We start from the raw sequence: 72,089 nt of genomic DNA on the forward strand, positions 1-72,089 counted from the left end.
GCAGTGACCACCCCTGTATAAAAGGCGCTAGTAAGCCTCTGTAGTTTCAGTTTCCCGATTGACTCCTTTCAGTAAAGACTTGTTTTGTTCAACTCCTGCTGTCCGTGTCTCAATCATACACGGACATAATAGTTACTAGAAGGGTTCGATCCGAAACATCAACTCAAATGTCTCTCCATGGATGTTGCCTGACCTGCTGAGTTTTTCCAGCATTTTCTGTTGTTATTTCGGATTTCCAACATCTGCAGTATTTTGCTATCGTACTAGATTGCCAATAGGACTGGCTAAAATTGTTTTTCACTATGGGTACCTGTACTGTTAATATTGTTGATTTTTCTGTAAAATTGACCACTGCATTTGTACTGTTAATCCTAAAGCTGTTTTTAAGGCTTTGTTTTATTACGGCTAATAAATGTAATGGATTTATTATGTAATTGATGAGTTGTAACAAGTGCTGAAGCGCTCTTGCAGAGAGCCGGCACGGGCTCGACGGATCGAATGGCCTCCTTCTGTGCTGTAACCATACTATGATTCTGCGGTCCCTGAAGCCAGGTTGTGGAATGCGCATGTGCAGCCCCCTCTCCCGGGTTATCAAGCGACGACAGTTGAGTGTGAGGCGCGGGATTTCCGGTCGTGTCCTGTAAGAGTCCAAGCATGGCGGATCCCAGAACTCGGCAGCTAAAGATCAAATCCGGCGTGGTGAAGCGGTGAGTGGAAACGTAGCTCGGCGGGAAGGAGATGGCGGGCTCTTGCTCGGTGTAAGAAGCTGAGCCGTATTCCAGCACCCCCGCCCGATCCGCCATCCCCATCACGTCCCCCGCCCCGATCCGCCATCCCTATCACCTCCCCCGCCCCGATCCGCCGCGGCCAGGCTGCTGCAACTCGAGGCCGGGGCGCGGGCCTAAAGTTGCTGAATCACCTCAGCCGCTGTTTGTCCGGTGCGAAATGTGCTTGGTGGGTTTTTCGCTTGAAGGAAGCGGGGTCAGGCCAGTCTTGGTTGGATGGAATTTAAATAGTCGACCGTAATGTTAAATTAAATCCAAGGATTGAGCATATTTCACTGATACTGTTATTGGTACAAAGAACGCACGAACAAGTTGGTTTGGTGGGGGTTTGTTGATGGTGTTTCACACCAAAGATAGTGGCCAGCAGCATTCCATCATTGTCATCTTTCAATTTCAGCAGCAGAGTCCTGTCACAAAGGAGAGTTCATGGCAGGCATCTGAAACCTAACTAGATTCTAAAATTGAAAACATGATAAGTACAGACGAGGGAGTGTGTTGGGCCAAGGTAGCTTGTCTTCCCATAAAAATGTATGATGCCTTTATCATGGCAACAAATTGTCTCTTCAATGACTCCAGGGCTTTTGACTCTACTATGCTATCTGGAAGGCCATTCAGGTGTATTTGCTTTATGTACAGAAGTTCTTCCTTACATCAATCCTCAACTAGCCGTTTATTAGTTTGTACTTTTTGATCCCTTGTGCTGCATTTGTGGTATATCTTGAAATAGTGCTTAGGATTAATCTTTTCTGCTTCTCTTAATATCATATGCCTCAAGATTCCCTCATTTAAATCCTTTGAAGATAAGGGTCTACATTTCCTTTTTAAGTTAGGGTTCAGCCTTGTGACCTTCTTGGATGTTTCCTTTTTGTTTATGCCAGAACTGATTGTGGTATTCAAGCTGGTTCTTCCTTAAGTATGACTACCTCAGACTTAAAACTCTACTCACTTGGTGATATTGCTCAAGGATACATGTTTTGGTTCATGGGAGACTTGGTATGCTTCTGGAATCTATTGCCTTGCCCAAACACAGGCAAACGTGTTGAAAGAACAAATTTTGAAAGGCAACAGTTGATTGGATTAAAATGGGATAAATTTCAGTCGCTGACCAAACAGGCTGTTAGAAATTATGAGCACAACCCTCTTCCGAGAGGTAGAATTGGCTTCTCCAGCAACAGGAAAAAAGGCAATGTCAACATAAAGCTGAAATGTGTAGTTTGGTAATAAAAGGAGGAAAGTATCAGTGCAAGTATGAGGAGGAGTTGTAAGGCACAAGACCAAAGAAAAGCAGTGCCAGCACAGGATGAGCAGCAGAGGTGGGAAGCTGAAGAAAACAAATGACAATGAGAACAAAATGAGCCCGCAAGTATGAGAAGGAAGTTAAAGGGTGTTACTACATTTCAGAGGGGTAATTCTAGGGAAATTAAAAATGTTGCAAAGGAGATCACAGAATCACAGAATCACCAGTGCAGATAGAGGCCATTTTGGCCCATCGAGCCTGCACCGACACATATCCCACCCTATCCCCGTAACCCCACGTATTTAATCCCCTAACACTAAGGGTCAATTTATCATAGCCAAATCAACCTAACCTGCACATCTTTGGACTGTGGGAGGAAACCGGAGCACCCGGAGGAAACCCACGCAAACACGGGGAGAATGTGCAAACTCCACACAGACAGTCGCCCGAGGCCAGATTTGAACCCGGGTCCCTGGCGCTGTGAGGCAACAGTGCTAACCACTATGCCACCGTGCCCTACTGTATCTTCATGCAGTGAGGCCCAATGACTGAGATCAGCAAGCAACGGTCCAATTGACTTCGTTCATTCTGTGCCAAATAACTATTAAATCTAAGCTTGGTCCAAATTTTAAGGAAGGTACAACATTTAAGGAAGGTACAACATAGACTGATTCTTCAGTGCATTTAAATGATTATAAAACCATCATAGTTGGCAGACAGAAATAAGGGCAGAAAGGTTGGTACCATTTCTCAGTGGGAATGCAGTTGCTTTATTTTCTGGTAGATCCAATGTATATGATGTAATGAAATGAGTTTTCACTGCTTTTGATCTCATGCCAAAAGAGTGTGATGTAAATAAAAAAGTTATAGAAAACTGAAGACTAGTTCTAGAACTGATGGAAATGAAAGATGCATAGGAATTGTGGTTAGCTCAAGAGAATGCAATGGCTTATGGTGGAGACATTGAGTTGAAATTAAATAATTTTGAAGTTTACCTAGATGATTGGTCAATCAATTATGCTTCCAAATGTCAGAATTGATTGAGCCAAGTGTTTTGCAATCTCAAGCATTGAGTATCTGAGTAAATAGGCAGATGTCCTGCACCAGTTGACCAATAGGTCACTGAATTGGGTAATCCGCCAACACTCCCATTAGCCAGATGTGTACAGTGCATCATATCTCAGAGGGGTAATTAAGTGCGTGCTACAGGGTGAGACAGAGTTGGACTGCACAGCCAGGTTATCAGTTGATGCTGAATGTTTTCTGGGAGCTGCCTGTAAGCGTGAGGTGATCCAAAACTCGACTGCCAGCGTCCTAACTCGCACCAAGTCCTGTTCGCCCATCACTCCTGTGTTCGCTGACCTACATTGGCTCCTGGTTAAGCAGTGCCTAAATTTCAAAATTCTCATCCTTGTTTTCAAATCCCTCCATGGCCTCACCCCTTCCTATTTCTGTAATCTCCTTCAGCCCCACAAATCCCCGAGATATCTGTGCTCCTCTAATTCTGCCCTCTTTGTTAGATCCGTGTTAATGGAGACACGGAATGCAGGAGTTGATTTAACAAGTGTTTACTGAACAAAGTCTGGAGGTGAACTAACTACACAAGATGCTACACAGGCTTATATACCCGAGTGGTCACTACTGGTACTACAGTATACAGGGGCTTCAAAAACATAGTTCCTCTTAAAGGTAGATACACTACAATTCCTCCCCTTTTAGATAAATAGTACATAACATTTTAAGTAATCATTAAATAACATTGATGGGCCTTCAATAACCACAAAATGAATACAGGATCAAGACACAGATTTCATTACATTCACCCCTTCTATAGATTTAGTCCATCGGGGTGATGTTTCTTAAAAGTTGGTATAAGTGAGTCTGTCAGGAGGTTTTGCAGTTCTCAGTGATCGGCGCAAAGCCGGTTGGGGTGCCTCTAGGGGAGTGGATTCTGGTTCCTCCGCTGTCCGGGCCTCCGCAGTGTCTTCCAGGTTATCTGCAGTGTCCTCCAGGTTAAAGTTGGGTATTGATACCTCTGGGCGTCCTGTTTCTTTGTAGTGTAGGTCTTCATCGGGTAGTCTCCCATCGTTCTCTCCGCTCCCCGAGAGAGCGAGGTCTTTTATGGAAACAGTGTCCTCTCGCCTGTCAGAGTATTCGATTATAGGCGTACTGAGGGTTTGCATGGAGGAGCTGTACCTTTTCCACAAGGGGGTCCGTTTTATGGCGCCTCACGTGCTTCCGCAATAGTACTGTCCCCGGAGACGTCAGCCACGCGGGTAGAGATATGCCCGAGGTGGATTTCTGGGGGGAAATGAACATCTTTTCGTGAGGGGTAGCGTTAGTGGCAGTACATAACAGAGACCTTATGGAGTGGAGCACGTCTGGGAGGACTTCCTGCCAGCGGGAGGTCGGAAGGCCTTTTGACTTTAAGGCTAATGTGACAGCCTTCCAAACAGTAGCATTCTCCCTTTCCACTTGCCCATTACCCCGGGGGTTGTAGCTAGTGGTTCTGCTAGTGGCTATCCCCTTCGAGAGCAAGAACTGGCGCAGCTCGTCACTCATGAATGACGTCCCCCTATCGCTGTGTATGTAGTTCGGCATGCCAAACATGCAGAATAGATTACAGAGACACTTGATGACCGTGGCACTGGTCATGTCTGGGCAGGGAATGGCGAAGGGGAAGCAGGAATATTCATCAATGATATTGAGGAAGTATACGTTACGGTCGGCAGAAGGAAGGGGTTCCTTGAAGTCCAGACTTAGGCGCTCGAATGGCCGTGTGGCTTTGATAAGGTGTGCACGGTCAGGCCTGTAGAAACGAGGCTTGCATTCCGCACAGATGCGGCAGGCTCTGGTCATTGCCCTGACCTCCTCGATGGAGTGGGGCAGATTGCGGAACTTTATAAAATAGTATAGTCGGGTGACCCCTGGGTGACAGAGGTCGTTGTGGAGACCCTGTAATTTGTCCGTATGAATGCTGGCACACATTCCCCGCGATAGGGCGTCTGGGGGTTCATTAAGGGCTCCCGGCCTGTACATAATATCATAGTCGAACGTGGATAGTTCGATCCTCCACCTGAGTATTTTGTCATTCTTGATTTTCCCCTTTGTTTGTTATTAAACATGAAAGCCACCGACCGCTGGTCGGTGAGCAGGGTGAAACGTTTGCCGGCTAGGTAGTGTCTCCAGTGCCGCAGTGCCTCCACTATAGCCTGTGCCTCCTTCTTGACAGAAGAGTGCCTGATTTCAGGTCCCTGAAGGGTTCGGGAGAAGAAGGCCACAGGTCTCCCAGCCTGATTGAGGGTCGCAGCCAAGGCAAAGTCTGACGCATCGCTTTCGACTTGAAAGGGAATGCATTCGTCCACTGCACACACTGCAGCCCTTTCAATGTCCTGTTTAATACTGGTGAAAGCCTCCCGAGCTTCAGCTGATAGTGGGAAGGACGTCGATTTAATGAGGGGTTGGGCCTTATCAGAGTAATTGGGCACCCATTGGGCATAATACGAAAAAAATCCCAGGCACCTTTTTAAAGCTTTGGGATTGTGTGGCAGGGGCAGTTCCTTTTAGGGGGCGTAATCGGACAGGGTTCGGTCCAATTACCCTATCTTCCACCCCACAGCTGAGGATACAGAGATGGGTTGTGTTGAAGACACATTTGTCTTCGTTGTAGGTTAGATTCAGCTTTAGGGCAGTTTTTAAAAATCTCGCAAGATTTAGATCGTGGTCTTGCTGGTTGTGCCCGCAGATAGTGACATTGTCCAGATAGGGGTAGGTAGCTTGTAGTTTATTCTCGTCAACCATGCGGTCCATCTCACGTTGGAAGACCGAGACCCCATTTGTTACCCCGAAGGGCACTCTGAGAAAATGGTAGGTGTATGGGCGGTCCTCCGTTCTAATGGGGAGCTGGTGATGCGCGGATTTGAGGTCAATAGTCGAGAAGACTCGGTATTGCGTAATCTGGTTGACCATTTCTGATATGCGGGGTAAAGGGTAGGCGTCCAGCTGGGTATAAATATTAACAGTCTGGCTGTAGTCAATTACCATCCGTTTCTTTTCGCTATTTTTAACTATGACTATTTGGGCACGCCACGGGCTGGTACTGCATTCAATAATGCCTTCCCGCAGGAGTCTGTCCACTTCCGCCTTGATAAAGTGTCTCTTCCAGACTGTACCGTCTACTTTTGGTCACTATGGGCGTACAGTTCGGAGCGAGATTAGCGAATAAAGAGGGTGGGCTGATTTTTAGGGTTGATAGGCCACAGACTGTGAGTGGCGGCTGGGACCCGCCATATGCTAGCGTGACACTTTCATGGTGGCACTGGAAGTCCAGGCCCAAGATTACATTTACAGAGTTCTGGCATCACGAGGAGTTTAAAATCCTTGTAGTCCGTGCCTTTTACAGTCAGTGTTACCACACAGTAGCCCAAAATGTCCGAAGTGTGGGGCTTAGCAGCCATAGCAATTCTGCTCCGTGTAGGGGTTACCGTTAATGAGTGCCGCCGTACCAGGCTAGGGTGGATAAAACTCTCAGTACTCCCACAGTCAATTAAACATTTCGTTAAATTCCCGTTTACCTGTATGTCCATCATGGATTTTGTCAACGGGTGTGGCCTGGATTGATCCACCGTGATCGAAGCCACTGTTGGGCCCTGGGCGGCCGTTGAGTCGGGAAAAGATGGCGGATCCCAAGATGGCGGCCCGCACGGCACGCACGAGGCGGTGACGGAGTTGGAAATCGGATTCCCCCTGCAGACTTTGCTAAAATGCCCCTTTTTCTTGCATTTGAAGCATGTAGCGTCCTTCGCTGGGCATCGTTGTCTGGGGTGCTTGGCCTGGCCGCAGAAGTAGCATTTCGGGCCTCGAGACATTGCCGCTGTAGTAGGACTCCTGGGTGAACTTCTGTGTGGGGACTCCGGCGGCGTAGAGCTGGTCTGCGACCTGGATGGGGAAGATGGCTGATTCCAAGATGGCGGCCCCCTCGGCGCGCACGAGGCGGTGAGGGCCGCATGGCCGGAAGAATAAGAGTCAGAGTTTCTCTGGGCCACGTCCAGCGATCGCGCAGTGGCCACTGCCTTTTTTAAGTCCAGGACCTCCTTCTCCAGCAGTCTCTGCCGGATATAATTCGATTTGAGGCCCGTGATGAAGGAATCGCGGACCAATTCGTCAGAGTACGGGTTGGCCGTCACGGCCTTGCAGTTACAGTCCCGGACCAGGTCCTTTAGGCCCTGTAAGAAATCGTCCATTGATTCCTCTGGTCGCTGCCTGCGTGTAGCCAGCAGATGTCTGGCGTACACTTCGTTTACCGGCCTCTGGTATTGGGCCTTCAGGATAGTGATGGCCTCCGTGTAAGAGGTGGCGTCCCGGATGAACGAGTAAATCCGATGACTTAAGCGAGTAGTCAGTAGACTCAGTTTATCTACCTCGCCAGTGGATGAGGCCCCCGCGAAGAGTTCGAAGCATTTGAGCCAGTGTCCAAATTGATTTGATGCTTCAGCAGAATGTGGATCTAAGTCCAGACGCTCTGGTTTTAGGAGTCGATCCATCCTAGTATTCTTTAGTGATTAAAGTTGATGGGCCTTCAATAACCACAAAACTAGAAGTTATAGACTTAAACAAGTTGGCTTTTAATCACTAAGGTCAGAGCTAACATCTCAACATGCCGACTGGTTCACAGGAATGAGTCATACAGATCCTGGGATCTATATGTAAGAGAAGTCAGGGGCGGAGCCAAGAGCCAAGACCTGGAACCTCCCAGGTTAGTCGGGAAAGAGGAAGTGAAACTATACACAGTGGAGGAGGGTAATATACATGAGTGCAAAACGAATACAGGATCAAGACAAACAGATTTCATTACAAACATTTTTACAAGAACAATAATATACACATTTGCTGAAGTTAATCAATTACAAATTCAGTCTCTCTGGAGGCTTCCTGACTCGGTCCGGATAACGCCTCGGTGGTGTAGTAGGTTCTTTTTGGCAAGGTCGATTCGGCTTCAATGCCAGTGTCGGGTTCATCTGGTTCCAGTATCACCGGATCGAAGGTAGATACTATGGGTATCTCTACTTCATCACTAGGCGTATAGAGTTGTGGTGTAGGTTGTCGTTTTTCGGATGACTCTATGATCTGGTCAGCATGGCGCCTTATTATGCTTTCTCCAATGTCCACGGTATACATCAGCGGTCCTAGTCGTGTGCAAATAGTTCCAGGCTGCCATTTCTCGGTACGGTAGTCCCGGGCCAAAACTGGTTGACCTATCTGGAAGGTTCTAGTTGGCCTTTCATTCATACTTTGAAATTGCTGGTTCTCTACGTCCCTTCTGACGTTTGGCTTGACCAAATCCAGCCGGCATCTTAGTCTTCTATTGAAAAACATCATGGCGGGGGTTTGGTTTGTAACCACGTGTTGCATTCCTGTACGCAAACAAGAAGTTATCTACCTTATGTTGTAGATTTATGTCTTCATTACCCATGGCCTTTATGGCCTTCTTGAAGGTCTGGACTAACCTTTCAGCCAATCCATTGGTGGCGGGATGGTATGGGGCGGACGTGTAGTGCTTAACCCCATTGTTTTTGAAGAACTTCCTGAATTCTTCGGATACAAATTGCGGTCCATTATCAGAACAGATCTGTCCAGGCAGCCCATTCCTGGCGAATATGGTCCTTAATACTGTGATGGTTTTTTCCGTGGTGGTGGAGGACATCTTTATTACCTCTGGCCACTTGGAGTGTGCATCCACCGCGATTAAGAACATTGAGTCCATAAATGGACCAGCAAAGTTGATATGTATCCTTTGCCATGGAGATGAAGGCCACTCCCATGGATGTAGAGGGGCTTGTGGTGGGGCGTTTTGGACCTTCTGGCATCCTAGGCAGCTCTTGGTCATTTCTTCGATGTCTCCATCGATACCTGGCCACCACAAACGCTCTGGCTAAGTTCTTCATTTTCACTCCACCCAGATGCCCCTCGTGAAGTTCCTTTAGCACTCTATCCTTGAGTTTGGGTGGAATCACCACACTGGATCCACACATCAAGGTTCCTCGGCACACTGACAGCTGTTCTCTTTGCGAGAATGCTGGCAACAGTGGTTCGCCATGTGCTGGCCATCCCTTCACCGTTAAATCGTAGACTCGTGAGAGAGTCGGGTCATTTCGCGTTTCCTTTTCAATGGTAGAATTTGTCACCGGTAGACATTCCACTATGGTCGAGTGGAATATCTCCACTGGGTCCACTGTAGGCGCCTCTTCCACTGTTGGCAACGGTAGGCGTGATAACCCGTCAGCATTCCCATGCTGTTTTGTTCCTTTGTACTGTCATATTGGTGTGCCCCTAGGAAAAGGGACCACCTCTGTAGCCTTTGCGCTGTCATAATGGGAACGCCCTTTTTAGGGTTGAATATGGAGACGAGGGTTTGATGGTCAGTCAACAAGGTAAATTTTTGTCCGTGCAGGTAATGGTTGAATTTCTTCACCCCCACACCAGGCTGAGTGCCTCCCTGTCGATCTGGGCATAGTTGCGCTCAGCTGAGTTCAATGAGCGTGACGCAAAAGCTATCGGCTGCTCCGAGCCATCAGGGAATCTATGCGATAATACCGCTCCCACGCCGTAAGGGGATGCATCGCACGCCAGTCTGATTGGCAGTGATGGGTTGTAATGAGCCAATACTTCCCTGGACGTGATCAAGCCTTTGCATTTATGGAAGGCACGTTTACAGTCTTTGCTCCATTTCCAAACTACTCCCGTTTGTAGCAGTGCAGGTGCAGAACCGTCGACAAGTTTGGTAAAAATTTATGATAGTAATTTACTAATCCCAGGAACGACCTTAATTGTGAGATATTTTCAGGCGCTGGGGCCTTTACGACCGCTTCAATTTTTTCAGGTGACTTATGCAACCCTTCTTCGTTAATGACATGGCCACTATGATATTTGTTTCTGGAAAAATTCGCACTTGAGGCGATTTGCTCGTAGGCCCCGTTCTCTCAGCCTCGTGAGCACCTGCTCCAAGTTGGCAAGGTGCTCGTTGTCGTTTTCTCCTGTTACAAGGATGTCGTCTTGGTAGCATTGAGTCCCCGGAATCCCTTGCAGGACTTGCTCCATAGCTCTTTGCCAGATAGCCGGAGCTGATGCCACTCCGAAAACCAGTCGATTGTACTGGTACAGGCCTTTGTGTGTGTTTATCGTGAGATACTTTTTAGAGGCCTCCTCAACCTCCATCTGTAGATATGCCTGTGCTAAGTCAATTTTGGTGAAACGTTTCCCTCCGGATAGTGAGGCGAAAATATCTTCTATCCTCGGAAGAGGATACTGTACCGTGTGAAGAACCGGGTTTACAGTCACCTTGAAGTCCCCACAGATGCGAACTTTTCTCTGTTCAGATTTATCATTATTCAACGTTTTCTTCATGACCGGGACGATGGGTGTTGCCCACTCGCTCCAATCTACCTTGGATAACACGCCTGCTTTTTCCAAATTCTCCAGCTCTGCCTCGACGACTGGACGAATTGCGTATGGCACCGGCCTTGCCTTAAAAAACTTGGGAATTGCCGCATCTTCCACTTTTATTGAGGCGGTGGCGCCTTTCAGGGTTCCTAGTTCCTGTTGAAACACTACTTTGGCGTTAGCCAAGATTTCTTTTAATCGTCCAGGTATGACGTCATCATTTTTTTTCTTTCTGGTCACCGTCAGTGCCTGAATGGAGTGCCAGTCTAAACGTATCTTTCTGATCCATTCATGTCCCAACAACGGTGGACCACCATCTGGCAGAACGTATAAATACAACTTCTGTATTTCCTTGCCGTTGTATACAACAGGCACCCTTATTTTCCCTCTGGGGTATACTTTCTGCACCGTATGTGTCTTCAAGACAATGGATGTGTCTTTCAAAGGTATATGCGGAAATAGCCGCTCGTAATCCCGTCGACTTATGACGGTCAGAGCTGATCCTGTATCTAGCTCCATTTTGACTGGGGACCCCGCTATCGTGAGGGTAACCCAAATGGTCTGGTAATCTTCTTTGGCAATTACATTATGTAATTTGAGACAGCTTAGCCTCTTGTTTCCGGAGTCGCTATCGCTCTTCTGGTCTTCGGAGCTACTGTCCGTCATCATTTGTACCTTTCTGTACTTTTCCTTATTGACCTTTTTACTGTCGGTGGATTTCTTTCCAGATCTGCATACACGTGCAATGTGTCCCATCTTTCCGCATTGCCTGCATGCTTTGTCCTTGAACCAGCAGTCCTTCTGGTCATGGGTGGATCTGCCGCAGCGATAACATCTCTCGAAACCCCGTGTCATTTCATGGGTGCCGAAGTCCTGTGGCTTTTGCTGTATCTCTGCAGCTCCTCTTGCTGCTGCTTCGTATGATACAGCCACACTGAAAGCCTTGTCCAGTGTCTAATCTTTCTCAGAAAGTAGTCTTTTCTGTGTTCCTTCGCTTAGGAGACCGCAGACGAATTTGTCTCTTAGAGAATCTGCCAGTCCTGCCCCGAATTGGCAGTGCTTTGACAGCTTTCGTAATTCGGTGAGGTAATCAGCGTTACTTTCATTCTTGTGCTGATTCCTCCTGAAGAATTTGAATCGTTCCGCTATCAGCAGCGGTGTTGGGTTTAAGTGCTCCTGTAAGGTATCAACAATCTCATTAAAATTCTTGTCCATTGGTTTGGCTGGATTGATCAAGTTTCGTAACAGCCCGTATGTCCTTGCGCCCATCAGATTTAGAAGTACCGATGCCTTTTTATCATCCGCTACTTCATTCGCCTTGCAATATACCTCCACTCTTTCCACATGTGGTCCAATCTTCTATATCACTATCGAAAGCAGTAATATTGCCAGTCTTCGGCATCTTGAAAATCTAAAATGGTGCTTCCCGCGCTTTTCTTTCTTCCCCGCCGAGTTAAGATGGCGCCTCCCGCCGCTGCTGCCAATGCTGTTCTCCGCGGTTCCCATTGCGACCTGCAGCTTTTCGCGGTATTTCTATTTTTTTTTATATATCGCTTCAATATTCTCTCCGTAATTGAAGAACCGTTCCCGTCGTGGAGCGGACCCTCTGGGACTTTCCCCTCCCTCTGCTCGGTCCGAATGCCGACCTGATTCGCAGCACCAGCTGTGCCCTGAGTGCTCCACCCTCTCTCTCTCTCTTTGCTTCTGCTTCCCGACTCGCTGCCCGGCCCCGTTGCAGAGCCACCCGATCGAGCTCTAGCCCGCCGCAGCCCAGGAAGGATCAGTGCACTACCTGCCACCAGCCCGTTTAGCTGGGGAAACCACAGACTGGAGACCAAGCCTGGCCCTTGTTTTCGAGTTTTTTTTTTCTTCTGGCTTCGACCTTCGTCTGAGGAATCGATCCCCTTGAGGTACTGCCGAATTGCAGGTAAGTTCGTTTCTAACTCGTCGCCACTGTTAGATCCGTGTGTTAATGGAGACACGGAATGCAGGAGTTGATTTAACAAGTGTTTACTGAACAAAGTCTGGAGGTGAACTAAACTACACAAGGCGCTACACAGGCTTATATACCCGAGTGTTCACTACTGGTACTACAGTATACAGGGGCTTCAAAAACACAGTTCCTCTTAAAGGTACATACACTACACTCTTTAGCATCCCTGATTATAATCGCTCAACCTTTGGTGGCCGTGCCTTCTTTTGCCTAGGCCCTCAGCTCTGAAATTCCCTGCCTAGACCTGTCCGCCTTGCTACCTCTTTCCTCCTTTTTAAGATACTCTTTAAAACCTACCTCTTTGATCAAGCTTTTGGTCACCTGCCCTAATTTATCCTTATGTGGATCGGTGTCTTTTTTTTGTCTTAAAGTACTCCTGTGCAGCACCTTGATGTTTTACTACGTCAGAGGTGCTATATCAATACAAGTTGTTGTTGTAACAAGCTTGCACAATATGATACAATACCTGCACCTGATCGCTGTGGGTGTACAGCTAACAGAATTCTTAAGTGATACAGGGTGTACCAAGACAATCTGTTTCTGGAGAGCAGTAGTACCCACATTCATGATATTTCAGTGGCTGGAGTGTGACTAGAATGTCAATTTTGGATGGGTGGGAAAGTGATAGAAGTTTGTTACTTGTGTATGATACTATGTTAGGTAATGATTTAAATGTTAATGTACTGATATCATGTGCAATCTCTAGGTACTATTCTGGGAAACAAAACTAACCAATGAAGGATAGTGATGACACTAGTGGTATTGTATAGGGCCAACAGCTTCTGAAACCTTAACCAAACTAGTGAGCCAGACTTACTGCATTAACTTTGAGTGTTGGAGGGAGATAGCAAGTCATCCATAGCAAGCCACAACAACAACTTGCATTTATATAGCACTTTTCAAATAGAAAAACATCCCAAAGTGCTTTACAGGGGTGTTATCAAACAAAGTTTGACACCGAGCCACGTGAGATATTACGACAGGTGACCAAAAGCTTGGTCAAAGCAGTAGGTTTTAAGATCTGTCTTAAAGGAGGACAGAGCTGGAGAGGCATAGGGAGGGAATTCCAGAGCCTAAGGCCCAGTCAGCTGAAGGCACGGCTGCCAGTGGTGGAGCAATTAAAATCGGGCTGCGCAAAAGTCCAGACTTGGAGAAGCGCGGAGGTCTCAGGGTTGTAGGGCTGAAGGAGGTTACGGAAATATGGAGGAATTTGAAAACAAGAATGAGAATTTGAAAACCGAGGTCAGCAAGCTCGGGTGATGGGTGAACGGGACTTGGTGCGATTTAGGACATGGGCAGCAGAGTTTTGGATGAGCTCAAGTTTATGAAGGGTAGAAGCTGGGAGGCCGGATTGGAAAGTCAAGTCTAGAGGTAACAATGGCATGGTTAAGAGTTTCAGCGGATCATAGAATGATACTCCACAGAGGGAGACCATTAGGGCCATCATGTCTGTGCCAGATCTTTGGTAGAGCTATCCAATTAGTCTCGCTCTCCTGTTCTTTCGCCATAGCCTGTAAATTTTTTCCCCCTTCAAGTATTTATCCAATTTTGTTTTAAATGTTACTATTTATCTGCTTCCACCACCCTTTCAGGCAGTACATTCCAGATCACAACGCACTGTTTATAAAAATAAAAAATAGAGTTTCCTCATGTCGCCTCTGGTTCTTTTGCCAATCGCCTTAATTCTGTCGTCTGATTACCTACCCTTCTGCCACTGGAAATAGTTTCTCCTTATTTACTCTATCAAAACCGCTCATGATTTTGAACAGCTCTATCAAATCTCCTCCTTAACCTTCTCCCAGCTTCTGCAGTCTCTCCACATAACCGAAGTCCCTCATCCCTGGTACCATTCTAGTAAATCTCTTCTGCATCCTCTCTAAGGCCTTGACATCTTAGAGTGGTGCCCAGAATTGAACACAATACTCCAGCTGAGGCTCAACCTGTATTTTATAAAGGTTTAGCATATCTTCCTTGCTTTTGTAATCTCTTCCTCTATTAATAAAGCCAAGGATCCCATGTGCTTTTTTTAACAGCCTGCTCAACAACTTCTTCCACTTTCAATGATTTGTGTACATACACCCCCAGGTGTCTCTGTTCCTGCACCCCCTTCAGAATTGTACCATTTCGTTCATATTGTCTTCTCATTCTTCCTACCAAAATGTATCACTTCACACTTTTGTGTTAAATTTCGTCTGCCCATTTCACCAGTCTGTCTATGTCCTCCTGTAGTCTGTTACTATCCTCCTCATTGTTTACTACATTTTCGAGTTTCGTGTCATCTGCAAACTTTGAAAGTCCAGGTCATTAATATATATCCGAGAGCAGTGGTTCGAATACCGACCCCTGGAGAACACCACTGTGCACTTCCCTCCAGTCTGAAAAATAACCGTTCACTGCTACTCGCTGCTTTCTGTCCCTTAGCGAATTTTGTATCCATATAGCCACTGTCCCTTTAATGCCATGGGCTTTAATTTTGCTAACAAGTCTATTATGTGGTACTTTGTCAAACACCTTTTGACAGTCCATATACACAGCATCAACTGCACTACCCTCATCAACCCTTTCCGTTACTTCACAAAAGATCTTGATCAAGTTAGTCAAACACTGTTTGCCTTCAACAAAACCGTGCTGACTTTAATTTATTAGCCCATACTTTTCCAAATGCCAATTCATTTTGTCCCTGATTATTGTCTTTAAAAGTTTCCCCATTACCAACGTTAGGCTGACTAGCTTGTAGTTGCCAGGTTTATTCTCCCTTTTTTTAAACATTTGCAATCCTCCAGTTTTCTACCACCACCCTCGTATCCTTGGAGATGAGCTGAGGCAGGGGCGGAGACTGGTGATGTTATGGTGGTGGAAGTAGGCGGTCTTAGTGATGGAGCAGATACAGTATGTGGTTGGAAACTCCTGTCCGGGTCAAATAGGATGCCAAGGCTGCGAACGGTCTGGTTCAGCCCCAGACAGTGACCAAGGAGAGGGATGGAGTCGGTATACTGCTGTCCAGGAGAACCTTGGCAGTGTGAGCCGACCTTAGACTTGAGCACAAAATCTAGGCTGACACTCCAGTGCAGTACTGAGGGAGTGCTGCACTGTTGGAGGTGCCGTCTTTCGGATGAGATGTTAAACCAAGTCTGTCCTATCGATGGACAAAGATCCCATGGCACTACTTTCAAAAAGGGTAGGGAGTTCTCTTGGTGTCCTGTCCGATATCCCTCAACCAACACCTAAAATCAGATTATCTGGGCATTGTCACTTTGCTATTTGTTGGAGCTTGCTATGTGCAAATTTACTGCTGCATTTCATACATTACAACAGTGATTACACTTCAAAAGTACTTCATTGGCTGTAAAGTGCTTTGTTACATCCTGAGGTCGTGAATGAAGCTATACAAAAATAACAAGTAAGAGCAGGAGTAGGCCATACGGCCCCTCGAGTCTGCTACGCCATTAAATAAGATCATGGCTGATCATCGACCTCCACTCCACTTTCCTGCCCGATCTCCATATCCCTTGATTCCCCATAAATCCAAAAATCTATCTATCTCTGCCTTGAATATACTCTCAGACTCGGCATCCACAGCCCTCTGGGGCAGAGAATTCCAAAGATTCACAACCCTCTGAGTGAAGAAATTCTTCCTCATTTCAGTCTTAAGTGGCCTACCCCTTATCCTGAGACTATGCCCCCTAGTTCTAGACTCCCCAGCCAGAGGAAACAACCTCTTGGCATCTACCCTGTCTTTCTTTTCTTTCAAAGTATGTTTTCTTTTTTAAGATTTTTAGCTGAGAAACTGATTCTTTTTCCAAAATTAAGATCCTGGAAAACATAGCAAATCAAGACTCTTTGTTGCAGTGCCATGAATGACTAATAACTTGCAAGGGGTAAAGTGTCTTCGGACTGATTCTACACTTGGTTATCTCCTTCTCTGTGAAGTGTCTTGGGGCATTCACTGCATTAAAGACATATTAATGCAGTGAATCATTCTGAAAAAATATGAAGGTGCTCTGAGTTTACTCTTTGAAACATTAATCTTTTTATAGTGCATTTTTAAACGTGTTAGCATAAACAACACTTCATATAGTTACAAAAGCAAAATACTGCGGATGCTGGAAATCTGAAATAAAAATCCAAAAAAGCTGAAAACACTCAGCAGGTCAAGCAGCATCTGGGGAGAGAAACATTTAACGTTTTAGGTCTATGACCTTTCATCAGAACTGGAAGACGTCAATGCGAGCTCAAGGGACAGCACCTCCTTACGGTTATGCACTTTACAACCTTCTGGCTCCACACTGAGTTCAACAACATCACATCGTAACCACTGCTTCTATTTTCTTGGACAGCAGGTGCTGGTAATGGTTCTGCTGTTGCCATTTACACCTCCTCTGGACCCATCTTTTGTTTCTTTCTTGTCCCATTACCACCCTTTATTTTGCCTTGGACCATCATCCCTTTTGTTGCTTGTCCTCCACCCTATCACAGACCTTCCCTTTGGTTTTTTCCACCTCGCCCCCTTTTCCCCAGGTTCTGTACTTGCTCATAAACTGTTAAATCACTAACTTCCAGTTCTGACGAAAGGTCATCGACCTGAAACATTAACTCTGTTTCTCTATCCACAGATGCTCCCTGATCTGCTGAGTAATTCCAGCATTTTCTGTTTTTACTTTCATAGGGAAATCTATTATAATGTCCAAACATGCCATCCAGATACAAGTTTTCCAAATAAGGAGATCCATGGATTGTGTTTTAATGGCCCAGAAATTCGGGTCGGGGGCTTCCCGCGGGTGCAAGCCCCCGACCTGCACTTACCTTGCACGCCGGCAGTTGAGCTGTAGGGCCCTGTGGAATTCCGATCCGGGGCCTGGCCCAGCTGCCGGCGCGCAGTGCTTGCATGTCCCAGGGGCGCAGTTAGTTCGATGCGTCCCCATGGATCACGTGGACCATGGGCAGCCAATCGGAGGAGGGAATGCTCCATTCATAAGTCTTGACGGGAAGACCTGTCGAGACTTATAAATACTACGGCCCCAAAATAGCAGTAGACCTTCAAATTAAAAAAAAAAAAATCACATTTTTTAAATAAACTATAAATTACATTAATTATTTTAAACAATAATTTACATTTTTGAAGAAAATAATTTTATATCCTAATGGGGCTAAAAATAAACTTACCTTGCTTTAAAGTATTTAAAAATAATAGACCTGTAGAAAAAGTTTTAATTTTAATTAATTGACCACTTACCTTGTAAATTTCTAAATTCTAAAGACTTACCTTCCCAGAGAAACCTGTTTTTAAAAAAAAAAGTAAGTTCAAAGTGCACGCACAGACTCCCCCGCGCACGCGTTCAACCTCTGAACCCCTGCTTTCAGAGGGATGGAAGTGCCGGTTTCCCGCGCATGTGCACTGCATGCAGGAAACCGGCACTTCCATCGGGCCCACGGGTGAGTACCCAGCGCATACTCACCCGTGGGCCCAAATTTCTGGGCCATTATATTATGTTGCTTTCCTTTTTTGTATTTGCAATTTATTTTTATTTACATTTCGCCTTTATTTTCACGCTTGCCCTTTTATCCCATAATGTTGCTAGTTTTTACCAAAGCTCTTTTTAGCACTGGTGGTATTCTCATTGAGCAAGTGGTCTCACATCTGGCTCTGCTTCACACGTTCAGTGTGAAACAAGTTTGCAGGTGATCCATTGAACTTTTTCACTTTTTAAACCTTTTACTTGTAACCAGCATTTGGATGGCAATGAGCATACACAGCTTCGTTGATTTGACCAGCAAGCACTGCCGAACCAATGGTGTATCTCGGCACTGCCAGCTCTGCATTACTCGAAGCAGTTCCTAGTCTCAAACCAGTACTTGCAGTATTACAGTGCCATACATAATTAGGAAGCATGAGTAGGAACTATTGGCATCCCAGCCTTGGTACCAGTATTTCAAATTTAAAAATAAACCTGTCAATCCTGTGAAGGCTAAATAATTTGTCGTTCTTGTGACCTTTTTTGGTAAATTAAGAATTAAAAAAAAAGACTTGCATTTATATAGCGCCTTTCAGCCAATTAAGTACTTTAAGTGTAGTCACTGTTGTAATGTAGGAAATGCAGCAGCCAATTTGTGCACAGCAAGCTTCCACAAACAGCAATGTGATAATGAACAGATAATCTGTTTTTGTTATGTTGACTGAGGGATAATTATTGGCCAGGACACCTGGTGATGCGCTATCAATTACTCAAAAGACTGAGGTTAAGCGAGTAACTAACAGGCTTTTATTAACAAGAGAATGAAGGTGTGCCTCAAGTGGTCGACCAGTCCAGAATACAGAGGGACTGTGGAGCAGTCACCTTTATACCTGGACTCGTGGGAGGAGTCAGCCGAGGCATGTACAGACATGTACACAGTGGAATACAAACACACCCACAGGCAGGTATAACAGTGGTTTACCACACCTGGGATAGCTTTTCTTCTAAATAGTGCCATGGGGTTGTTTACGTCCACCTGAGAGCGAGCGGGGCCTCGGTTTAACATCTCATCTGAAAGACGGCACCTCCAACAGTGCAGCGCTCCCTCAGCATTGCACTGAAGTGTCAGCCTAGATTTTCGTGGTCAAGTCTCGAGTGGGATTTGAACCCCCCCAAACCTCTGGACCTAAGAGGCGAGAGTGCTACCCACTGAGCCACAGATGACATTTTGACCTGAGCATTCACCTGTTATATTATGCCTTAAACAAAATAGTAATACATCTAGAACATTCGCTGTGGCTAATTGTTAACCATGCAAAAGTGCTATTTTCTGAAGATCTCCATCTTTGTGGAAGCACACACATTAACAGCCAGATTGGTAGATAAAGGTAACCCATAGTGGCAGAAAAACTGGCAATTTCAGTCAACCCAGAGAACACCATATTGTGAGAATTTGTTTACAATAGAGTTGATACAATTAAAAAAATCCTCAGCATAGTTGTACTTAAGGCACTTGTTGCAGTTTTTTGCACTGTAATATAAATATATAGTTAAATTTTCAGCTTTTTGAAAAAAGAATGTATGTGAACATAGAAGATAGGATTAGGCCATTCGGCCCCTCGAGCCTGCTCTGCCATTCAATGAGATCATGTCTGATCATCCAAATTCAGTACCCTGTCCCTGCTTTCTCCCCATACCCCTTGATCCCTTTAGCCTTAAGAAATATATCCAACTCCTTCTTGAATATATTTAATGAATTGGCCTCTACTGCCTTCTGTGGTAGAGCATTTCACAGGTTCACCACTCTCTGGGTGAAGAAATTCCTCCTTATTTCTGTCCTAAATGGCTTACCCCTTATCCTTAGACTGTGACCCCTGGTTCTGGACTCCCCGACCATCGGGAACATCCTTCCTGCATCTAGTCTGTCCAGTCCGGTCAGAATTTTATAAGTTTTAATGAGATCCCCTCTCATTCTTCTAAACTCCAGTGAGTGTAAGCCCAATCTCTCCTCGTACGTCATTCCTGCCATCCCAGGTATCAGCCTAGTGAATCTTTGCTGAACTCCTTCCATGGCAAGAACATCCTTCCTCAGATAAGGCGACCAAAACTGCACACAATAATCAAGATGTGGTCTCACCAAGGCCCTGTACAACTGCAGCAAGACATCCTTGTTCTTGTACTCAAACCCTCTCGCTACGAAGGCCAACATACCATTTACCTTCTTAACTGCCTGCTGCACCTGCATGCTTACCTTCAGCGACTGGTGCACAAGGACACCCAGGTCTCGTTGCACTTCCCCCTTCTCCCAATCTATTGCCATTCAGATAATCTGCCTTCCTGTTTTTGCCACCAAAGTGGATAACCTCACATTTATCCACGTTATATTGCATCTGCCATGCTTCTGCCCAATCACCCAACCTGTCCAAATCATCCTGGAGTTTCTCGGCATCCTCCTCACAGCACACACGCCCACCCAGCTTTGTGTCGTCTGCAAATTTGGAGATATTACATCTAGTTCCCTTGTCTAGATCATCAATATATATTGTGAATAGCTGGGGTCCAAGGACCGATCCCTGCGGTACCCCACTAGTCACTGCCTGCCGCTCGGAAAAAGACCCGTTTATTCCAACTCTCTGCTTTCTGTCTGCCAACCAGTTCTCTATCCAAGTCAATACCTTGCCCCCAATCCCATGTGCTTTAACTTTACACGCTAATCTCTTATGCGGGACCTTATTGAAAGCCTTCTGAAAGTCCAAATACACCACATCTACTGGTTCTCCCTTATCTATTTTACCAGTTACATCCTCAAAAAATTCCAATAGATTAGTCAAGCACGATTTACCTTTTGTAAATCCATGTTGACTTTGTCTGATCCTGTCACTGTTTTCCAAGTTCTCTGCTATTACATCTTTTATAATGGACTCTAGCATTTTCCCCACTACCGATGTCAGGCTTACCAGTCTGTAATTCCCCGTTTTCTCTCTCCCACCTTTTTTGAATAGTGGGGTAACATTAGCTACCCTCCAATCCATGGGTACTGTTCCAGATTCCATCGAATGTTGGAAGATGATCAGCAATGCATCTACTATTTCTAGAGCCACTTCCTTAAGTACCCTAGGATGTAGATTATCAGGCCCTGGGGGATTTATCAGCCTTCAACCCCATCAATTTCCCTAACACCATTTCCCTACAAATACTGATTTCTTTCAGTTCCTCCCTTTCATCAGACCCTATGTTCCCTGACATCTCTGGGAGGTTATTTGTGTCCTCCTTTGTGAAGACAGAACCAAAATATGTATTTAATTGGTCTTCCATGTCTTTGTTCCCCATTATAAATTCCCCTGATTCTGACCAAGGGACATACGCTTGACTTCACCAATCTTTTTCTCTTCACATATCTATAAAAGCTTTCAGTCAGCTTTTATGTTCCCTGAAAGCTTACTCTCGTATTCTATTTTCCCCTTCTTAATTAATCCCTTTGTCCCCCTTTGTTGAATCCTAAACTGCTCCCAATCCTCAAGTTTACTGCATTTTCTGGCCAATTTATGTCCTCTCCTTGGATCTTATGCTATCCCTAATTTCCCTTGTTAGCCACGGTTGAGTCACCTTTTTTGTTTTATTTTTATGCCAAACTGGGATGAACAAATTCTGTAGTTCACCCAGACGGTCTTTGAATATTTGCCATTACCTATCCATCGTCAACCCTTTGAGTGACATTCCCCAATCAATCCTACCCAACTCGCGCCTCAGACCATCGTAGTTTCCTTTATTTAAATTCAGGACCCTAATCTCTGAGTCAACTACTTCATTCTTCATAATGAAGAATTCTATCATATTATGATTGCTCTGACCCAAGGGGCCTCGTACAACAAGATTGCTAATTAATCCTTTCTTGTTACATAATACCCAGTCTAAGATGGCCTGATCTCTGGTTGATTCCTCGACATATTGGTCCAGGAAACCATCCCGTAAACACTCCATTGAAATTGTAAGAACTTATCAGAGCAGTTTAAAATTACTTTGAAATATAAAGACACTTTTTAAATGCTCCTATGTCCTGCCTCCCTAGTTTCTATCGCCCATGCATATTGTCTTTTAAATTAAGAGTTTCCTTCCAGTGGTTCAGTAAAGGATGTATTGGGACCAAGACCAGGATTGACATGGACACCAGCTGTCCTTCATTCTCTCTCAAACCCAGCTCCCAATTTTACAAGGAAAAGTGTAAAGCTAGGCCAGCGAACTGGTGTTTGAGGCAAATTTGGTGACGCTGCCCTGGATGATGATCGGAGTGCTCTCCTAGCTTATGCTTAGACTGAAATGTTTGTGCTTGCAGTAGTCTTCTAACAGTTACACTGATAGCAAGGAGGAAAATTGTGGTTTTGTACCCAGCGAGTTATGGAATCATTTTTGCAGCTATCAATGAGTCTGAGCCTCTTTGCCTCCAGGTCTTTGTGAGGTGAAAGGAAAGAGTTAGACTGGCAGGAGAAAGACTGATATTAAAAGAAAGTCTGTGGGAGACATGAGAAAGAGAGAAGACATTCAAAGAGAAAGAAACACTGAGATGCATACAGCGAGTGGAAGACCTACAGAAGAGAGAAACAGGGAAGAATAGACTTTGAGAAAGAGAGAAACACTGAGATAGAGGGGACAGTATAAGAGCGTGTGAGAGCCATACAACAGAAAAAGTTTGATGGAAAGAGTTGAAAATTAATAAAAAGACACAATTAGTGTGAGCCGGGAAGATAGGCAAATTCCTTTGTGTCCGTGAACAGCAAGTTTGTATTAAGCCATGTTCGAGTAAGTTTATAAATGACTTTATAAAATTTTTTTTAAAAAAGTTGGTGGCCTCCCAAGTGGGAGGATAATATACCGACAATGCAAGTTATGATGTACTGCCATATTGTAAATTCTATGGTAGGTCCCCCCCCAGCTCAAGCAAAATGGTTTCTATAGCAGCAATACTGTATCTGATTATGGTGTGCAATTCCATTTAACTGCATTAATAGCATCAATGAGGGCTGGATTTATGTTCATATTTCCCATGTGTGCAGCATTTTCTTTGGGTTTTTTCTGTGACTTTTTTTCAAATGATCACAAAATACATGATTGAGCATAGTAACATTTATTCACTGAATTAAGGGAATTGGAAACAAATTTTAAATCTTAACTGTTGAGCTGTCTAAGTTAATTTTTTTAATTGATTGAAGCAACACTGGTTGTGTCCTGATTGGGTATAGTTGAGACCAGTTTTTATTGATCTGCACAGGTTTTAGAATCTATAGTGTACACACAGGGCTAAAAAAAAAACTGTCAGTGTGGTGCTAATTTAGGCTGATAGTTTAGTGTTGATTAAACCAAACTGACATCAGTAGATTAGAATAAGCCTAAAACAATTCACAGTGCAATCCTTTTAGTTTATCTGTAACATTCTTTTAACACTCATATTTAAATGTTGTTGGCATACCATAATTACACATCTGAGCCTTGACTATGAAATAACCTTTCATTATATACCAATGGGGAGACCGTATTGATTGATTAATAAAGAATCCTTTGCCATTTCTAGCATTACTGCAAGAAATAAGATTTATTTTTTTCTCCAGTCCTTGTGGAGACCATGTCCCGTCTTCACACGGAGGACATTCTCCATCGTGTCATGTGGCACTACCAACGTGCTCAGTGGGATAGATTAGGAACAGATCCAGCAGTTCAAAACTGGGTGCTCATGAGGTGCTGTGCAGAACTGCACCCACCTCAATCTGTAACCTCATGGCCTGGAATATCCCTCTCTCTCCTCCATCACCATCAAACCAGGTGTAGACATCATGACTGGAGCAGAGCTAAGGATTCTCACAACCAACGGATCAGGTCAAAGCTCTACAACCCTGCCACCTGCAGTCGTGAATGGTGGTGGATAATTAAGCAACTAACAGGCTCCATGAACATCCCTATCCTCAATGAAGATGGAGACCAGCATGTGAGTGCAAAAGATGAGGCTGAAGTGTTTGCAACCACCTTCATCCAGAAGTGCCGAGTGGATAAAAAGAAAAAAAAATCTAGTTCAGAATGGTATTGAAGTTTGTAGAGCTGAATGTAGATTAGGTTGATTAAATACATGCAATGATTCATTTGTTGCTGGGGCAATTAGAATGCCACATGGAAAGCAAATGACCTGGTTTAAATAAGGAAGATACCTTGGAGCTGACTTATCTTTGGGAAATATTTTGTGGAATCTTTCATCTGATAATTGAGGCATAGAATCCAGGATTGGGCAGATTGTACATGGACTTTTGAGATTTATTCATGGATATTGAGTCCAGTGATGGGTACCGATCAAGTGAACTGTTCTGTCCTGGATGGTGTCAAGCTACTTGACAGTTGCGGTTGCACCCAGCCAAGTGAATGCGAGTGTTGTGGAATGAGTAAACTTGATGGGGTTAAATAGCCAGTTCTCCATCCATTTTTTCCTAAATTATTGGAGCTTGGAAAAAGTTCAATTTTGAATTGTATGTTCAAGTTAGTTACCATTGATGGGCAATAAAAGTGCCATTATTAGTAGTTATAAGAATGCAATGCACAGTTAATAGGCCCGAGTTACACTGCTGCTAGCACCTTGCGGTGACTTGACCTCTCCCTACTGAAGAGAGCTTTGAAACTGCTTTGCATCAATAATATAATGTAGGAATATAATGACACTGACTCAAACCATCCTAATAAAATAGCCAGACTTCAGAAAGGATTTATCTTTAAATATAGATAAATGCACCTTTTTGCTTAAATATAGATAAATGCACCTTTTTGCTTAAGTCATGGCAAGTGGTGCTTTTAAACCAGCTGTTCATGACCATAGGTTAAAAGTTATTAAAACTGTCTGCTGCGAGGCCTTCATACTATGATTTAATTTGCACTTTCTGAATTTGAGAAGTTCAGTACAGGAAACTTTGTGTTATCCAGAGGCTAAATGTCCGGCAAGCTCGAGCCACCGGCAAAAATCAGGAGCTGTTTTTTTTCTTTTCGTTGCTTTTTTTCTCAACAGTCAAGCTCTGCAAGGCCTGTAGCTAAGCAACAGCTTCAGCTAGAGACACTACAGAGACGCTTGCCGACTGTTTAGAAGCTGTTGCTAAGCAACAGGGTTTGTTGATTCACACGGAGCTGAAAATCTCCGTATGTTTCAACATTAGCGCTGGAGTGTCCGGCAGTTTTGAGGGAACGGCAACAGCTCGGTCCCGTCGGTGCCGGATAGCACAAAGTTTCCTGTATGTGCATGTCATGCAGCATTTTTGAGATTGTAGTGCTTTGAAAATTAGCACTTTGAAAATTAGCACTTATGTGCTGTGATGGTTGTCATCTAAAGGATGGTGGGAAATTTCAAACAGAAGTTAAGATAAGTTTACATTTTAAAAAGTTACAGCCTAATCCACAACCAACAGTACGGCTTTCAGCTTGCCAGCTCTGCTAGTGACCTTGTTATTCACTTTTGGCACTCTGCTCTCGTACACTTTGGTAAGCTATCTGTCATTACTTTGTGCGTCTATTAGATTCTTTGACAAGGTGATTTCTACACTTTCCACCATAGCTGAAGCTTGAGACAAATACTAGAGGTAAAGCTGGGTGTAGTTGGCGGACGTGTGGAACCTGACCCCATGTCTGTGGATGATGTCACCAAGGGGGAAACCTGTACATTGGAGGGACGACCAGGATAGATCTTCGGTGGAACTCCAGAGGTAATGGTGCGGACGTGGGAAGAGGATCCATTGCTAGAGATGTTCTGACTACGATTGGCTAGCTAAGAGTGGAACCAAGCAGAGGCAGTCCCACTCAGCTGGACAACAGAGGAGAGGTGTTGGAGGAGGATGGTGCGGTCGACTTAAAGGCTGTAGAGAGGTCAAGAAAGATGAGGAGAGATTGTGCATCACGGTCATAGAGGATGTCAATTTTGTTTTGCGTTGTTTCAGTGTTGTGGCGGGGCGGAAACCTGATTGGGGAGATTCAGCTATGGAGTTACAGGAAAGATGAGCACGGATTTGGATAGCACCAAGGACTTAAGAAGAAAGGGATATTTGAGATGGGGCGGTAGTGTGCAAGAACCGAAGGGTCAAAGGTGAGTTTTTTGAGTTGGGAGTTTTGAAAGGAAGGGGCCTCCAGTCCCCTTGTACTTTAGTGGTGAAATCACTTGATTTTTCTCAATGCTCTTCAACAGGAATATTGAGAACCTTGGGACTATAGAATTATACAGCACAGAAGTAGGCCACTTGGGGCATCCTGTACCCAATCCCTGCTTTTTTGACTCTCTCGAACAAGTGCCAAATTCCTGTCCGCAACTCTAAGCCTCCAAAAATGGGTTTATTTTCTTCACTTCTGAAAAGGCTATAACAGAAATACGATCATAGACCATAATTGGTCCATCAGGTACTTTTAATTACTGCAAAGCAAGATCTGATGTTTGCCATTTTAATCCTCCATTTCATTAAGTTGGAACACTATACATTTAACAGCCAGTACTATGTAAATCTATTGGACTGGTCAGTTAGATGAGCAAAATGTAATGTTTTCAACAGCAGTACATAGAGATGATGCACCAGTGCAAATGTCTCTTACTTGAAATTGGCCATGCTGAGATGTGGTTTAATGGGGCCTTTTGTGCAAGTTTATGAATATCAGTAACACACTTTTCACTATTCTTTAAGTTGGCTTTTTGACCTGTTAGGCATGTGGAACATTGTTAATTGACAATTGATTATTTTGGCTGGATTCATTGCTGTTATTCTCTTTCCCATAACTCAAAAAAAAAGGTTCCCTTGGATACAACAATGTTATTTGATAGGGTCCAATAGCAACCTCAAATTATCTTTTCTATATAAAGTCAGATTTTATTTCTAATACATCTTGATATAAATGCAAGTTCTTTCTTTTCTATAAGAGTTTAAATACTATTCAATTAAATGCAATAATTCTCCAACCTGCACTTTAAAGCTGTCCTTTTTTGTGGAGGAACTCAGGTTACACTTTCAGGAGAGTTCCATTAAGTATGCACTTGTCTCTCCTTTTAATATCCCCTCCCAAAAAACATTTGAACCAAATCTGAATGGGTTCAAGAAACAGCTAGAAATGTTTCTAGAGAAAAAGAAAATTGAGACACTTGCTGAGAAGATGGGAAGGTGGGATTGAGATCAAGTGAAGAGGCAAGCTTGTTGGAGCCAGATTGCCTTTTCCTGTTAATATTGTACACAATTGATTTTCAGTTAGTTTACCACTTGATTTATTTTTAGACTGTTGTAATCATCTAAAGTATAGTAAAAATCTTGTGCCTACACACTTGTCACATTTTTGTGTCATGTTTATCACTAAAAATTCATATACATTCACATTTATAATGGAAACTGCTTAAAACATTTGTCATGGTATAAATGCACCCTCGTGCCAGTTGTCTCAATTTGGTGTCTGCCAGCTCCTTGGCCTATACTGCAGGATGCCCTATAATCCAACCGACTCTTAATTCTCAAATTGCCATCCATTTTGCTATTCAACTATATAATTTCATTAAATTTAACTAAATAATATAAAATGAAAGTAGTATATAAAAATGACAGACTTTAACATGAAGACTGAATTCCATCTGTGTACACTGGTCCAATAACCCCTTGTCGCCTGAAGATTCTAGTTGGTCTTGATTCACAGTGTGCAATGTCACAGGAGATTGACTAGTATTTACTTCATAAGGTCAGTGAGTGGAGCTGTTTGGGAGGTCTCCTTATGTGTAGTTTCTGATGACGTGTGAAGTGTATACAGGTTGAACGTCCTGAATCCGGCAACCTCTGGAGCGAGGCTGAGCCGGTTTTCTGGTTTTTCCGGACTTCAGAACGTGTTTCTGATGTCGGAAGTCTGGAAATATCGCAACCTGGGCTCGGGCATTCCTGGACTTGACATCAGAAACACGTTCTGAGTCCGGAAATGCCTGGGCCCAGCTGGCAGTGGAAACAGGGTGTCCGGATTCCAGATGACCCTGCCACCAATCGTCCTGGAGTCTGGAACATTCCGGATTCCGGAACTCTGGATTTTGGGCGCTCAACCTGTATTACGTTTTGCCCCTTAATGAAAAATCTTTAGGAAATATGCTTTTGGGCATCCAGGTTACTTTTTTTTTAACGAAGGAACTATACAGGTGTAGGCTGAAGAAAAATCCCATTGTGCTGTGGTGGGTTTATGCAGATGTGGATACATTTGGGCAGCCTTGCACAATAATAAATCTTGCAATATTGTACAGTTTTTTTAAAGCTAGAAGGAAATTGAATATGAAATATATAGCAAGAAGGTAAACCAAAGTGAGAAAAATAAGTATAGCAGTCAGGTGTAATGGCATTAATAGGTAAGATAATCACATGGTGATGTATTCTAGGCGGTGGGGAAGATCACAGTTGGTGCAGAGCATTTACATAGAATTTTCAGCACAGAAACAGGCCATTTGACCCAGCTGATCTATGCCGGTGTTTATGCTCCACATAAGCCTCCTCCCACCCAACTTCATCTAACCCCATCAACATATCCTTCTATTCTTTTCTCCCTCGTGTACTTATCTAGTTTCCCCATAAAGACATCTATACTATTCGCCTCAACCACTCCATGTGGTAGCGAGTTCCACATTCTAACCACTCTCTGGTAAAGAAGTTTCTCCTGAATTCCTTTTTTTATTGATTTATTGGTGACTATATCTTATATTTGTGTGTCCTAGTTTTGGACTTTTTTTTTTCTCCCTCCCTGCCCCCTGGACAAGTGGAAACATCTTCTTTATGTTTACCCTGTTAAACCTCTTCATAGTTTCAAAGACCTCTATTAGGTCATCCCACAGCCTTCATTTTTCTAGAGTAAAGAGCACCAGTCTGTTCAATCTTTCCTGAGAGCTATAACCTATCTGTTCTCATATGATCCTTGTCAATTTTTTTATGCCTCTATCCTTTTTGTAATAGAGACCAGAACTATACACAGTACTCCCAAGTGTGGTCTGACCAAGGTTCTATGAGTTTAACATAACCTCTCTGCTTTTCAATTCTGTTGCTTTAGAAATGAGCCCCCGTGCTTTGTTTGCATTTTTTATGACCTTGTTAATCTGCATTGCTACTTTTGAATGATTTGTGAATCTGTACCCCTAGATCCCTTTGCTCCTCTACCCCATTTAGACTCATTGTCAGCTCCTGTACATGTACTGTACACGGCCAGTAATTACATCCATTCAAGTGTTCAGGTTGGTTGCGATGTGTTAAATGGGAACCCTCAAAGGAGCTACAGCTGGCATTCTAAATGCAGCCTCGCCATGACCAGTTGGGACTAGCTTTTCAGTTACATTCCTGTGCTGTGAAGAGTATCCAACAAAACATCAACTTGCATTTCTATAGTGCCTTAACATAGTAAAACCTCCAAGTCGCTTCACAGGAGCATTATCAAACCAAAGTTGACACTGCACCACATAAGGAGATATTAGGACAGATGTTCAAAAGCTTGGTCAAAGAGGTAGGTTTTAAGGAGTGCCTTGGAGAAAAGTGGAGAGACTGAGGGAATTCCAGAGCTTGGGGCCAAGGCAGCTGAAGGCACGTCTGCCAGTGGTGGAGCAATTAAATTTGGGGATGCACAAGAGGCCAGAATTGGAGGAGCGCAGAGATCTCGAAGGCTTGTAGGGCTGGAGGAGGTTACAGAGATGAGGGGCGCGGCCATGGTGGGAAAGAATGAGAATTTTAAAATTGAGACGTTGCCGAACCTGGAACCAGTGTTGGTCAGCAAGCACGGGTGATGGGTGATCGGGACTTGGCGCAAGTTAGGATACGGGCAGCAGAGTAGTGCGAGTTGTGCCAATTCCAGTTGGAAGCACACCCATGGAAAATGTAATCTTTGTATAGGGTCTGCTTTTGGACTGCTACATGTTGGTGTATCTCCTTTCAAGAATGGAGTTATTGCAATCAACCAATAATTGCAATCAAATGACATCTTTTTTTTGCCCCCCCCCCTTAAAAAAAAAAAAAAAAAAGCCCTATAAAATAGAACACATTTTCTCCACTTTCCTGAAGGAGTCCTACGCTGCAGTATAGTTTCGTGGGTTTTGCAGCTCTCTATTGCAGAGTGTTTTTCAAATGTGATCCTAGACAGAGAGAATCAGCAGGCTCTTTGACCATGGGGATGTTGTAATCAAGCACATACTACCTCTCCCACTGTCTATGCACACTTCCAAGTTTTTTTCTCCATGCTACCGCCACTGCCTTGCTGAGAACTGCTAACTTGGTACGGACCAGGGATTGACACTGGGTCTTGCCCAATCTGAGAATCGTCCCAAACATGTATAAGCTAGTTGATCTCCTGTGGTGTTGCACATAGGGAGTCAAGACCAAGGATTTTTCAGGTCATGCAGGTTTAAAGGGCTGGAAGATAATTAAACCAAGGGGGTGAAGGGAGCTGGGGAGTGCAGAGAGTGTAAGCGGAGGATATAAAGAAAGACTTGCATTTATATAGCGCCTTTCACGACCACCGGGCGTCCCAAAGTGCTTTACAGCCAATGAAGTACTTTTAGTGTAGTCACTATTGTAATGTGTGTGTATATATCTAATCTCTATATCTATATCTCCTAGCTCTAGTTTCTCTCCATTACATTTCGGAGCTCATCTTGTCCATGAGATTCTCCTTCTCACTAAACTGCTCACCACCCAACTTCCCTTCCTGATCCCATGATAGCTGACATAGTAAATGGTTTCTCTTTTTGAATCCCTCCAATCTGGTTTCTCCCATCCCACAGCACAAACAGCCCTAGCCAATAAGGTGGCTCATCACCACCTTCTTGAGGGCAATTAGGGATGGGCAATAAATGCTGGCCTTGCCAGCGACGCCCGCATCCCATGAATGAATTTTAAAAAAACGAAGTTGTGACCAACATTCTCAGTGACCATGACAATGGTGCATTCTCCCTCCTCAACCTCTCTCTACAGCCTTCGACAGAGTCGACCACACCATCGTCCTCCCAACACATCTGTTGTCCAGCTCAGTGGAATTGCCCTCGCTTTGTTTCACTCTTACCCATCCAGTCATAGCATCTTTAACAATGGCTTCCCATTCCTGTGTTGTCAACTTGGGAGTCCCACAAGGATCCATCCCTGGCCCCTCCTCTTCATCTACATGTATGCTGATGCCACCCAGCTTTACCTCGCCACACCCTCTCTTGACTCCTCCACTGCTCTGCTTATCTGACATCAGTCTTGAATGAGCCACAATTTCCTCCAGCTAAATATTGAGACGAATGAAGTTGTCGTCTTCGACCCCCCCCCCCCCCACCCCCTGGTCAAACTCATACCCTCACCATCCAGTCCAGCTCCCTCTCCACTTACTGTCTCAGCCTGAATCAGACTGTTCACAACCTCTGTGTCCTATTCAACCCCAAACTGAGCTTTTGACTCTCTATCCTCTCCATCATGTAGACTACCTACTTTTTTTTACTATTGCCAGCATTTTTTTTTACTATTGCCAGCATCTGCTCCTACATCAGGCTATCTGCTGCTCAAGCCCTCATTCGTCCCTTTGACACCTCCAGGCTTGACTTTTCATGTGTTCTCCTGGCTGGCTTACCATCCTCCACCATCTGTAAACTTCAGCTCATCCAAAACTCTACTCGCCTGGTTCCATTCTTATCTAGCTAATCGTAGCCAGAAAATCACCTGCAATGGCTTCTCTTCCCGCTCCCGCATCATTACCTCTGGTGTCCCCCGAGGATCTATCCTTGGCCCCCCTCCTATTTTTCATCTACCTGCTGCCCCTTGGCGACATCATCTGAAAACAGTGTCACTTTCCACATGTTCACTGACACCCAGCTCTACCTCACCACCACTTCTCTCAACCCCTCCATGGTCTCTAAATTGTCAGACTGCTTGTCCGACATCCAGTTCTGGATGAGCAGAAATTTTCTCCAATTAAATATTAGTAAGACCCGAAGTCATTGTTTTCGGTCCCCACCACAAACTCCGTTCCCTAGCCACTGACTCAATCCCTCTCCCTAACATCTGTCTGAGGCTGAATCACACTGTTTGCAACCTTGGTGTCATATTTGACCCTGCAATGAGCTTCCGACCACACATCCACAGCATAACTAAGACCGCCTATTTCCACCTCCGTAACGTTGCTCGGCTCCGCCCTTGCGTCAGCTCATCCGCTGCTGAAACCCTCATCCATGCCTTTGTTACCTCTAGACTTGACTATTCCAATGCACTCCTGGCTGGCCTCCCACATTCCACTCTACGTAAACTTGGTGATCCAAAACTCGGCTGCCTGTATCCTAACCTGCACCCAGTCCCGTTCACCCATCACCCCTGTGCTCGCTACATTGGCTCCCAGTTAAGCAATACCTCGATTTTCCAAAATTCTCATCCTTTTTTCAAATCCCTCCACGGCCTCGCCCCTCCCTATCTCTGTAATCTGCTCCAGCCCCACAACCCCCTGAGATATGTGCACTCCTAATTCTGCCCTCTTGAGCATCCCTGATTATAATCGCTCAACCATTGGTGGCCGTACCTTCTGTTGCCTCAGCCCTAAGCTCTGGAATTCCCTGCCTAAACCTCTGTCTCTTTACCTCTCTTTCTTTCTTTCTTCCTTTAAGACGCTCCTTAAAACCTACCTCTTTGACCAAGCTTTTGATCACCTGCCCTAATTTCTTATGTGACTCGGTGTCAAATTTGTTGGCTTACAATACTCCTATGAAGCGCCTTGGGACATTTTACTACGTTAAAGGCGCTATATAAATACAAGTTGTTGTTGTCCCTTTCTATCTCTGTAACCACCTCTAGCCCTCCACGGCCAAACCTGCGTCTTGGAATTCCCTCCCTAAACTCCTCTGTCTCCACTTTCCTCTCTTCCTTCAAGAACACCTCTTTGACTAAGCTTTTCGCTATCCCTCCTAATATCGCCGCCTTTGGTGCGGTATTTTTTTTTCCCCTTGTGCTTCTGTGTAGCACCATGCGATGTTTTTCTACATTTGATGGCATATATAAATGCAAGTTGATCTGTATTGTGACTGTGATCCCATTCCTCCCCAGATTATTGGTGATTTCTAGCCTTCATTAAAAGCCAGTTTCAGTCCATGATAGAATATTCTATAGACACTGAAATTGAATTTATTGAGCGGCAGTTCACTTTCTAAGCCATTTATAATTCAGAAACAATACTAGGTGCAGATCTACCAATATGTGTGTGACCTTGTGCAAGACCTGCAGTCATAGTGCAAAGTAAAATGAAGCACTGCTCCATCTTCCCTCCGCTGTTTGGTCATTGAAAGTACTGTGCATGGTTTTCCTGCAATTTTGCACATTTGAGTTAGTGCCAGATGCAGCGGATGCTCTTAATAAAATGACAACAGTAATTTAGTTTTGTCATTTGAACTGGCACTAGCTACATGGCTCAAAAATACAGTATTAAAGCAGTTGAGTGTGTGTCGAGTCTAATTCTTTTTTCCATTTTCCAGAGAGCTGCGTTTCCATTAACTTTGGGAAAACGCACTGGCAGATTCATTTAAAATAAGCTCAGCTCCACCCTTCGTATATAAGTGACTTAGCCTACAAAATACAAATTAAGACTATGGGATGGCTTTTCATTAGCTTGTCATTTATTTTTTTTTGCACTCCTAAGACAGCATGACTAAACACAAGCATAACTGTAAGACAAGTGATCTCAAAGAAGCTTAAAATTCTTGCTGCAGCATATGCTAACTATTACAAGATGCTTTGATGGAAGGATATTAAAATTACTGGTAATTGACATAAAATATGACAAAGTGTTTTAAGCTTTCTGAGCAAAGCAACACATTACAGAGGAGCGGCCCCATAATGTAACTGATTAATGAAGGATTGCTCAGGCACATGCAGTTGATGTTATGAAAAATGAATTCTTTGTTGTCTTGCCGACAACCAGGCAACAGCAGCCGGAAGAAACTATTAATGGGAATCATTATCAATAGCAATATTTTCAAACTCTATTATGGCAATCAGGCAGGAATTTATTCAATAGATTTAGTTCATTTGGTGGTAATTGACAAATAATCAAAATTTATCAATGTACTTGCACACATTTCACTAACAATCAAGCAAAAGTGGTCCATTTACCACCTGACTTGATCCAAATTAGGACTAAATTGATGATCAATTAATCTTAGAAGGGGCAGCGTTGTATTTTGTAGAGGAGCAGCAGCAAAAGTGGCAAATAAATGGAGTAAAGACAGGAGATTAGTGGAATGAGCAGAAAGGAGCTGAACGCGCCACGGATCGCAGCTAATGAGCGTGCAGCTGGATTACAAATGGCTGGATTTATGGAGTCTGTATAAAAACGACAATCTAAGGAAAAGATGGACTAGTTTCTTTTCCACGTCAGTCATAAAGTAAACAAATATAAGTGTATTGAGTAATAGTGCTGTTAGTACCAATAAATAGGTAGGTTTGTCTTTAGAATATGTAAATACTTGTACAGAATTTTTTCTCCACGAGCAGAGAAAAAAAACTTTGAATGTATTTGGTGTGTGATGTTGTTGGGGAGAAGTCGTGACCTAAATAATGAGTTGATACTTAAAAAAAAAAAATGAAAAAAAAATGCACTAAATAGAGTATCCTGAATAATTTGAGTTTTTCATATATACTTGAGAATGAAAAGTTTTAATTTAATAAATCTGACTTGATTGTTTTACACAGGCTGGTAAAGGAAAAGTCTATGTATGAAAAAGAGGCCAAACAACAGGAAGAAAAAGTTGAGAAAATGAAAGTGGATGGGGATGATGAGTATGTGGTTAAAAAGCAGGTGAGTTTGCTTCTTGGTTTAATGTTGAATTTGGAAACTGCTTAATGAACAGAAGGCCAAAAATGTTTATATGCCAATACTAGTGTTTTATACCAGATAGATGAAAAATCATAAAGTATGTAGATTAGATTTTTTTTTTTTTAAATCTATGTTGCAATACTTAAATCGTCAATTATTGATTTGTGTCTAACATTCAAAGCTGCTAAGGAAATAATTTCAGAATTGTTGGAGTTACAGGACTTCAGTAAGTTTGGTGCTACCAGTTTCCTTGTCAAAGTATTCAAATGTCTTCGAGTTATAACATTTGTGCATCAAGTAATTAACTATTGCAAAACCAAGTTTAAAAAATAATTAAATACCTGGAGACATTTTGTCAGTTGTTTTCAAGTTTGTCATCTAGAAAATGTTGGAAATGGATATTAAGAACTCTGTTGGTAGCATCTATTTGTCTGCTTCAAATTGTTAACGTTTCAGTGTTTTCCCTGGTTCACGCTGACATTTTTTTTAAGTCTAAGAATTGGTTCTAATTTGTGCAACAGTGAAGCTTAAATATGAAGCTATTTTAAGTTTAATAAAGTGAAATACTTTTCTTCAGTTTGCTAACTATTCTAGTTTGAATGGGACAACCAATCCTGGTTCAATATATAGTGGAAAATACTGAGATTTTTTTGGCATAATGTGCTATCTTCCCCCCCCCCCCCCCCCCCCCAATCCTCGTTTCAAAATAAATTTAGAGGGACTACGTAGTATGGTACAGTTATAAATGTGCTTTCACCTCTAATCTGAATGAATTGATTTTGAATGGTTGCAACCAAAATTCTGTTGATGCAGATCCATTGCACAAGATTTCAGTAATTTGATACAAATTGGTTATGTTCACTTAGACCAAAAGAACGACTGTTCTGGTATATGGTGCTCTTGAGGTTAAAGGTTGAAGAACTTTGGAGCAGAGTGTAGCTTCCCTCCACTTTGCATGGGAGATTTCTGCTGTCCACTAACTATTGTGTAATTTTAAAGAGCATGTTTACAGTTGCTATAAATAATGACCAGGGTATATTTCTCTCCTCCCACCCCACAATTGGCCTGCAGTGGGGATGCTTTGTGCTGATGACTGGTTCCCTGGCTCACTTTGATAATTGCTTTCACACTGGTAATTGTGGGACACAACTGTTGCAGGGCAAGTGCTAAAAAGGAATTCTGTTATGTTAACATTTCTAAAACTTGATAGAGAAAACCAAGACTTGCCTGGTCAACCCATAAGCAATGATCTGTGAAGGGAGCGTGTTCAGCCCCATTCCAGCTGTCTAATGGCTCTGGGCGATGGGAGAGGAATTGGACCCCAATTGCTTTTTACTACTAGAGTGGAGCACTTTTTTGTATAAAAGAAATGCCTACCTGACCATAAAGAAAAGGCCTAAGCAGGATATTCTAACGGGGTTTCACTGTCATTTAAGGCCATTTCACAGTTATTGCTCTCTGAAGCGCACTGAGTTTAAAACTAAGGCTTGCATGGTCACCACATAAGCACTTATCCCAGTGGTACTGTTCTTTGCCCCCCTCAACTCTGTGGCCTGGTTGATTTCATGAAGTAACATTCTCTTTCCTATGACACCACTGTTGGTGATATTGTCCTCACCTGGAAGATAGCTGGTAATCGGAACATGTTATCACTGCAGGTTGATCTAGAATCAATTGAGCAGTAGGGGGATGAATGGTGTACTTTCTTCAAACAAGTGAATAATTTTGTCGAGAAAGATTACCCATGATTTTGGAAACACATCTGTACTTTGAGAGTTGGTAACTCTTCAATTACCAAGATTCAGCTTCTTGATGATCACGTCTTTCTATCAAAGGCCAACATATGGTGAAGGTGGCTGGAAAAGAGGAAATCTTCAGAAACCTCAGGCATACTTGGCTCTATTGCTGACTTTGGTGTACTACATAGCCTATGTCCCCCAGTGATGAAATATTGTACCTCTGTTTACATTCTGTGAAGAAAACCTTTCTTGTATTCTGTGCAAGCTATGGAAATCGATGAACTTCATGAGGATAGTCTCGCCCATACCAAATTCTGTCCTTTACAACATGTGAGGTATGACCAGGCTCTTAGTCCTCTACAAGATTATGATTGGCGTCCTTGACAAGATTATGATTGGAGTGGCAGCTTATTAGTTTGTAGGGCCTAGGCCAGGCAATGTTAATTCTAAGATCGGAAGAGCTGCCCAAACTGCAGCTCAGCATTCTGCATCAATCCATTATGGCTATGCACACTGCATTGAAGCTTCACAAACTGCTGGTGGAAGCTTGCTCTTATTTACGTGCACTGTTAATCATCACTGGCAGATCAAGGGTTTCAAGAGTATGCTGTAGACAATGGGAAATTTGTGTCTTGCCTGTTAGGACCCCAATTTACTTCCTCAAGTCTTTGCATGCTCTTAACTGTTGCTGTTAAATTTGAGATCTGTTGACTTTTGTTTATATCTCCACACTTAATATATAGGGAAAAGTACATAAATACATTTATTAAAGTTAGTTTTCTAAGACCTACACAAGTCTTTCAGGTGAAAAAATTGTGAACTCTAGTAGAGATATGTTGAGCAGATGACTTGGAGCACATGGAACCTGTCATAAAATCTGGTATAAAAATCACAATGTTCGTTCATCTGCTTCCTCTTCCAGCGCCCTCTGACTTTTTTGTGCTAGGGTATGGTAGCCTAATGGTTAGGGTACTGGATTAGTAACCCCAAATCCCACCATGGCAAGTTGTGTAATTGAATTCAATAAATCTGGTAATTTCTGGCTAGCACCAGGAAAAATAAACTTCTGGATTGCCATAAAAACCCAACTGGTTCACTAATGTCTTTCAGGAAAGGTAAATAGCCATGCTGCCCAATGTAGCCTACATGTGACTCCAGTCCCACACTGTGGTTAACATTTATCCCTCTGAAGTGCCCTAGCAGACCACCCAGTTGTAAATAATCGCTGCAAATCGATGAAGAAAATCAAACCGTTGGCTTGCTTTGTGAAATCACAAGGACTGCAGCGGTTAAGGAGAAGGCACACCACCACTTCTCGGGACAACTAGAAATGGGCTATAAATGTGGCTGTGCCCGGTTGCCCACGTGCCAAAAACAAAAAAAATCATGGTTTTTCTTTTTAGAGACATATTCTGTTACTGTTATTGCTGTTAAAGTTCTGTAAAACACTCCCAACAGTGTTTTTCATCCTCATTCCATGGCCTCACCCCTCCCTATTTCTCTAATCTCCTTCAGCCCTACAACTCTCCGAGATATCTCTGCTCCTTCAATTCCAGCCTCTTGCGCATCCCAGATTTTAATCGCGCCACCATTGGTAGCCATGCCTTCAGCTGCCGAGGACCTAAGCTCGAGTTCCCTCCCTAAACCCCTCTGCGCCGCTACCTTTCTTTCCTCCTTTAAGACGCTCCTTAAAACCTACTTCTTTGACCAAGCTTTTGGTCATCTGTCCTAATATTTCCTTAGGTGGCTCGGTGTCAAATTTTGTTTGATAATGCTCCTGTAAACGTCTTGGGGCATTTTACTATGTTAAAGGTGCTATATAAATACAAGTACAGCTGTAGTAGTTTCAACCCATACTGATCCCACATGCTTAGTTAGATCCCTCCTTTTCTACCACCATAATGCTGTCCTTTGTCACTAACCGCCACCACTCTCCCCAGCTCTCTCCTTTCTAAAAATAAAGTCCATATCTTGGTATATTTAGCTCCCTGTCTTGCCCTGGATACAAACAGATTTCTGTCCTTGCTATAACAGCATATACCTATATCTGGATTTGGCTTCCGGGTCCTCTTTTGCTGCAATCCTCATACCATCAGTAGAAAAATAATTTGTTTGGTTGACTGCTTTCCCACCAATTGTTCCACTTTTTGATTTGTTGCTTAACTATCTGGAATTCTCTACCTAAACCCCTCTGCCTCTGTTTCTTCCTCAAATCCCATCTCTTCAAATCCCATCTCTTCAATCAAACTTTTGTTCACCCCTCAATCTCCCCTTTTCCCATGTCACGAATATTTTCCTTAGCACTTATTTGTGAGTTAGGAGATGACTGAAAGCTTGGTCAAAGAGATGGCTTTCAAGGATGGCAAAGCAAGGCGAGGGCCTGCAGACTCTTACTCTTGGAAATCCATCATTGTGTTTATCCAAAAAAAAATCAGAGCTGTGCGAGTGTTGCTTTTCCTCCTCTCTACATCTCCACTATATTGAAATCGAGATTTCTGACCATCTTCTCCAACTCATTTCTTTTTCATGCTCTCAAAATTGTGAAATTCCTTATCTTCAGTCTTATCTCCCTTGGAAATTAAAAGCTTTAAAATTGTACAAGCTAGGCATCACCTTATCACTACATCCTGATTGCATTGTTGTTTTCAACCTTGCGAGTGTCCTACACTAGATCTTGGTGCTTCACCTTGATGGCAAAAAATATTAATCAGAAATTGATTTCTTCGATGGTGTTCTTGTGTGAATATTAATATATTGGATGGACACGGGTGCTTAATTAGAAGAAGCATCCTTTGCCTAATCACTAGGTGGAGTTATTGCTTTGGTTTCATTTTACACTTTATCCCTTAATCCAGTACATAACCTGAGTCCTAAATTGATGAAGCTACAGTATTGTTATGCTATTTGTGTATCTAATTATAATATGTCTGTCTGACCGTTTTCAGGTATTTTGTTGCAGATGCATCATAGAAGCAAATAACAGAATCCTTTGAAATCGATGAAAAATTGCTTTTACCAAATGAGTTTGAGCTAGATTAGTGCTGAAGATAGACTTCAGTTATTGGCCTTGGCAGCTAAATGTCTGTAATCTGTCTTCATTACCACTGTTTGCATAGTGTCATTGGATTCTTAGAACATTTCTAGTTGGGTTGTAGAAGTACTAGCTCTATACTCTGCATTTTATAAAATACAATTGAGACCCACTGTAGCACTCTGGTAAAAGATTGATTTGGTTTCATGTGTGATGAAATATAATTTATAGGTTAAAAACTGGAACTGTGCTGGTTCATTACTCAGTTGAATCAGGTTTGTATAAATTACTTACTGCCTTGTTAGTAAAATATCCAAATTATATTTTGGCAGTATTGTGATGTTTATAAATATAAGGTAACATAAAGCGATCACTTTGCTTTCTATTACTTCCTTTGCATTTATTTTGTTTATTTCCTTTCCCCTCAATTTCTCTGAGCCATGTGCTTTTCCCTTGCTGGAAAGCAGGCAACCAACCTGTTTCACAGCCAGTGCCACTTTTCAGCTTGTAGTTTGGGTACAGGATTGGCCAGGGTTGTAATACTGTTATGGGGGGGGAGGGAAGAGGATTATTTATGGTAAAAATGTTGAAAGTAGTTTAAAATTGTGGTAACAAAACAGTCATGGATCTGTTTTCTGTTAACTTGGATGTATTTGTGTCCTCTTCCCTTCTCTCTCCTCCCCTGCCACTGTTCTGTTGGGTTATATATATCATCAAACTCATTCTGACAGCCACTTCTAAACTGTTTACTTTTAGCTAAGGGCCTAACATTACATTACAGATATTTAGGATTTCAGTGAATGGAATGTATACACTTGGGTGCATATTTAAAGCTCCAGTCTCTGACCATAACGCAGTCTGACCTGCTTAGAGTGACATTGAGCTCGCAATGTCGCTCTTGGTTTCTCTGCCAAAAACCTTCAAGAGCAGGTCAGTGGAGAGTTCCTAGCTGCCACTCAATTCCTCTCTGCAGCAGCATAGCGGAGTACATTTTTTCTTCGAACTTGTGTCCCATTGCTCTGGTCCATGTGTTCTATGATCAGTGGATGGGACCATTGTCCTAGCGGAAAGGGTAAGTAGGGAAGTGGCATAGGCTTTAAACTAGTAAGAAAGGGGAGGGATCTAGAAGAAAAGAAACCAGCCTAAATATAAACAAAATGGGAAAGGAGAGCATAGGACAGACTAAACTAAGGGAGGACATAAATGGCCAGGGGATAAATAGAGTTATAGAACAGGAGTGTAAAAAGATGGTTAAAATGAAGTGAGAGGAACTGCTATTAAGAGTTAAACTGTCTACAGCAATGCACAGTGTCTAATAAAACCGGGGAACTGGAGGCAATAATACATTGAGGAACCAAATACAGTAGGGATTACTGAGACATGGCTACAGAAAAATCAGGACTGGGAATTAAACACTGCAGTGTGTAACATATTTAGAAAAGAGAGGGGGGGGGGAAGGGGGAGGTGGAATAGTTGTACTTAGAGATAACAATGGCAGTAGAAAAATGCAAACCAATTCAAAAAATGAGTAAAAAACATAGAATAATAATTGTGGTGGGAGGATTTCAACTACTCTAAAATTAATTGGTCAGAAGAGGTAGGTAAAGGGGATAAGGAAATGCAGTTCCTACAATGTGTATAGGTCTCCTTTCTAATCCAGTATGTAGGAAGCCCATCAAGGGAGGATTCGCTCCTGGATCTAGTAATGGGGAATGAACCAGAGCGGTTAAGAGAAGTAAAAGTAGGGGAACATCTAGGCAATAGTGACCATAATATAATACACTTTTTAAGATAATAATTGAGAAGGACATATGTATGACTAAGACCAGAATAATATGAGAGAAGCTGATTGAGGGGCAGAGAATAGAACTTGGGGAAAATAAAATGGACAACAATATTGGCAAACAATGATGTAGAACAGCAATGGGAAGCATTTAAAATGGTGTTCAACAGAGTCCAGGAAAAATATATTCTGTTAAATAACAAGAACAAGCTAAACACTAATGAGGCACCATGGATGAATAAAGACATATGGGGAAAATTGAGGGTAAGGAAGGAGGCATACACTAAATACATGGACAGCAGGGGAGAGCATGATGGAGAATGTGAAGAGATTAGGAGAGAAGTCATAAAAATGATTAGGCAGGCAAAGAGGAACTATGAAATTAAATTATCAAGAAACATGAAACAAAGTAGTAAAATATTCTACAGACACATAAATTTAAAAAAGGAAAGTCAGGATGGGAATAGGGCCACTAAGGGATAGACAGGATAAAATCACAGGCAGTGATAGCAAAATGGCAGAAATATTAAATAATTACTTTGTTTCAGTATTTACCAGGGAGACACACCAGGTGGACATGACCTCCGAAGATGAGATTAGAAATTATATAACTGCATTTAGAATAAAAAGGAGAAATAGTAAATCAACTAATCAAACTCCGAGGATAAAACCCCAGGTCCGGGCGGATTACATTGCGCATTTTTGAAAAAATCTAGGGAAGAGATAACAGAGGCACTATTACAGATTTAATAATTCATTAGAAAAAGGTGTAGAGCCAGATGTCTGGTGGATAGCTAACGTAATAGCAATTTATTTAAGGGAAATAAAACATGCCGAGCAAACTATGAACCAGTCAGCTTAACATCGGTGGTAGGAAAAATAATGGAATCCTTACTAAAGAAGAAAATAGAAAACGCCTAGAAACCAAAAACAACATAATGAAGTCAGCATGGGTTTCAAAAGGTAAAGTCTTGCTTGACCAACCTCGTTGAATTCTTTGAAGAGGCAGCAGAGAGTAGACAAGGGTAATGTAGTAGATGTAATGTATCTAGATTTCCAAAAGGCCTTTGATAAGATGCCACATAATAGATTAATGAATAAGGTCAGAGTATGTGGAGTCAGGGCATGTAGCAGAATGGATATCTAGTTGGCTTCAAGACAAAGCAGAGAGTGGGGTAAAGGGTAGTTATTCAGAGTGGCAGAAAGTGGGATTCCACCGGGATCAGTGCTGGGACCACTGTTCACAATTTATATTAATGATTTAGACTTCGGAATCAAACACTTTCTAAATTTGTGGATGACACCAATTTTTTTTGGGGGGGGGGTGAGGGGCAGGGATAGTTAATAATGAGAACTGCAAAAAATTACAAGAAGACATTAATAAACTGGCAGAATGGGCATAAAATTGGCAAATGAATTTCAACACAGATAAGTGAGGTATTACATTTTGGTAAGAAAAGAAAGGCGTTCACATATTGCTTGGAAAATAAGAATATAAGTGGGGTAGAGGCACAAAGGGATCGGAGTACAAATACACAAATCACTAAAGATAGCAATGCAGGTAAATGAAGCCATTTTAAAAAAAAAAAAAAAAAAAAACAAGCACGAGGGTTTGTTTCTAGAGGGATAGAATTGAAAAGTAGAGAGGTTATGCTGAACTTGTATCAAACCTTGGTTAGACAACACTTGAAGTACTGTGTACAATTCTGGTCTCCATATTATGAAACGGATATAGAGGCATTGGCGAAGGTGCAAAAAAATTTAAAGATGCACCAGAACTGTGAGGTTATACCTATCCGGAAAGGATGAACAGGCTTGGGTCGCTTTTCTCTTGAAAAGAGGAGGTTGAGGGGTGACCTAATAGAGATCTAAAGATTTTGATAGAGTAGGGACAGAGAGAGTGTTTTTCTACTTGTGGGAAAGAGCAAAACTAGAGGCCATCAACATATGATCGTCACCAAGGGAATTCAGAAGAAACTTCTTTACTGCAGGGAGTGGCTGAGGCGAATAGTACAGATGCGTTTAAGGAGAATCTAAATAAGCATATGAGGGAGAAGGGAATAGAGGGTTAGGCTGAGAGTTGGATAAGGAAAGACTGGAGGAGGCTCGAGTGGAGCATAAACGCCGGCATAGACTGGTTGGACCGAATGGCCCATTTCTGTGCTGTACATTCTATGTAATTCTAATGTACTGCGCCACCATACTACTAAAAGTATTAAATGAGGTGTAAAGTATATTGAGTACAAGTTTTTGTTTTCAGTTCTGTATGAATGTTGCAGAGTTTTATATCAAAACAGTGTTAAGGTCTGGCGCTACTTAATATTTAGTCTCCTTTCTTCTGACGAGATTTAGTATTAGAGCTTTATTATTGTACATAATTTTGATAGTTTTTAATGGATCGCTATAATGCTTGAATGATTAAAAGATGAATTTAAGTGAAGTGGATTTTTTTTTGGTCTGGAAATAATTTTGCAGTGTAGTCAAATGCTTTTCTTTTGATCCATTGCTTAAGAGGAGAAAAAGCTACACTTTCTGCTTACTATAATGGCCCAGAAATTCGGGTCGGGGGGCTTCCCACGGGTGTAAGCCCCCGACCTGCACTTACCTTGCGCGCCAGCCGTTGAGCTGTGGAATTCCGATCCTGGGCCTCCTCCAACTGCCGGCACGCAGTGCTTGCGTATCCCAGGGGCGCAGTTAGTGCGATGCGTCCCCTGGGAGTGGGCCACGCAGAGCCAATGGTAGCAGGGAATGATTCATTCATAAGTTTGACAGGAAGGGCTGTCAAACTTATAAATACTATAAGCCCCAAAACATCACTAAATCTTCAAAAAAAAAAATGTAATCACATTTTTTAAATAAACTATAAATTACATGAAATAACTATTAAACAATTTAAATTTTTAGAAAATAATTTTATTTTCTAACGGGGCTAAAAATAAACTTACCTTTCTTTAAAGTATTTAAAAATAATAAACCTTTGGGGAAAAAATGTTAATTTTAATTAATTCACCACTTACCGTGTAAAAAGCAGGTCTTGCAACTGCTTTTTATATGTGTAACTTCTGGAGACGTGCCCTCCTGGGAAAACCTGCGGAAAGAGAAAAAAAAAGTAAAAGTAAGTTTGATGCGCACGCGCAGCCTCTCCTGCACTCGCGTTCGACCTCTGAACCCCTTCTTTCAGGGGAACGGAAGTGCCGGTTTCCCGTGCATGCAGGAAACCGGCACTTCCAGTGGGCTTACGGGTGAGTACCCCGTGCGTACTCACCCGTGGAGACCTGAATTTCTGGGCCATTGTAAACCCTCCTTAGTGTCAGTAATCTTTTCTGCCTGTTAACTTCTTGGGTTGATTCACTGGTTCATATGAGTGACTTGGGCCAATATCATCCCTTGGAACTGATGATTCTCCTTTCTAACCATCTAGACCATGTTTAACAAATTATACATTTAATCAAAAACTGAATTGTTGACTTACATTTAAAAACTTTTTTTTTTTTTTTTTTTAATTGCTTTTCCAGCCTAGTCCTAGATGTTACAGTACAAATGACCACTGCTTAAAGTGCTGTATATTCTGGAGAATTGCAGGACTTCAAGATCTTGCTGGTTACTTTAGGTCAGCTTTTCATTGACTTATGCATCTCACTTGTCAAGTTTCTGCTGTCCTAATCTATCCTGAAGACATTGGCTCTTGTTGGGGTGCAATTCCATGGGCATCAGTTACCCTCTCCTAATAAAACCAAGTGGCCATATTCCCATGTGAGCCTTGATGTTGCGTGTTGGCCAGCTATTCAGAGGCATCGCAGCTGAGCCCAACCTTGTCCTCATCCAAGTTCTGCGCGCACGCACTTTCGGATAGGAGGGGTCACCGAGTAGCAACTGAGAAAACCATGATTGGTTTTTCTCTCGTGCCCCTTTCCTAACTAATTTTAGCACTGCTACTACTGCCTTGGTTGAGGTCTGGTAACTCATGGATTGAACTTGAGTAACACATTTTTCTACGATATGTTTTATTTTAAATTTATTTTTCACTAATTTTATATCTTTTTCTACTGGCTGACTAATATTCTGGATCCACCTTGTATGTGCCATTTAATACTTTACATATGTGAGGTTTTCCCTTAAACTCTGCAATCTAGAGTGATAATGATTAAGTTTCTTGACAAACCTAGTATCAAAACCTTGTATAACTGATGTATAGTGTTCAGAGTTTGGTACTTTATTGACCTAACAATACTTCAAAGAACCCAATTTGCTTTTCTTCAGCTACCTCACATCTCTTGTGAATCTTTAGTGATTGATCAGTGACTGCTCCAAGTCCTGTTCCTCCTCCTACTTTTAATGGACACCCATGCATGGAGTAGACGTGCCCTCAGTTGCCTGGCCTTGGGTGCATAACACAGCAGTTCTTTACTATAAATTACATCAGCTGCAAATTTAATAATGGTACTATCTATAGTGTTGGATCAACTGAATAGATTAATCCAAATTATATAGGTTTGGACACCAGAGATAAATCAACTGGATTTTATTGATTAAAGTAAAAGCAAGTGTTTACATCTATATACTTGCACGTAGGATATCTGGTTGGGTCTTCAAACTACAAACCAATCCAGGCTAATTCTCAGCACAGAATACCAAAGAATTACTGAACGTGAGCTTATTTATACACCTAGATGGACAATGCCAGATGACTTGCTCGGAACCTATCAATTCTGAGATTGTCATGTGATCTTTGTGTCATTTGCTACTATACCAGTAGATGGCGATTGTCTCACCGCATACACTCCATTCTCATTGGAATGTGGCTGGCATTTCATTTCTTATCAGTAAAATGAGACAATTTTTCATTGTTACAAACATCACACCTTATCTGAACAATAACAACTGAAACCAAGATGTGGTGTTTCCAAGCTAGCTATAATTCTATGCACAAACCCTTTGATGCTTCTTAAATTACCTTTAAACAGATACCTCCTGCTCCTACTTACTTAGGATTCCACACACCAAAGCTAACGACTACATTCTCATAAGATATTAATACTGACTTCTGTATTAAGCTATTCTTCCTATTCTATAATATGCTATCCTACATATAGCTTCAAGATCATTGATAAAAAAAAATAATGAATAGTAAATGAACCAGCACAGATCCTTGGCGAACACTACTCATCAGTCCCCAATTTGAATCCTTCAAATAATAGCTACTCTGTTTACGCAATCTCGCCCAGCTCCAAATTCTGAGAGCCTAGATGGGGAGTATTGGTAGGTTGTTAAACTATAGGGTATCACAGCTGAGCTGCTCTCACCTGATTTTCACACATGTGCTTTCCAGCATGAATTAGATAGTGATCACTTGCAAGAATGTCATCTGTTCTCTTCTCTTCCCCATCCCTTAACCGAGGAGCTGAGGTCAATTGTAGCATCTTGCCTCAGACCATCTAACTTGCGATGAATTGGTAATTAAGCCTGCGATTTTCAGGTCTGGATGGCTGCCAATAGAACAAGCTGTAGTTTGGGGAATGGGAGGCTGACCGGGGAGCATTGCAGTAATTGAGTTTGGAGGTGACCGAGACAAATATGCAGGTTTCAGCAGCCAGTAGACTAAGGTAGGAGCAGAGGCGGATGATGTTATGGAGGTAGAAGTAGGCAGTCTTTGTGACCAAGCGGATAGGGGTTGAAAGCTCAGCTCGGACCAGCCTGAAACGGTGGCTGGGGAGCAGTTTATGACGGGCACCAAAGATCATAACTGTGATCTTCCAAGTATTTTTGAAGGGAACTGAAATTCATCCAAGACTGACTGTTTGTTTGAGGCAGTGGTAGTTTGAGACACCTGGTGGAGAGGTAGAGCTAGGTATCGTCGGCGTGTGGCAGCAGTCTCTGTCTGCAGATGATGTTATGGCATAACCTCTAGATGTGGAGTAAAGGGACATTTTTGGGGTGGGAAGAGAAGCCCTTTCTACAGATGCTATGCTATATTCAGATAGTATACTCTTGCTTCCTTTCTGTTTCTTTAGGATTGCAGACAAGGTCTTCCTCTTTGCGCAAATAAATAGCTTCCAGGTAAGATAAATTAGCCAAAGTTTAAAGTCCAGATGCTCCTTTTTTAATAGGATTGTATTTTTCTATTAATGGATAATTTGGTTAATATCACTCACCTGGAACTTCTTTTTATTCAAGCATAAGGTGGGAATGAGAGGCATTCAGCTTCCCCTTTCATCCAGATCCATCCAGATTATTTTCATGGAATTATTGCACAATTATGGAAATTAAGGAAGAAAGTTTCCCTGTAACATTTAACCAGTTTTAGAGAAAAGGCAAGCAAAGTGCCAAATCACCTAGGAGAATTCAAAGTTAATAGTGCATTTAGAGACCCTAAAAGGATGAAAAGCTTTATTTGATGAATTAAAATCCAGTATGCATTTCTAATTTTTATGAAAGTTGTATCCACTAATTTTTCTTGCAATAAAAAAATGTGGCAGGTTAAAGGACTAGAGTGCCCATGCCATCCTAAACAGTTACCCAGAATCACTGGCTGAAAGGAAAATAGTAGCATTCCCCAAATGCAATGATACTGAATTATCCACAAAACAACAATAATGCTATATAACACTAGGTAGAGGATTTTGCTTGAGTAATCTATTTAAGTTGGATAAATGGTGTTTTTATCTTGATACTGGGGCTCCAGGGGAGCAATGCTAATGACCTCCAAGTACTGTTCTTCCATTTTTGCTGTGTCACAGTGGACTATAGTGCCTATTCAGTGTCGGCTGTGGCTCAGGTGGGTAGCACTCTTGCCTCTGAGTCAGAAGGTTGTTGGTTCCAGTCCCACTCCAGAGACTTGAGCACCAAATCTAGGCTAACACTCCAGTGCAGTGCTGAGGGAGCGCTGCGCTGTCGGAGGTGCCGTCTTTCAGATGAGACGTTAAACCGAGGCCCGTCTGTGCTCTCGGGTAGATGTAAATGATCCCATGGCATTATTTCGAAGAGCAGGAGAGTTATCCCTGGTGTCCGGGCCAATACATATCCCTCAATCAACATCACTAAAAACAGATTATCTGGTCATTATCACATTGCTGTTTGTGGGAGCTTGCTGTGCGCAAAATTGCTTGCTGCTGCGTTTCCTCCATTACAACAATGACTCCACTTTCAAAATTACTTCATTGGCTGAAACGCGCTGTATAAATGCAAGTCAGTCTGTCTTTTGTTGGAGAGCCAGGAGTAACTACTCTTGGGACCCAAGGAAAGTTGGATCCTAGATCCTGTTGGAGGTGCAAAGTTTGGCTGCTGCCAACAGTACAATATTGTCACTATAAAAGCACCTAGATTCCCCTTGGAAAAATTGAAGTAGCCTAATAGGAATAAAGTATATATTAAAGCTTACTGTTCCTAATATTCTCAAGATGATTGTAAAAGGTACATTTAGATTGCTTGAAAATGGCCATGTGGATTCTCAACAAAATCCTAAGTGGCACCAACTTCCCTTCAATTATATCAATGTCCCTTGTATGCATCATGTAGTGTGTTTCAGATTGACATTATGTCTCTTACCACGTAACCAACTGCTGCTTATGGAAGTGATGGGAATTTGCATAGGTTCATGATATCCTTTGGAAACCGAAAAGACTGAATTATATTCGAGCTAGGTGTCTCATAAAGCTGATTTAACAGCTTGCATGTGTCTTTTTGTGTCTGAGAACAGAATGAAACAATTTGCATTTATCAGGTCCTCAAACTATTCCAAAGCACTTTTCAATCAATGGATTCCTTTGTGAAGCACGGTCACTAATGATGTGTAAACTTATTTGGCAAGGGCATTAAGGGCTATGGAACCAAGGTGGGTAGATGGAATTAAGATACAGATCGGTCATGATCTGATTGAATGAATGGCTACAAGCCCAAGGGGCTGAATGGCCTACTCCTGTTCCTATGACACGTGGCAGCCAATTTGTACATAGTAAGATCCCACAAACAGCAAACGAATGACCAGATAACCTGTATTTTGGTAGTGTTGGTTTAGAGAGGAATCTTGGCCAGGACATACGGAGAGCTCCCTGTTCCTCTTTACATAATGTCTTGGAATCTCTTGCACTTTCCAGAGCAAGCAGAGGAGGCATCGGTATGATGCCTCATCTAACAAATATAACCTAAGAAAATGCAGCACTCTCGGTACTGCACTGTAGCGTCAGCCTAGAATGTGTGCTTAATTCCATCGTGGGGCTTGAACCCATAATCTTCTGACTTAGGTGAGTGTTACTAACTGACCCAAGCTGACACTTAAGAACTGAGTGCTTCTGGGTGTCTGGTATAGTATTTGTCAGCAAGCACTTCTAGCTGTAACTCTTGGTTATAATACCATTATCTTTCTAATGTCAAATTATATTCATTCAAATGGATTTCCATACCGAGTGCAACAGAATACTTCTGGAGACTTCAATGTGGGTTTGACGGGTGATACAAGAGGAGGAATGTAATGACTTTGAATTTGCTTTAGCTGTTCTTGCTGCCCTGATGACTTGATAAGGCTACTGATGTTTGTTTGAGCACAATATGAATTGCACTATTTATATTTTAAAAAATTCTTGAATTGTCTGGCTATTTTGTACTTTGTAAAAATCTAGATTAGATAATGATAGCCATCACTCATGATGGTACTACTTTACCAGTCTGCTATGGATTACTTTTTTATATAAGTACTAGGGCAATGTTCATTTTCTAACTCCCATTAGGTGCACATTAAGAGTGATGCCGTTTAAATGTATCTGCTTATCTCTAATTGACACTTGCTGGGATGCTTTAATTTTAAAAATGCATGTATTGTATGAAAGTTGCATGAATTGGAGTGACCTTTTTAACCTCAGTTTGTGCATCTATCTAGAATTTATATTTGGGAGGACTTTAGGATAATTGGGGATAGATTAACAAAGATGGGCCGAATGCCAGCCACTTAAATTATATTCAATTGAGCCTTTGGCTTTACAAATCCAGCTCCTTCTTCTTTCTGTATCTTTAGAATAAAGCTTAATTTACAGCTTTGTCTTTGCTAGTAATGACTATGAAGGGCGTTTTAATTTTATTCTGTCTGTAGAATGGATAAGGAAATACAAATTAAATACTTTTCTCTGTTAGAACTTGTGGACTAGAATTCTAATTTTGTCTAAATGTTTGGACGTTATTGCTTTTAAATTTGTTCATTTAATTTACATAGTGAAAGATGTAGGCTAGTTTTTATAAACGGCTGGTGAGGTTGGAAAGTTTTGGTTGTTGAAGACCTATTGAGTCTTACTTTTCACTCTTTCCCCAGGAGCACAATGCAGCACTGCCATGCAGAAGATGATTACTATATGCTTATGCAATATGTTAGAGTATTTTAGGGTTTTTGGTGGGAGCACAGTTACTAAAACAGTATTCTTGATTTACAATCAAATCTGTAATGGGCCTCCCTTTATGACTCTCGGCCTGCTACAGCTACAAACAGGCTAACACCTTTATAATTTGCTCAACTGTTAGAAGCTGACCTCGGCCACAACCGATAGATAAGTTCTGTGGACAGTTGTGAAGAAATCCAATGGGAAATATGAAAGCCATTTTCTGTATATACTTATAAGCGAACGAATGAACTTGCATTTATATAGTGTCTTTCACAACCTCAGGATATCCCAAAGCACTTCATAGCCAATTAATTACTTTCTGAAGTGTGGTCACTGTTGGAATGTAGGGAAATGTGGCAGCCAAATTGCACACAGCAAGGTGTCTCAAACAGCAATGAGAAATCACCAGTTAAGCTGTTTATTTTAGTGGCGTTGGTTGAGGGATAAATGTTGGCCAGGGCACCCGGAGAACTCCCGTGCTGCTCTTGGAATCGTGCCATGGGATCTTTTACATCCACCTGAGAACAGATGAGACTTCGGTCCATCTCATCTGAAAGATGGCACCTCCAACAGTGTAGCACTCCCTCGCTGTTGCACTGAAGTGTCAGCCAAGCGTATGTGCTGAAGTCCTGGAGTGAGGCTTCAACCCACAACCATCTGACTGAGGTGAGCGAGAGTGCTACTATTGAACCACAGCTTTAGCCCTTCTAATCTTTTTCACCTTCCTACAACAATATTAGTAGCCCTCATTTTATCATATTTGGACTGTTTACGTTTTATTTTCATTGTAATCTATTTATCCATAGAACTCCATTTGACGCACCTCATTTTGCCTTGGAATATATTTACTTTGCACTCTACAACAGCAATAACAACTTGCATTTGTTTGTACATACTTGGTGGTTAACCAGATTTCTTACTTTCTGTCTCTTTATTAAAGGTAATGTGCTAAATTTTCAGTATTTTAGCCTTCAAACCGTAAAATATTAGCCACTTTTACTGATGCCAAGAGTTCATGTGCTCCAAGCATCATATTCTGTGTGCATATTTAAAAGTCTATTTTGGCAGTGGTAATTCAAAATACAAAGATGTATATGTTATGGCTGGAATATTGTGATTTTTATGGTACTGTATATTTGAGTATTAAGGCTGTAACAATTTCTTATGACTTGAAGCTTTAGCTACCTTTTAATTCAGCTACACTGAGCGGTTTCAACTACACCACTAGCACTATTACTTATGCACTGTAAAACATTCCTGAGGTTAAAATAAGTGTTTCTGGCAAAATAAAAATGATGCAGCTGGAAACCAGTTCTCAAGTCTCTAAAGCAGCACTGGATGATGATGATGCAGTACACTTAAAGCTTTAAACATGAAGAAACGGAATCTAATCCTTTGTACTTTCCTGAAGCTTTGAAGCTCGAAAGCCTTTGTTCCAGCTCTAATGCTACACCATTTGGTTGGGCACTTTTTTTTAATGGTTAGACTGCATTCATTATTTCAATTCATCCTGAAGGGATCCGAATCATATTGGCTTAGCCAAAATTAATGTGCACAGTTTTTCAAATAACTTTCTTATGCATGATAAAGACCATGACGATGAACCTGCTGGTCTCCACTCTCTTGTCTCTGAGCTCCTGTAGACCTCTGTCTTTCACAGTCTGAACCTCCTGCAGTGAGCACACAGTTCGATCAATAACTCAATAACTTTTTTCATGCAGTAATTATCTGAGATATTACTTGGACACTGCATTTCTTTATTACCCCAAAGATGAAAGCTTTTTATGTCAACTGCAGATCCTTTTGTTTAAAAAAAAACATACTTTGTATCTGATCTATGAAATTATTATGAATATAAATTAAAGAAATATTTGAATCAATTACTTGAATCAATTCATTACAATATATTTAATTAGTTTAACAATTTTAATTGTAATTTTCATATTGTAAAGAAACAGTGGAACATCTATGGTGATTCAAAGTATTGACAACATTTCTAAAAGTGTTGTCAAGATACTGAGTTTATTCAATCTGTTCTTTTCAATAAATCTGAATACAATATCATACAATTCGGTTCAAAGCATGGAGTAGAATGGGTGGTTTTTAATGGCTTGATCCCGTTGTTGCTTCCAGACTCACTTTTCCCTCCCTGTCCTGTTTTTTTTTTTTAGATTGAGGTTCTGCAAGAATCATGGATGATGATTCCAGATTGTCAGCGTCGGTTGGCAGCTGCCCACAGTAGCCTTACACAACTATTGGTGAGTCTGCATTATTTTCAGTTTGGCAAGTTATAAGTACATGGTGTTCCTTTCTATAGCTAGTATATGTATAGGGTTGAGGAATGGATATATTGCCTCAACTTTAATCAGTTTATTAGTCACTGTAAATTCATAGAATCCACATTAGATATCTGAAATCATGAAAAATTAAGCCAAGTATGTAGAGTGAAATGATTGGACTAGAGTTTGTACAATAAGCTGATATGTTCTCTACAAAATTCAACTTTAAGAAGAAAGTTACTGAATTTGGTTATTTTTTGTGCCTCTTAATTCAAAAGTATGAGCTCGATGTGCCATAAAAGCCTGTTTTTTGTATTTTTGTTGAGTATATTTTCTGTATCTAGAGAGTAACGACTTGCATCAAAAACAAATTCTAAAACAAACAAATGAGAGTCTTCGCTTTACTAGACTAGATATGAAATGCACAACATTCAAATGCAATTTAATTTGTGGTTGTGGAGCTTCATTTGCATTATCTAGTTATCTTTAACATTTAATGAATTTGCCACATGTTCCAGAATAAAGTTGCAATAAGATGCATTTCATTATTCAAATTGTTTGGGGAACATGTATTTTAAACAAAAAATAACCAGTAGATTCTTCATGGCAAGCATGAGGCAATGCAATTTATATTCATTTTGGAAAATCACAGTTAAAGTACTTTTTAAAATAAGTACTGATTCAGATATTTTGTGAAGTATAATTTTAATGGAAGTGTAAATGATATGGGAGTTTAGTCTATTAAAGTCTGCTTGCTTGGATAAAGTCTCTGAATCTATAATAAATACAGGATATGGGAAAAATGGATGATGCCAGCTCTTTCTAAATATCTTGGTTGCTACCTACATATTTTAAAGAAATTGGACTAAAACCATTCCAGTGCATTTACTCATTTCCATTTTTATATAAAATTAGCTGCGGTGTGTCTTTTAACATTATTGAAATGTCTTGAAAGTAGTGCTAAGTTTGTTATGAATAACAGAATTTGGCAATTTTTGAAAATTAAATGTAATTTATTGATCTGGAAATGTTTGGTGCATAATAAGAACATAAGGAGCAGGAGTAGGCCATACGGCCCCTCTGGCCTGCTCCGCCATTCAATAGGATCATGGCTGATCCGAACCTAGACTCACGTCCACTTCCCTGCCCGCTCCCCGTAACCTCTAATTCCCTTATCGGCTAGGAAACTGTCTATCTCCGTTTTAAATTTATTTAATGTCGCAGCTTCCACAGCTGAGGTAGCAAATAAATTCCATAGATTTACTACCCTCTGAGTGAAGAAGTTTCTCATCTCAGTTTTGAAAGGGCAGCCCCTTATTCTAAGATTATGCCCCCTAGTTCTAGTCTCACCCATCAGTGGAAACATCCTCCCCGCATCCACCCGATCAAGCCCCCTCACAATCTTATGTTTCGATAAGATCGCTTCTCATTCTTCTGAATTCCAATGAGTAGAGGCCCAACCAAATCAACCCCCTCATCTCCGGAATCAACCGAGTGAACCTTCTCTGAACTGCCTCAAGAGCAATGTGAATTTTTGGGTGGGAGGGAAGGAAAGACTTCCTTTTGAGGACCAAGTCAACAATTCCAGTTCAGGTACAATAGTGATTTTTTGTGTTAAAAATCAAATCCTAAAAATGTGAATCTGAGTTAAATGACATATTTTGACTAATCTTTTTTCACAATTTAAACTGGCATTTAATTTGTCTGTACATCAGCATATTGTCTAAAAGATGCACAAACTACATCCTCTTAATATTTATATGTGCTCAACGAAAAGCCTAAATTACTTTCTCCTGTCTCGCCAAAGGAGCGGAGACCAATTGTAGCACCTTGCTGCCACCCTGGTTGATGCTGGCTACCTTAGCAATGGCCAGGATGCTACATTAATGTAATGGGGCAGCTATGCCACCATCTTACATTGGTGTAAAGCAGTTTTTATGTGGCATTGATGCAAGGTGAACATTATAATTACATTGAAGTCATTTTCATTTGGGTTTTTTCCTAGTGTTGAGACCTTCTGGAGAAGATAGCGTATACAGCTTCAGCTGTTCACCAATTACAATACAACTGGGACTGGTGCAAAGCTCAATTTTTAAACTTTTTGAGGTGTTGAACTATGTTTAGCATTCAAGTTGATAGTTGTACTGAAAGATCAGATACTCCCTGATGACTCCTTTCTAATTTAAATGTTTAAGTCCACCTTCTCTGCCTAATTAGTGCTGTTGGCAGACAGTATCAGTCCAGTATAATTGCAGCTTGTGTTTTCTCGCTGAAGAGGGTAGCTAACAAAAGTCACATTCAACATCTCACCAGCATTAATGCACAGAAGATTTTTGTTCATAGCTAATATGACTTTGGTTTGCCAGATTTCAACTCAACAGAACCTTAATCTATGAAAATGTAAAGTTTTGTTGAATTATCCAGCTGTAATCATTCAAATTTTCTCAGATTTACCAACTGGGTGTGTTAAAACCGATATAACCGTTTTCTTGGTGAAATCTAACAATATTGGAATACATTGGGCCAGATTTTGCTGTAGCAGGGCATCTAATGCCATCTGCCGTTTGTTAAACTTGCCCCTGCACCCTTCAGCTCAAGTTGCTGAAAGTGCAAGCTGGTAACGGCGCAGCGAGGGAAACGGGACATCTGGGACCTGGGTGAACTGGGTATATCCTTAACCAATGAGATTGAAGAATTGGGAAATGAACAGCGGAAGGACTGAGCAGCAGGGTGAATTCAAGGGGGTGAATTCAATGTCAAATCAGGTACAGAGAGAAATTGAGAGGATAAGAAAGATTGGATTGAGAGAGAGGAAAAAATACAAAGGAAAAGTAAGAAATTACATTTAAAATTTGACATTTTTAGCATCTCCTAAAACAATACACATCCTGAAGGAATGAGGCACCACATTTATAAGTTAATTTTTGGTGCCAGAGAGGTTGGTTGTCAATCTTTAACACTTATCATGTCATTAAAGAGGTACTTGCGCTTGTAATTTCTAGCCCTAAATATCTGCGGCAGGTTTAGTTCATGTCTGCTGTGCAAATACAGCAACTTTACAGCATTCAGTGCATGTCAATGGTGAGGCAGACAGCGAGATGCAGTTTTTGGGCAGCTAACGGTGGAGCAGGACGGCACTTTTTGGATATTGGCATTTAACCGCACATCTCCCCGCCTGAAGTTGCTGTACCATTTATGCATAAATAACGACGAGCACCATTAGCCTCCCCGGTATTTTGACAGCAAATTCGCTCTTCTCCCCCTCCCCCCACAGCCATTATCTTAAAGTTGAATTTAGAAACTTAATCCCTAGCCTTTTGGCAACTCCAGACTTCTTACTGAGTTTTTGGCTCATGTGCAGATGGTGAAAGAAACCCTGGTATTGCAGTAATAAAGCTACTCGGATGGCAGGAACAACTTTATTTCACTAATAAATCTATGCTGCTTTAGAACACAGTTTTAAATGGAATATTTTACATTTTGCCTGCTTTGTCTTCTCCTTACACACACACACACACACACACACACTTTGTTCCTCCCCTGTTATCTCCTCCCCTTCCTTGTAAGTGGCCATTATTTGTGTTTAGGCCTTGCAGTAGATGTCACTAGATAGCGATTAGGAGTAGGAGCCTTGGTTGATTGACACAACCTTAACCCAAGAGCACCATGGCCAATTGAAGCAACCCTGACTGAGATCAGCTAACTGAACACAGAATTAAGAGAAGTCCATGGTTGCATTCATGGTCTGTGTTATGTGCTGGGTAGACTTGTTGAGCTGCCATTAGGAAAGCATTTTTACTTTATTTCTAACTAATTCCTATTCTAACTTTAATATTTTTTCTCTATATATAAATACTTTATTTACCTGTTTTCCTGTGCCTACAGGGTCACCCTGTACATTTCAGAGCTGGGACCGACATTCTAAAACTTGGCCTGCAGTTGGCTGAAAGCTAGCTTCACAAGTCTGTTTTGCAACTAGTTTGAGGATCATGAACATGATGCCCATTTTAACTTTTGTTGGAATTTCAGGCATCACTTGATGAATAATCTTGTGGCCACAGTAATTCCCCACCAAGGTTATTCAGTAGCAGTAATCCCCATCCAAAAAAGCCACTTAAATTAAAAAATTTTTGTTTTTTTTATTCAAAACTCTTGCAGAACCCTTAGTGAATGTAATGACCAGCATTGCAATCTTTCTCCACTCTCTGTATATCTAATTACACCAAATAAACGTCAACCATCTCTTTGCTCAGCGAAAGCCATTTCAGATACAATCTATGCTGTCAGCTTCATCCATGTAATGATAGCTAGTCTAAGGCTACTAAAAGTATAGGGAAAAATTCAGGTGTTTGCGCCTCCCGTTAGCGTACTAATGGGGCGCAAAGCAACTAGCTCCCGGGCGCAGCAATGTTTGCGCCGCTCACGAAATTAACTAGACATTTTGTGGCGGCGCTAAACACTACCGCCATGATCTCCTGCGCCGGCAGATTGTGACGTCAGTCGAGTGCGTGGCGCCCCCTGCCTTACCGCCTGCTGCTACCAACAACCGGTTGAGGGAGCGTAATGCTGTCAAAGGGACTAGGGGAACGCTATTTAAAGGCGACCGCTTCCTGCCTTTTTTTGTCGGTGACATTTTTGCACCACGCATTCAGAGTGAGTGACTGGACTGACGCTCTGAGGTAGCGCCTTGCTCCTCGGCCTTTGCGCCTTACGACAGGTGTGAAGCGCCTGATTTAGCGCTCCAATCACCTCCAGGGGTGATAAAAGCCAAGTTTGCTGTCTGAGGCGATAATTAGCGCCAGGCACTAAACTTTGCGCACGTCTGATAATGTCGCCCCAAACGGGGCGATTCTGAATTTTCCCCCCCTAGGTATTTTTATAATGTAGAACCCCAAAGCAGCATCAACTCTGAGTACAGGGTTGGATTTAAACATGTTACCAAAGGAGCTGGTGTTGTACATTATTGTACAGTACTATATTGTAGGTGTGAATGTTTTATAGTATTTATATTCTGTTAGCTGGCGTACTATAGGTTTAATATATTATACTAATGTGTATATACATGTGAAAATGAAAACATTCTATTTTTTATACCCTTCCTGTTCTAGGAAAGCGAGAAAGAATTGGAAGAGACTGAGGAATACAAGGAAGCCCAGGCCACAATAGAATCAATCAAACTAGAAGCATAGAACCTATTTCTTAATTATAATGTTTTGTTATAAACATTTGCACTGTGGCCATTCCATTTTCCCCCACTTTCAGTTTTGGGCAGTATGACCCTGCCATTATTATGCTTGGGCTCTGATTGAATCCTGTGTAATCTGAGTCCTCTTACATTGGACAACAGACTGTGTACCCAAACAAATTTTGTGCCACATCATGGTGAAGTAATGAAATATTAAATAAACGTATGTGCTGACAATGAATTGTCTTAATTTGTGTTTGCACCTGACATTAAAATACTTATTGCTAAGAGATCCCTTCCATTTTAACTTGATGGATAAAGTGAGTGTATATTTTGTGGTCTGGCAACATGTTGTATTACAGCAACTGCTACATCATTGGCCAAGCATGCTGACAATATTTCTCTACAAAATAACTTATCCAGGAACTGAGACGGCCTGCGACTGCTTTGTTTGTTTTCAGGTGATTTGATAACTGTTGTACTACCAAAACCACTTGGTATCAAAGTAAAAGTACCATGTAACTCAGTAGTCTAGTCTCAATCAGACTTCTAAATATACTGCAGCCAGGATGTGTAACGCTGTGCACCACCAGGTGTAGCATAACTCCAGTCTAGTGCAAAGCCTCATACTCAAAATGCCCAGGTATTCCAGTGACCTGCTTGGGAACTCCTGTATGGATCTTTTCACCAGCCTTCTCGTAAGATTAAAAAATTAACTTCTTGAGTGGCACAGTGCACATTTGTCCAAGCCGGCAGGCATGTACACTGTCCCCTTCTCACTAAGCTTAATGTAACTTGTTGACAGGCCAGCTGGTGGTGTAATTTGGGTCTGTTGGCTTTATACTGGTATTTGTAATATAATGGCAGCCAGCACCTGTCAGTTAGATTTGTAGCAGTAACAATAGTGTCAACAAAGTTTGAGGTTTTTTTTTTTTTGTTTTAATATTGCATCAGTTTAGAACAGTCCAGACTCATTCTGTGACTCACTGGCAAACTTGCAGTAGGCAAGGTTATGTGCCCTGTGAATAATATAATGAGTTTTCTAAATATTGGATGTCACATTAGGAAGGAGTTGGGTCACATGACCTATTAAAGTATTAAACTTCCCATCACACTTAAATATTTTAATTATAATCCACTATTAATTATAATACTAAACAAGTGTTGTAGATTAAATGTGGAGGGCAATTTAAATAAACCTCCATTTGCTCTAGTAAAATCACACTCCTGGAGATAATCCTATTTCACAGCATAGCATATTCTCTAGTTACACAATAGCTGTTTTATATTTAACAGCCCTATAAGACTACAGCGTGACATGAAATTTATCACACTGTATGATGGAAATATCAGCTAGTTTTCTGTTTCTTCCTCGACTCATGCTGCAAATTGCTGTATTCAAGTTATTTTCAAAACCATTTGTGTCTGCTTTACATAGTTAAAGCAGCAAGACCATTGCTCATTTGGCAATCTTTTACAAGTTTCTGCTGAAAGCAGTGTTTGGGTCCTGCTAATTTAATATGAGACTTATAAGATGCCCATTGATATCTGGAGCAAGTCAATGATCTCTCCTGTAACACAATGGAAAGTATTTTTAATAAAATCTTTTTTTGTTAGCGCTGTTGGAAATAATGTTATTTATTGCACTCCTAACTTGCTTTTGCTCTCTTTTTAAACTGTTGCAAGAAATGAACATTCTCAATTTGTGCAAAAGTGATGTTCTAACTCCAGTCAAACAGTGAAGGAAAACAGTGTCCCAAGGAATAAAACTCAATATAGCGTCACAAAAGTTAATGAACTCAAAGCATAAAACATAAATGACCACCTTGTGTAAATGGGACATTAAATATACCAATTTACTTTAATTCCTTGTAATAGTTGTGTTTTCCTGGACGTGTATTTGTTTCTATGACTATTGGGTGTAATGAAACTCACGTTCACCTGAATGGTGACCTATGGCTTGGGACATTTGTTGAAGGCGCTATATAAATGATGATTGTGTTAAACACCACAAAAGTGGCAGTATGAGGGTGCATTTACACCGCAAGTTTAACGGCTGTGCCAAGTGATTTTAGCTTCATGCCGACTCAATTGTCGGTGTAACTCTAGAATCCGCACCCACTTGCCTCCGAGGGAAGCTGAAAGAGATACCCTGGGTACAGCAGTTTGGCACTGCATGGAATACAAATCCAGTGCGGTATCATCCCTGGTTTGTAAAGTGATTGGGGTCAATTGGACTCCCTGTGCACTTTGTAAACGTAGCTGACCTTAATTTAAATGCTTAGAGAGCACAGATTCTTCCTCGACATCTCCAAATATTACATTTTTTAACTGCTGGAAGAGAGTGAATGTATCCGGACAGAAACAGGATGAAATTCTAGCCAAGCCGAGTAAACGGAATTCTTCCGAGCTGGAGCCTGAGCAGTGCAGTTGTAGTGGAAATTCGCCCTGTAACACTCGAGAGATTATCAAGGGCACTGAAGCAGGCAGGTGTGAGAGCCCCTCCAGGGGGCGCTGTGGCACGGTTTCATAGAATGCATTATAACTCCAGTCTTAATGTCGATATATGACCTAACTCATCTCCGCCCATTTTGAAGCTGTACTGGCTTAACCTCATCATTTGACTAAAATTAGAATTTATTTTTCAAAACTGTGGTAATGATATGGACTAATGAATCCGATTTTTTACAACATAATTCTGTATGCGTGTCAATCTCTGCAGGGTTAAGTGTTAACTATCAACAATCATAAACTTTCCTTTAATAAAACAAATTATTCTGCCTTCATACTGGCGTGTGAAATAAACTATTTTTAAAATGATTAACGCCTTTTTACATACCCATTTTACCCTGATTTCGATTTCCTTGTTAATCACACGCTTACTGCAACTGTTGCGAGAATAGGCGGTTATTTGCATTCCTTGGCTTGGAACACATTGAATGACACTAGTACATTTTGGGCAGGACAAGCTATGTTGGAAGTACAGTAATGCATTTAGTGGACAGAATTCATTGACATTGATGAAAATTGCTACTATACTGTAAAATATGTTGTTACAATACATTATGGAAACTGACCAATGGTTAGTAATCCATGTTCTGGTGGCGCGTGGTGCTATAGAGGAGCTCATCCAAAACTCTGCTGCTCCTATCCTAACTAGCAGCAAGTCCTGTTCACCCATCACCCCTGACCTACATTGGCTCCCAGTCCTGCAACGCCTCGATTTTAGAATTTCCATCCTTGTGTTCAAATCCCTCCATGGCCTCCGCCCTCTGCCAATTCTGGGCTTCCTAAATATTTCCACCTCCCATCCTTTAAGTCTCTCTTTAAAACCTACTCTTTGACCAAGCTAACAACAGAAAATGCTGGAAAAACTCAGCAGCCCAGGCAACATCCGTGGAGAGAAATTAGAGTCGACGTTTCGGCTCTAACCCTTTTTCAAAACACAAGCTTTTGGTCACCTGTCCGAATATCTCCTTCTGGGGCTTGGTGTCACATTTTGTTTGCGAACAGTTTGGGCCACTTCACCACTTTAAAGGCGCTGTACAAAGGCCGGTTGTTAAGGTGGTCCCTACCTGCGCCTCTGCATGGGATGGAAAGGTGTTTGGATTAAATGGGAGGCTTGGAAACAAGAGTTTGGCAGGCCCCGCCTTTGGTGACCTGCGGAATCTGACCAAGGAGAAATGTACCATAATAGCACCGCAAAATCATAAAGCGCATTCGATTCCCCCGTCCGAAGCGCGGACACAAAACCAAACAAATTCTTGGGCCTGAGCCAGGAAGTGGGTCACTTGGACAAATGCAAGCAAATTAGGTCAGTCCTAGCAAATCAATAGCAGAGCAAACCTTGAAGGTAAAATGTTCAGACCAGCAAAATTCAATTTAGGAAGACCAGAGAATTGTACAGGTTGGTTGTATCAGAGTTTACCAAGAACCGTCTACACAGCCTGGCAGTAAGTTAATCCCAGTGAATTTCCGAGTTTGGGAAATGTGACTAGTTTTTGGATGAACCCCCTTTAAAATATTGTATAACATCACTTCCAGTGCAATGTTTCTGAAATCGGAATGTCTTTTGTTTTTCGTTTGCCCGACTCCCTCGCTAAACGTTGGATTTTTTTTTTAAAAGCAGCTTTTAAAAAACTCCTGTTCTGCCTCAGCCACAAACCCAGCCTCATTACCAGCGTTTAATGAGACCCCCGTACTCCGTGACATGCAGCCGCTCCATCTCATTAACGAAATCGCTCTTCAATGCTGATTATTTTATTTGGAGCCATAATTATATTTCTTTTGGCTGAATCACGATTTAATAGCGCACACGTTCGGGGGCAGAGCGCCCCTTAATTGAAGGCTGCTTTGCGGCTGCGAAGGTTTAGCGGTGGTTGGATGCGGGGCGGGGCGGAGGTTTCGAGTGTCTGATCCGGCAAAGTGACTCCCTCACAGCCCCGCTCCATTCTCCTGGCCTCGGCAAAGAGAAAAAAAAAACATCCACACAAACAACTTATTACTTCTAATTCATGAACTGTCTGCGCTCTCACAAAATCACCTGCACGAAACAAGAATCTAATTTGTTAACCTGGCATTTCTGTAGATGGAAGATCGATTTTCTCTTTAGAATTCTCTAATTGAGTGAATATAGACGCCCGAATTAGCTCAGTTGGAAAAAAGTCAACAAAAATCATCCTTGTAAAATAAGCCATATTACCTCTGGAATAGCCAAATAATAAACGAACGCGGATCGAAAGGTCCCTGATTGAATGACAGTCATATTCTGGAACTAACTGGGTTTTAAAAAGCAGAGCTGGGCACGGTGTTAGAATACTAACTAACCGAGCTGAGAATTGCTGGAATTACATTTGTTTTCTTGTGATATTATTAAAAGTCTATCCTCATCTCCAGAGTGCGTGAAAATATCTACTTTCCACTCAGATACACCGCATTAACTTGTTCGAGGCGAATTTGTTTGTTTGTCTATTTTTATTTATTTGGGGAAAAGATTGATGTGTTGTTATTATCAGTATCTTGTTAAGAAGCAAATGGAGGGAGAAAGGACGCTGCTGGCGCTTCTTTAAGTTTTTGCCTAATTAAAGTATTTTTTTTAAACATTTTTTAAAAAAAGATTAACATTTCTGATCGTTTTATATTTGCTTCTCTGCGGTTGTTTACTTTCCTGGTTTTTGCATAAAATAAATAAAAAGCCCCCCCCCCAATCACTGGCTTGTTTTATATAACTGAATGACACAGAAAAGCATTGCTTTAATTTGCCGGCGAATTAAAATTGATTCTACTCATCAGGCAAGAAAATAAGAAAATGTGCGATCGTTAATTATTGTAGTGGACTCTTCATTTCAAACGCCAGGGGTCGGAATAAGCATTTTTTTTTAAAAATAAATAAAATCAAACATGGAATCAAACCAGGCGAATAGGCAAAGAAGATGAAGAAATCGCTAAATATCTGACTGAACGCATGGACGATTTCTGGAACTCTTACAACAGTTTATAATCCGTTTATTAGTGTGAATTATTTGCAGACCATTTATCAGTAAGACATAGCTAATACATGTATTCAGCCAAGAAATATATATATACAACACGAATATACCACGGTCAACATATTTATACTGAAGTCGTTTTATTTATAAGACTTTTTTTTTCCAATTACATTTGGCCAATAACATTTCAAAATTAATTGTTTCCAAGGTGCGTGACCAATATTTAGAGGTTTGATGCTTATTTACGTTTTACTAGAAGGTATAGTATTTACAATTAATTATGTCTTGTATCGCTTTGTAGACTTCACACCATTCGAAATTTAGTTGGCCGGAATTTATGAAACATCAGACTGTTAGCTTTTATGAGCACATATGTAAAAAACAACAGAATAGCGGGAGTAATTTACAATATACACCAATCGGTCCTTTTAACCCGTTTTAACAAATTCAGCTTCTCTTCACCAGACAGGGGCACATGTAAACGGGAATATTGCAAAAAACAAGAACAATAATATTTCCAAATGTCTAGTTTCCGTACCTTTAATAAAAAAAAATCTGCGAGAGTTTATGTTCTGCGCTGCCCTTCTGTCTCTAGTTTAGTTCCTAACCGCGTTGTGTTTGTATAAAATTGAATCTTTGTGTTCCATAAGAAACAAACTCAGTAAATAAATTATATTACGAGCAACCAATATGTTTTCAGGCAGTTACTTCACTGCTGCCGTTGGTGTGAATAACAATCTTGAGAGCTATTTAAAATGTGCTGAGCCCTTCCATAAACAGCCCCCTTTTTTTCCGGGTCTTTTGAATCCGATTCTGAAAACATTTTTACTTTTCTTTGGCCGCCTGGGGAAAATGTTGCTGCAGGAAACGTTCCAGAACCGAAAAATGCTGACAATTCTTTTGAGGATGATCGTGTAACGAGCTGCACTGAACAGGTCTTCGCAAAGCGCACCCATTCGGTAAGCGGCTGGTTTTGTTTCCTTACTCCCTACCCCAGCTTCTGCTAGAAACTTATTTACTCAAAAGTATATTTTCCACTGACAATCGCAGCCATGTGCCGCTCCCTGCCGCCAGTAAAAGTGGCTGTGCACAACTGTGAATCCACTCCAAGCTTTTAAAATTCATTTCTGCTCGTGATCATCAGTTCAGATTAAATAAAACCTAGCAGATCCTTAGCACCGAATCTATTTTAGTTATTTAGACGGGACTTGTTCAAATTTTAAAATGACATGTCCTTTCCTGAAAAAATAAACTATACACGAAATAAAACTTAAATGACAGAATCACAAGTTTGTCTGCATTTAAACTTTTCTTCTCCAGTCGTTGTTAATTATCCCTTGTTCTGTTTTTTCTTGTCCCTGCACTTTGCATCTTTATCAAAGTTCTCCATCACCGACCCCACCCCCCTCCAGTTTTTCTTCCCCCTTCTCTTTCGAATATGTAGGAAGTATACAAACCTGTACAAATATCGGTGTGTTTGTTCCGACATGAGACCCCACAGCGGTATAAGAAGTCATAAATGCAGCTGGTTATCAATCACTCGGCTGCCATTACCAGCCCGCAGTAAACAGCGAATAATAAAACCAATGATCGCTCTATAACACAAAATATACTTAACCGTAGCGTTACGTCGATACATTTTAATACCCATATAGCATCTCAATTTGAACTGAGTCGGTGAACAGAAAAGTAAACACAGAGATAATAATCATAACTCTGTTACAGCTTTCAAGTAAAATGCACATTTCTAACATGCTATTCCATTAACGACGTTTTTTTTTTAACAAACCACGTTTAAAAATACAACGAAAAGAATACATTCAGCCAGGTCCGCCCAACACCTGAGTCCTTCTCTTCAATGAGGATGCAGCTGTCGGCTTTGTAGGACTGAACTCCACGGGTTTTGGTTTTTGCGGCTTCTGGTAGTGGTACTGGGTTTTTTTCTAACAGTAGATTGCTCTTCTTTTCCCAGGTTCCAGTTCACGTTCGTTTCCTAATGTTATTGGCGCATATATCTAGATGTATATACATGCACAAGAGGAGTTCTGAGCCCATCCCGAATGGACTGAAATGAGCAGGTACCACACACAAGTCTGGAGCCTCGGGATAGACGCCTGTGTGTCTGGCCGAGATCAGGATTACAACGCTCTGCTGTGGATCCTATCGCACTCACATTCATTCTGAAGACTGACGTGTCTAAAAGCAGAATTGAATAAATCTGGCCAAGGTGCAGAGAAAAGAACAAAAATGCACAATCTGCGCCTCGCCGCCTCCTTTGTCTGCTCCTCGCTATAAAGAGCTTTTTAAAAGCTCACTCTTGCATCTGCTTTAAGGCTTTACAAATGTTTGGTGCGAGTCATTAAATTGCTGCACGATTAGCCTATTGTACCTTATTTTAACCGACTTTATATAACACCCGTTTTGTACTTTTATTACCACTTAATAAATTCTCTTAATTGCATCAATTTTGTTTTTAAAAAATCAATCACAATCGAGATAAATTGTATCAATGAAGTACATCAGTCTCAATTGTGCCTTATTACCCATCTTAAGCATTGTTTTCTTGTGTTAAGTTAAATGTCTTCGAGGAGCTACACTCTCTCTAATACAAATACCATTGGAATGGACTGGTTCCTACACCCATTACATCTGTACTGTAATCTGCTCTCTATTTCCACTGATATCATTCACAACAGCAGATTCTTTCGGTTGACAGCCAGGTCTAAACCAGTAGTAAATTAGTACACATTTATACTGATTTTATTTTAATAATCGTAATAAAAGCTTATAGATTTGGCACTAATTAGATAAATGCCTAATGATCTTGAAAATTACTCTGGTTTGAAATATATTACTAACAGAAACTTTGTTGTTGGCTGATTTTGGAAATCAGAATATTAGAAACGGATGACTTCACATGTTTTCACAGTTCTGTAAACTGTTCAAGCGACGATAAAGTTGTTAAAATCCATATTATTGATCATTTCCCGGTTTTTTTTTCAATACATAGGCTTGATTTTTGTGCCTCGTGCATAAGTTTCCACAAATATGCCTAGCCTCGAATATTTGTGAAGTGTTTAGTTGTACGGATATGGTGAGAAGCGAGAGCTTTCTCGTGGTATGTAATTATTACAGTGCATCCAGAAACGGATGCAGGTTGCCCATGAAATATAGAAAATCAAAACCTTTTGTAGACCACATTACACTTGGAAAAAAAGTTGAATTCCTCCACCCGATTTTGTTATAAAAATATATAGCTTCAACAATATAACATTGTGGGGGAATAATTCCAGCCTTTATTGTATGTGTACGTACGATCTGCTATAAAATTGTGATAACATCAATATTTAACTCTGAATCATAATAGATCACATTAAGGGATACGAAAGGAAGTGAGCAGATAAGGTATAGTTGGATAAATATAATTCCTGTAATATTGGCTTTATTATGTTTGGTTTGTATCTATTATCCAAATTAGAACAGGTCATTTAAAGGCATAATATTTGACGTTGAAAGCTAATAAATCAGATTTAGAAAGCAGAAATAGAATTGTAAATGTTCCGAGTGCTTTCTGAGTGGTTGGGGAGAGCTGCCTTGAGGCATGCGTAATGGAGTCTCACTTTGCGCTGACATTTGCAACGTTGAGTTTTGATTGGCCCCTGATTTGGAGCTGCTCATGGGCTCATTCAACTGTTAAGCACCACCCCGTCCCTCTAAAGGAGATTATAATGCAAGAGACCCCCTTTTACAACAAACAGAAATTTGTAGTTTTTTTTTGTATTTTTAAAAAAAAACCTCTCCGGTTTTTAGGGGGAATCTCACCCTGGAGCGGTGCGCCATGCTCTCTCACGCCGACCTCCTGGACGCTCGCCTGGGTGAGTGTTTGCGCAAAACTCCGTTCCAAGAGAAAAATCTCTCTCTCTAGGAACGAGCCACCGGGGGCTGCTGGATAGCGGCTTCCACTCACAGGCTCCTCGTTATTCTGCTTTAATGCCGCGAAAATTAGTTAATTCTATCTAAAAGTAATTATTTTAGTTTCAAATTACTGCAATAATTTGATTTAGAATCAATCTAACGGAATTGTGCTTGTTATTTGAGTTAGGGAAATCTATCACTGATATTAACAGCTGGTGGAAAGTTTTTTTCTTTTTCTCTTTTTTTGGGGATCATTATCTGATTTGTATTTGTTTTTGTTTTGTTTTCTTCACCAGGGATGAAAGATGCCGCGGCTGAATTGCTCGGGCACCGGGAGGCGGTGAAGTGCCGGATGGGGCCCGGGGGCTCAGAGTCGGGCCACCCAGGCGATTGCCCTCCGGGCTCAGACACGGTGGAAGGTGCGACCCTCCTTCCGGGGGAAAGCATCACCTCGGCCGGATCGAACCCGGGAGGAGGAGGCGGCGGCGGCGGCTCGGCCAGCGGCAAAGACCCGGACAAACAGCAGCAACAGCAGCAGCAGCAGCAACAGCAACAAAGCCAGCAGAAACAGAAGAGGCACCGGACCCGCTTCACCCCGGCTCAGCTGAACGAACTGGAGAGGAGCTTCGCCAAAACCCACTATCCCGACATCTTCATGAGGGAGGAACTGGCTCTGCGCATCGGCCTCACCGAGTCCAGAGTGCAGGTAAGAAAACGCGGCCACATCTCCCGAGAAAGGCAAGCAATCCCTATGGGGTGGAGGGAGGGAGGGGAGGGGAGGGAGGGGGGGGGGTGCAATAAGAACTTAAACAATCCCATTTCCAAAATGGGAACGAAAATTGTGTACGAAGTGTGAAATCCTTATTTCCTTAAGCTTAATCCTTAAAGTTACTTTTAACGAGGTTGTAGTATTCCTATCAAATTCTGGAAAAAGTCAAGGCAATATTTGCAGACTTTGAAACTATTTAATCAGCGTTTGAGTAAAATAACAAGCGACCATGCAATTTCCAGAACGTAGAACAGAAGAGACGTCAGCAGAATTTGACAAGGTTTCGGGTTATTAACAACCCGTCATCAAGTCAGGATGAAGACTGGCTGCTGAAAGATAGAAGTTGAAAGGCACCCGGTGTCTGTACAAACACAGCATCAGATTTTGGGGAATTTTTCATTCAGTTTCCAGTTAGACACATAATTCTAACAGCGACGGAGTCCTCAATAATCTGATACAGGAGGGGATCAGTTTAATAGACTCCCAATGTGTGTATATGTTAAGCTGTGAAATGTATGAAGTTGGTCTTCAGAATGTCCCTGTTACTACAACAACTATACTTTTTTTAAAAGAAAGAGAACATTAATCTTTTTTAAACCATGAATAATCTTTAAGGAAGTGACAATTGAAACGCACTTACATTGACTTTTCTAAACTTCGATCTCTGGTCGCTCGCCTCTGCAAAGCGGTTAGAATATATTTAGTTTACAATACCATTGTCAGGCGTGGAATTTTAAATATTTTCAAAGTTTGCTGAACATTCAAAAATGAAGCGAAATGTTAAACGTTAGAAAGTAAAAATTTGTGTAAAGGTGGAATGCAAAATCTAATCCAAATCAAAGTAACAAATCGCATAAAATAAAGTTGAAATTTAAGTTCTCAAAACGTAACACTTGTGAAAATATTTTTTAGAATTAGGATGAGCAATAATTATGTACGTTATAGAAAGTTCTGATTAAATTGTCAGACGGTAGCTTTACAACATAAAATACAAGCAGGGTTCGAGTTCATTAGTGGAATTCGGCATTTTCAGAAGTTGAAGGAGGTTCTCACTATTCAGTCGGCTTCTAGTTCGAACCGTAAGATTTATGGTTGTGGTGTTAAGAATTACAGATGTGCCCGAAGTCCTGCGCCTCTTAAAGTAATGCAAGCCAATGAAACTGATCTCCGTGCGGCTGTGAACGGTGACTGCAGAAGGAAACTTTTTTTTAGAGACGTGGGGACTTGTGAGTTTCCGGGTTCTGACGAAAGGGTTGATCAGTAAATCACCCGGAGCGGCTATCTGTAATTACTGCTGACACTGGCCATTACAACTGCTGGCCAATGATTTAAAATGATAGCAATTCTAATCTGATGATAAAGCAGATAATGGAAAGTGTAAAGAATTACATTTTAGCTGTTTGCACGGAGAAGGCACCTAATAAGTACGGCGCACGTTTTGTATTCAAGGTAAATAAACGTGACTCAAAAGTTCTGGCGCCTCTCATTCAGTGAAAAGAAGATTTGCACACCAAATCTTAGCAGAATGCCCACCTTTTAATTCCGAATCTTTACAAGTACACAATCCAGAGAGAGCTTAATCCAAACAACCCGAAGCACAGTCAGAAATGACAATAATCAACATTTCGAACAAAGAAACGGAACGGGTTCAAGTGCACTTTGGCACATCTGGTTTATTACTGGATGACATCTAAATTTTGAACTCAAATCCAAAATGTAGGATTTGAATAAAATTAATTATAACAAGACAGAGTTAAATCGGAACGTGCAACATTTGATATAAAAGGTTAGTTCAGATTTGCTGGAACTATAAATAGATCCACGGGCTATTTTCGGTATTGGGTCTTCAATATTTTACGGTTAGAACTCAGGTCTAAATTAGTGTTAAAATATTACAGCCTTCTAATAAACTTGATGTAAAGCGCCTCACGCCGTTAGAGCTGAAAGTTAAAAAGACCAAATTAGGGGGCCCTGTTCAAAATAAAAACAGTGTGATTGTACCATACACCTCGCACATAAAGCCAGGGTATAGTTCAGTGTTCAGTTTTAAATTAATTTTCAATAGTTTGCCTAAGGGATGACAAATTATAATATTAGCCCTGAACATGTGTTTAGTTTTAAGCATTAAGTGAAGGGACGCCTGTGACTGGTCACAATATGCTTGACTAGTATTTACAGCGAGATTGCCACAGATTACAATTTCCGAATTTGGGTAGACTACTCCGCCGATAGTGATCATGTTTATTCATTTATTTAGGAAAACATATGGGTTTCATATTTTGGCCGAATTTACACAAAATGTGAACGCATTATTAATGATCAATTCTGTTGAAAGATATTTGAAAAATATTTCCATTGCATCTTACTGCCAAGATCAATTTTCTCAAACGCGGGACAATTCTTCCGTTTGTTGTGAATTATTATGTGTGGTTTTGCAGAGGTGTGCTGACCCGTGTTTATATAAACGGTCACTTTCCTTGGTTTAATCTTACGTTGTTGTTGTTTTTCTTTACCTTTTCTTAACGTTTGCCATGAAGTGCGTTCCTGTCATTTCCCACAAAAGGAGACATTATCTAAAGTTTATTCAATTTCCACAGATAACACATTACAACATAAATCACTTTTCTTTCCAGGAACCCGACGAACAAAAGCGAGATACAAACCCAGTCTCTCTTTCTCTCTCTCACACACAAACACACACACACATACATTGTTTCACGTCACACTATTCCTAAGTCACTATAAACAAAAAGGGGGATTTATTATCATTTTACATTCATGCCACACGAATATCGAAATTTATTTATTCACTTAAAATATTTCACACGAACAATTATTGGCAGCCCGTTTCTGAATCATCTGTCGTCTGAAATGGTTTATTAAATGACAATGTGAAAATAATGCAAATCATGCAATAAAATACAATATCATCAGCATAATCATTAGTCTCCAGCATGTATTAATTAGCTTTCAATACTTTATTTACATAAAACCCATATCAGTGAAATAACCGCTGCACAGTGATCCTTGAGATCTCATCTTTTCTTCCTAATTCTGTGTTTTAATTCTCAGTACAAGCTGCCTCTCTATATTGTAGATATGCAATGCCCCGTCACCTGCCACATCTTAATAGGCGACAAGTTGAAAGTATTTTCTACTTTTCTAATGGAATGAGAAATTGCATTTTCTCTAACACTATTAAAGTGTAATGAATTTCGCTGGGATTTCACGGCTGGCTGGCCAGAATGAATCTGTGCTCTGAGCACATCGAGAGCTTCAGATTTCACACAAAATCCCCGCATTAATCATCACAAATATTACAATGAGGTCTTCATAAACCCAACAGTTTCCTGGAAAATTTAACATTCTAAACACTATTTTCTAAAACGACTTCACATCCGTTAAAAGCGTTGGTATGCCATTCATTAGCTTTTATAAATGGAGGTTGAAAGACAAAAAATACCTATAGAACCGCTTTTATCTTAAAAATGTTATCCTAGGCAGCAGTCAGATTGTATTACTTGCAGTTACAGTAGCTGTTTTTGGTCTGTATCGATCTCTTTTTTTGCACAAAGTACCCTTCTTAACTATAAAGATTTTATTTTAATATAAATGCCTATTTATTTCCCAGACTGTAGCCAGTACCATTTAACGTATAGATGAATTCTATTATTATTTTCGCCCTCTGTAAGTCTTGATCTTGATTACAACCTGTCGACCATTCTTTCAATACTATTTGCATTCTGGTGATAAATAACTGGGCATTATTTATTATACTCATGGTTCTAAATTATTTCACAGCT

The 72,089-nt window shown here is 41.5% G+C and overlaps 2 protein-coding genes across 3 annotated transcripts in view; both read left to right on the plus strand.

The window, feature by feature from the left end:
• Positions 1-572: 572 nt before the first annotated feature.
• Positions 573-59,731, plus strand: tbca (tubulin cofactor a). Of its 2 annotated transcripts, none has more exons than XM_085982493.1 (4): positions 573-707; positions 34,608-34,713; positions 52,821-52,907; positions 58,037-59,731. In XM_085982493.1, exons 1-4 carry the CDS (start codon positions 655-657, stop codon positions 58,115-58,117), a joined length of 327 nt encoding a protein of 108 aa, XP_085838619.1. In that variant the 5' UTR covers positions 573-654; the 3' UTR covers positions 58,118-59,731. The 2 variants fall into 2 exon arrangements, with proteins under 2 accessions (XP_085838619.1, XP_085838610.1); XM_085982484.1 differs by lacking the exon at positions 573-707 and adding an exon at positions 25,549-25,631.
• A 7,859-nt stretch (positions 59,732-67,590) lies between these two features.
• LOC147124128 (homeobox protein orthopedia-like) overlaps positions 67,591-72,089 on the plus strand; it is a 9,446-nt gene continuing 4,947 nt past the window's right edge. Inside the window, exon 1 of the mRNA XM_085997786.1 lies at positions 67,591-68,223. Coding sequence (XP_085853912.1) covers positions 67,816-68,223 — 408 coding nt within the window. The 5' untranslated portion in view covers positions 67,591-67,815. The remainder of the gene's footprint in view (positions 68,224-72,089) is intronic.

Source organism: Somniosus microcephalus, chromosome 1 (genome assembly GCF_052327205.1).
Source record: "Somniosus microcephalus isolate GS21.2 chromosome 1, FLI_Smic_1.0, whole genome shotgun sequence".
In the NCBI taxonomy this organism is placed as follows: Eukaryota; Metazoa; Chordata; class Chondrichthyes; order Squaliformes; family Somniosidae; genus Somniosus; species Somniosus microcephalus.

Bases quoted from the DNA above. Each gene is read 5' to 3' on its own strand.
- tbca (XM_085982484.1), top strand. From the start codon at position 25,561: ATGATGTCACCAAGGGGGAAACCTGTACATTGGAGGGACGACCAGGAT. The intron at 25,632-34,607 runs GTAATGGTGCGG...TGTTTTACACAG, and splicing joins TCTTCGGTGGAACTCCAGAG to GCTGGTAAAGGAAAAGTCTA. The intron at 52,908-58,036 runs GTGAGTCTGCAT...TTCCTGTTCTAG, and splicing joins GTAGCCTTACACAACTATTG to GAAAGCGAGAAAGAATTGGA.